At 43.9% G+C, this 72,089-nt stretch overlaps 2 protein-coding genes and 1 long non-coding RNA gene across 3 annotated transcripts in view; all 3 read right to left on the reverse strand.

Annotated features, from left to right (window-relative positions):
* Positions 1–2,479: 2,479 nt before the first annotated feature.
* foxo6b (forkhead box O6 b) lies at positions 2,480–39,342 on the reverse strand. The gene is made up of 2 exons (XM_086280231.1): positions 38,078–39,342; positions 2,480–5,049 (listed from the first exon to the last, which is right to left on the reverse strand). The coding sequence occupies exons 1-2, from the start codon at positions 38,573–38,575 to the stop codon at positions 3,346–3,348; spliced, it is 2,202 nt and encodes a 733-aa protein (XP_086136357.1). The 5' UTR covers positions 38,576–39,342; the 3' UTR covers positions 2,480–3,345.
* Positions 39,343–43,787: 4,445 nt separating this feature from the next.
* Positions 43,788–46,338, reverse strand: LOC147304535 (uncharacterized). The gene is made up of 3 exons (XR_015126849.1): positions 46,005–46,338; positions 44,138–44,506; positions 43,788–44,051 (listed from the first exon to the last, which is right to left on the reverse strand). It is a non-coding gene; the product is annotated as an uncharacterized LOC147304535 (long non-coding RNA).
* A 14,288-nt stretch (positions 46,339–60,626) lies between these two features.
* Positions 60,627–72,089, reverse strand: part of pdik1l (PDLIM1 interacting kinase 1 like) — an 18,561-nt gene continuing 7,098 nt past the window's right edge. The window contains exon 3 of the mRNA XM_086280813.1: positions 60,627–66,015. Within this exon, the coding sequence (XP_086136939.1) occupies positions 65,275–66,015 (741 nt within the window). The 3' untranslated portion in view covers positions 60,627–65,274. The remainder of the gene's footprint in view (positions 66,016–72,089) is intronic.

The following is a 72,089-nucleotide window of genomic DNA, read 5'->3' on the forward strand; positions in this document are numbered from 1 at the left end:
GGGAGGAAGCCCGTAGACCTGATCATCAGCTGGCCTGGGAAACGCTCAATGTTTCTCAGATAAGCTCGTGGAGGTCACCCGTCTTCAGATAAGTGTCACTTTTACTGAAGTTTTTGTCATTAATTTTCAAACAGCGTGCATCATTAATAATGCACGGCACTTTTTAGTTGTGCTTTTTTGTTTTATTGGCGTTAATTTGTCATATTTTAATATCACGTGAACATCTTTTGTAGTAACATGTTTTCATATTATATTTGTGCCTTGAGAAAACTGTTGTGTATGGCACTAAATAAATAAAATTGAATTGAAATGAAATGAAGAATTTGTGCTTCAGGTCTGTCACATTGTTGTCTGTGCATTTCACCGTTTTTAAAGGGAACTTGCTGACCACGCCAGCTAATAAATTTAAACTTTCTTTCGTCACTCTAAGGTCATTTCTGGCTCCAAAAAACCCAAAATGCTAATTTTGTAACTTCAAAGGAATCCAAAGTGGGAGTCAACACAGTTACCATTTATACATTCACCTTCATTTATACACTTTCACTATAACATTTTTAACTATTTGGATCAATCAGAGTAAAAAGAGGTTCTTTACTTTTGTCAGCTTGTTTTATTGAAAATAAAATAATCACCTAGAAATACCTCAAACATACTGAAGTATTTATAGCATTATAATTTCTGCTTTCTTTGCATAATTATTTGTTGACTTGATAATATTAATATTGCATTATTAGTATTAACATTGTTAATATTCACAGTTAGTCACTGAAATTTGATTTTCCTATATGAGTTCTGTTGGCATCATCAAAAATCTCCAGCCAGTGAATTACTCTTGATCTTATATGACTTTATATTTTATTTTTTTAATCTTGGAAAAGCATGAACACAAACTAGAACTAAACATGTAAAACTAGTCCAATCGAATCACAGAGACACAAAACAAAAAGGGTTGTATTTTTTATTTTACAGTCACCAGAAGAGCAGATACATCATTTTAGAAAAGAAATTGATATTTGCAAAAAAAACTATAGTACAATTTTGTCAATATAGATTATGTACATAACGAAATGTCGTCAAACTGAAATAGCTTTCCACTTCTTCGTCATCAAGGAAACAGCGAAGTGAGGGGTCTGGTCCTCCGTAGACCCAGCTCCCTAACCAATAAATATAAACTGTATATATTATCTGGTGCACTCAGCCAGGCATAGACAACACCAGGGCAAGTTATTTCTCAATAATATTCCCTTAATCAGTTCTTGTACATCACTGTGATACACGCTCGCACACCCACGACAAGCTTGACACAATTGCACACAGGCCAGAGAACAAATTACAGTTGAATTACAACAATGGGCTATCTTAACTCCTGAAAAGGAATGAAAAAATCAAAAGAAATGTGCATGGAAATACCCGTCATTGTCCTTGATCACCAGGGAGAAGTGGCTTTCTGGTCAAAGCTCGCTGCAGCTAGCTGAGTAGCACTTGACATTTGGCCTGATTGAAACAGCCAATTCCAAGCTAGAAAATCTCTTACGGTCTTAGAGATCCTACCTCCTCATTCAGCTCTTTTCCTCCCTCTTAGCATCTCTTGATATCCATCTACCTTCCTTCCCTCTCTTGTCCCTATTCTCTCTATCTTGAAGGGGACAGTTGCCAGCACGAGGGCTGGCAATTGCCACCCTTTTCCTGTTTTCCCCACTGCGAACAAAGAAAATAAAATGCACACAAAAGCTCCTATCCACGCTGTACCGAAACAGGACAGACAACTGCACGATCACAGAACAAGCACAAGAAAAGACAACAGCAAAGTAAAGCTATGGCCGGGATGGGAGTCTTGTAAAGAGGATTCTTGAAGGACATAGCGAGCATACCGTTTGCCAGCCGCTCTACCTCGTCGCTGGGTACCACCTCTCAAAATACGCCCTGCTTGTGCTTTGTGGGAGGTGCAGAGAATTATGACTTTGTGCCAATGAGCGAATACACACACTTGCATAAATCATCCATCTTGTTTGGCGGTTAATTACTCTTGTTTACCCTCCGAGTAACCTCGGGATGGGGCGGCGCGATAGGAGGGAGCCTGGGAAGAAGAGATAGCGCCAAATAGTAATCTGCTGACGGTGTTCATCAGTGAGCAATTCACAGGAGTAAAAGCACATAGTGGGCTTGAACCTGGGTGTTAGTGAATTACACAAGGTTACCTGGGGTCTGAGGACAGCAGCTCCATCAACATGCTGGCCTGACCACACTTGCTCACTAAGGTATTCTCGGGTCAGTCGGTGAAGGTGCCACGCCGAGGCGATGAGGCACAGGCCAATCAGAGAGCCCCTAAGGATGCACAGCAGGCCGCGATCGTTGCTTATTTCATTATGGGGAAAGCTACATAAATCCACTAAATGGAGAAGAAGAGACACAGAGGGAATATTTGCATTTCTTCTCTCCTATCATCCCCCCTCAATGCCACCCCACCCCCGCCCTCAAAAATCACCCATTTCAATCCCTCGCCCATTTAGTGCAGAGTGAGTTTAATCATCACTTTTGCCAAAACACATTAAGCCAATGTGTCCAGAGTTGAAGAGAAAGGGGGAGGTTGAAAAACTATAGAGTGGCGCATTAGATTTGCAATAGTGATGCATCACTCTGGCATTACTTTGGAGATTAAAGAAGGGACGTTGCATTTCAGTGCTGAGCGTTGCCTAATGGACGCCTGTCCTCCTGTGCCGAGCCTGAAACGAAACACCGTTGTCCACCTGGAGAAGACGAGTCGCAATCACCCTGGAGTTCCCCTCTTCTATACCTGCAAATTCCCTCTTCTTCTAAAAACCTTTTTTCTTTAAACTTCAAAGCCTTCCCTTGACTTTTAACCCCCGATTTGAGAGCACCTCCACACTGAAGACATTTATGCAGCTGTTTGATCATGTTCTCAAGTCAAGAACAACGCCTCCTTTAATACTGTAAAGTGGATTGCATACATTAAAGTTAAGCCAACACACAACATGACTTTGCCTGGGCTCTGTGTTACTGCTGTTGTATGAAAAGATGGATATAAAGTGCTTGGAAGCTTAGGGACAGGCAGAATGAGCTTGGGATTAGAGAATAAAAATATAAAAAATGAAAGGCGGGGGGGGCGGGGGTTGCTTTAGCACTGTGCTAACTGGGGGCAGGTTCGATATGGCGACAGAAGGCTTTTAAGTAAGAGAAAGAGCACAACATCGGAGTGTGGGGAGTCCCCAGAAAACAAAATGATGATACAGAATCACAGTCAGTCAGTCCAAGGCTACAGCCAAACAGCAGCCCAGCCCAGGGAATGAGCTTTCTGGTCACGAGTCTGTATGTATGGGCGTAAGTTCACCCTGGCACCCAGCTCTGGTTGCTGTGTGAAGGTGGGGGGCATGCAAAAGCCCCTAGACTCATGCCCATCCCCATCCCCATCCCCACTCCCTGGGACAGAGAACCGTCAAAGTTGAAGTCCATGTTTTCTGTATTCATAAAATCACTGAGCAGGATAGAGTCCACATCACAGTCTAGACTATTAGGGACATTCTCCATCTCCAGGTCAGCAGCCATTCTACTCTGGGAGTTTTGAGGTTGGAAACCAGCATTCCCTGACTGGTGATTGTTGGGGTAGAACCCATGCCAGGAGTCAGTGATACCCTGATGGTGAGCTCCAGGGTAAGGCTGATGACGAGGGTGAGGTGCGGATGCCAGGCGGCAGGGGTCCTGGGGAACACCCATGAGGCCGGCAGGGTTCGGGGGCAGAGAAGGGGATGTTGGGAGGTGGGGACGGGGTCCATAGTGGTTAGAGGTCTTGAGACTGTAGGGCTGCAGGATGTCAGTGCTCACTCTCGGGGAAAGAGCCTGATGGTGAGGCCCGCTATGCATAGGGTTATGAGGGTTGTGGGGATTGTGGTTGTGCAGGTGACTCTGCGTGGAGTGAGGGTTGTGATCATGGCTAGGATTTACTTTACTGTGATTGTGATCATGACTCGAACCGTAGTCGTGAGCCGGGTGGGGCTTGTGACTGTGTGCGTAGTCGAGGCAGGCTTGGTGTTTGTGACCCTGATTGTGGTTCTGATGGTGAGTTGTGTTCTGGTCATGGTCATTGTGTAGACTTGCATTGCGAGCATGCTCTTGGCTGTGGTTCTGATTGTGGCTGCGATTCTGATTGTGGTTGTGCTGGCTGTGAATGCCATTGGTTCCCTGTGTCATTAATGTGTGTGGTTCCCGTCCTTGGCTCAGGACTGTGTCTTTGTTGCAATATCGAGGACCTCCAGTGAGCAAACTCTGCAGGGCATTGTTCTCTGAATAGCCCCTCACTGGGCGCTGAAAGCTGACTGGCTTGTTCTCCTGGATGGTCTCCATGGGAGTGTGGTGGCGCAGCATGCCCATAGAAGGCTGTCCGTACATTGGCGCACAGTAGGAGCCCTCTGCCTTGGGTCCAGGCACATAGGGATAACCATTGCATTTAATTTGTGGTGGCTGGGGGTAGCCACTCTCATCTAGACTGATAGCCCCAGTCAGGTCAGTCAGCTGAGGCAACTCCACCGTGGGACAGTGGCCTCCAGTGCCCAAGGCTGGGGAACGCGTGCTAGTGGGGCTTGGGTATATTCTTGGGGAAGCTGAATTGGAAAGCCCACCCTCCTCTGGTTCATCAGCCTCGGCCTCAGCTAGGATTGGAGATAGGCAGCCGCTCAACGTGGAGCCAGAAGATGACGTGCGGGAATGGAGGTCTGTCCAAGTATCATACTCCTCTCCACCTATGCCCACACCTCCTTTCGCCGCTGGACTGCCGTGCTCTGGGGAGCCTTGCATCGCTGGTCCAGCTCCCTGACCTTGTCCTCGTTGGAGCCCCATGGCCCCTGCTCTCTTCCGGCTGATGCGACCCTTCGTCTTCAGGTAGCGGGTGCCATTGTCTATAGATGCACGTCGCCTCGGTCCCTTTCCCATCTTCCCGCCTTCTGGGTTGAGCATCCACCAGGAACTCTTCCCCGTCCCTTCATTTTGCACCCGGATGAAGCGACTGTGCAGCGACAGATTGTGCCTGATAGAATTCTGCAACAAGAAAGAAAAATAGGAGAAAGGAAGAGAGAGAGAGAAGAAAATTGATAAATGTTAACACCCAAGGGAACATTTAGGGTTAAATAATCATTTCTTGAGAAAACAAAGTCATTTCGAATTATGGTTAAACTGTCGAGGCAGCACTGCAAGTGAGAAAAAAGATGGATAAAGAAAAAGCAGATGGAGGGGTGAGCAGAGAGGGCAGGGAAAGTGAAGGGCCAATCAATATCTCCCTTGACCTGCCTCTCCTCTCCACACGCGCTCAGTGAGTCATAATATGGACATGGGTGCAGCCTCTACATCAAACCATCACCAAGGTTACAGAAATGAATCACACAAGGCAACCCAATCACAGACAGCCCGTATCGATTGCAGGGCCTCCAAATATGAAAGCCTAAGATCCAGCCAGAGAAGAAGAGGGGGGAGGCGGGGGATTTGGCACGAGAAGCTGTGGAAGAGCACCAGAATAAAAAAAGAAACACTACAGAGGCCTGGAATAAGTTACAGTGGAAGTAAGTGGGAGGACGGGAGGGACCTGCTCATCTGACCTCTTAAAAATCATGGCACAATTAGCACGACTGTAGGTGACCACGGCAGACAGCTTTATAATGAAGTCCTTCTGCAAGTCGCTTGAAATGGAGACGGATGCAGTGACTGTGGGTGGGTGAGGAGCGCTGTGGGGTGGTGGGGGGGGAGTATGCAATAAGCCTCTCCAGACCCTGTTTAAGTGTCTGAGTGACGGCTGTATAGTTAATCCAGAGCTCTGCAGCAGCATTTGAAACTGGTGCCAACCTGGAGTGAGTTGATGAGATCTAAGCCTGCCTAAAGGAGAGCTTAGCAGGGATACACATCATCTCAGCTGGCCAAGTAAGACTAAGTACAGCATGTTCATCCAAATCTTTCCGGCTTGTGTCATTATTCACACTCTTTCCAGTTTTCCTCGCCATTCTGCCCTCTCTTTCTTCCCTTTGGTTTTTTGGTCTTTTGGGAGCAACAATTCCTCCAAACATCTACCCCAATGCCCGCAATCACACACTTTTCTTTTTCCTCTCAGGAGATATCTATCTATTTCTGCCTTGTTTATTACCTGCACATAGCTCACAATCTCTGTCTCCTGATATCTCGAGCCATTCTCTATCTTCATTCACTCCCCGTCCCCTGTCCAATTTTCCTGCTCTCAGCCCCATTCATCTCCCTATCTGTGTCCCAGCCTCTCTAGATCCTGACAATGCTCATTTTCTCTCTCTCTCTTATTCTCTCTCTATCTATCCTCCCATCATCTCGCAAAACTTCGGCTACCACCTCTCCTCTATCATTCACTCACTCATTTATTCATACATGCATATATTCGCATGTAAAAGCAAATATCAACCAGAAACAAACCTAAGGCTAAACATTTCAGTGCTGCCTGTAGATTCAGCATATGTATAGCCCCACACACACACACACACACACACACAGTTAACTGGCTGGGCTGCAAATTGGACAGCACATTATGAAAAGCACAGCATCCAGAGTGGCAGGTAATGGGTTTCTCACAGGAAGAATTCAGGTTTATGTGAGTTTGGGATCAGTCTTGTATCCCACCTACTACTGTTTTCATTCATGCAGAAGAGCCCACCCATCCCCACGGCGTGACTCCTAACAGGTAATGTTTACCTATCCTCCACTCACATCACGCTGCCTTGACTAGACTCTCTTCACAGATGTGGAAATTTCCTACGAGAGCTGTATTTATGGTTTTTTCCTGCTGTTTCAAAGTGTTCTCTCCAAAACACCAGGTCAACAAAATTGCACAAGCTCAACATTTACCAAAGAAATAGAGCGACTGCATTCCTGCGCCGCAGCTCGCTATGGAGAGCAGACTTAATCAAAGCCAAATTGAACGATGACACCATGTGAAAGAGGCCACCAGTGGAGGCGACCCGCATCAGGTGATCTGAGAGCGGCACCCTGACAGGTTCCTCCGCAACATGACGGCTCCGGCTGAGCGTAGCCATGGCAACAGAATAAACCAAAAGAGGCGTAGTGAAGAGAGGGGAGGTGATGGTAAGGAGGAGAAGTGGGGGGAGGAGGCTGATGCTGTTTGATGCTGCAGGCAACTCCAAACAGCCTTTTATCTGAGTCTGTCAGATTCCTGCTCCAATCCACCAGGGAGGCTCAATCACCAGTAGTCCCAAAGCCTCACTACCTGTACCAAGCTGTGATTAGTGTGTGTGTGTGTGTGTGTGTGTGTGTGTGTGTGTGTGTGTGTGTGTGTGTGTGTGTGTGTGTGTGTGTGTGTGTGTGTGCGCGCGCGCGCGCGCGGTGGGGGAGGGGCTTCTGAACACCTACAAGAGCAACAATTATGCCACAACAGCAGGCTGCTGTTCCCGTCCCTGCTTTTATAATGTGTACGTTCATGTGGCTGCTTACATATTATGATTCCTGACTGTCAGTCCTTCTGAAACAATAACAGCACAAAGAGTTAAATCCTGAAATTAACAATTATGTAAACTTACTTCAGCTTCTTGCACTGCACCACGCTGCCTGCATTTTCAAGTTTAGACTTGAGGAGACTTTTTTGTGTAATTCATCAAATGAAACCTCAAATAAAGAAGTGTGTATGTTCAGTTCATCAATAATTGCACACAGGATAATAGATAATAAAGTATCATGTTGATCTTTTGAAACAAAAGTCATTTTTTTTATTTTCAATCATCATTGTATTAGTTGCACAGAGCTGAAACTAAGGCTGTCCTGTAAATTATTTCCCCTAATGTGCAGCGGTGGTCTAATAGTGATAATTCAGCCGTATGACCACTCTGGAGTCTGCTGTTTGTCATGCTGTTGAAACGTGCAGCACTGATTCATTTATTGGTATTTATGTTTAAATCAGTGTGAGCTAAATAACTGAAGGACTTTTCTCAGCAGCATTTTGCAGGTAAAGGTGAATTTCCCTTTAATCTTTATAAAGTTTAACAGAAACTCTCATCATAAACGGGTGGTCTCATCCCACAAATTAGAACAATTTGAGATATGTTTTTAGCATGGTGTCAATTTAATTTCACTTTATCTATACAGCACCAAATCTCCTCAAAGCCCTTTATATTGTAAGGTAGACCCTACGATAATAGAGACAAACTCAACAAGCATTTTGGGTCCAAGAGACTTTAAATCCTCTCCTTTAGCAAAAAGAAGTACTGAAACTACTTGACACCAAAGGCTTCTGTCTCTGTGGGACTAGCTGTCCAATGTGTTTAGTGTCAGAAATGTCTTTGACCACACTACACTGGGACTTTGGACAGTCTGCAGGTTATAATGGTAATCACATCTCTATAGCTGGAGTGAAATCCTCAAGTGTACCCTTTGGCTAGAATAAAAAACAAGTAAAAATAGATTCCTAGGCTTATGTAGGCCATAGCTGTGTTTATATTAAGCTGCCAATAAGACTGATCTGATGCGGAGGAGCCCGCTCCCTTTGCTCTATGTCTCTGCCTTTCTGCTAATGCTGACGGAGATGGACTGCTGCAGAGAGAACAATAACTGAATCTGTCCTCATATCCACCCTGCTCCTCTACAGGGAATGCACTGCACTGTAGCACAGCTGTATGTTCTGCCTAAATACTGAGTGAGTCTGATCCTGGCACTTCTTTCACTGAGTCAGGGAATAGTCAGTCCAGTTGTTAGCTAATGGTCCATAGACACACAAATCTGTGCGTACACAGATGTCCTGTTGTTTCCCCGTTAAAAACACATCGGGCTACAGTTCCAAACAAGTACTTCATATTTCTCTCTGTGAGATTAAAAGAGCTCAAATAGAATCGGAAAAAATCTTAGTTCAAACTTCACATACAGCATGAAAACATGAGGGGAACATGTGCTACAGATCAGAGACACGTTAGTCAGTGACTTTGGATCAGACTTGTTTTGTCCATTAATGTTTTGAAAAGTCCCGCCTACGATTTCTGTGACTGTTGTATTTAAGATGGAACGACAACAGACACAACTGAAGCAGAAGAAACTGATATGGCCTACCTTTGCTTCACAGTGCAAACCAAGCTTTAACAGTGCGTTTCCCATGATGCAACAGTAGCATCAAAATCAAAAGCTGACCTACAGAGGACATTATACATCTGTTTAAACAGGCTGAGCAGAGCATCCCATTCTGAACAAATCAAACTGGAACTGCTGCTTGGCTTCCACAGTGAGCATGCAGACGATGTCATCCCTGCAGTCTGTTTAAGTCTAGTGCAATAGATCAGATGATGCTCTCAGACTGCAGTAGGTCATGTCATGCTGCTGCTGTTTTGTCTGCTATGCACCTACATTTTTTCCTGCAAATAGCATTTTGAAAGCTCAGAAAGCATGTGTCCTCTTCAGCTGCATGCCGACAAACTCCCTTTCAGAAAAGCAATAACAGAGCAATGGCTAATTTTCTTGATTATTATTATTTTCAACCCCCTTGTCCTTTTTCATTCTGGGTGAGCTAGCTAACGCTAATTACATGTATTGCAAATTATCCAGTTTGTGTTGCGTAGCAACGCAAATGACTCAACCCATTCTGCTCTTTTCCCTCTTGTTGCCTTTCTAATATTTCTATCAATGAAGCTATACGTGCGTATAGAGAAAAGCCTTGTGTGTTAGCTCTGTGGAACAGAAAGTAGCAGCACACAAAAAACAAACACGGTTTCCACATATTTAAACATCTCTTTGCACTTTAACTCTGTCCGTGCTTTAGATCTGTTATTAAAAGCCAACCCACCAGCATTTGTGGTTTGCTAGTGTGGCACATTAAACGAGGCCTCTCAGCATTACTGTCATTCAAATGGATGCTGACTCCTTCATTAAACTGCATTGTTTTTGATGATGAACAGGCGTCAGAGACAAAGCTGTCCCTAATTTACAGTTCTGATTTGTAAAGTAGAAAAGCTGGTGATGTGGACTCTCCACTTTGCTTTTGCACCTTTATATTTTATATATATATTTTTGATGTTGTTCTCATTGTTTTAAATCAAACTTCATATAAAAAAAGTGTTAATATGGTCCGACAAAGTCAGGAAAAGACACCAGAAGAACAGAAGAGAGCAAAATGAGAAGCAAAGTGATGCAATCCATCTGTAAGACACGCAGGCGATTTGTGTCTCTTTTCTCACTCGGTCTTGCTCATAAGTTGGAGCGAGGGAAACCTTTTACATGTCTGCTCCCCAGGGCCTGTTATTTCATTATCTGGCTACAATTGTTATTATTATCTTCAATCTACTGTAATTTTTTTATTTTTCCTCTTCTCGTTTTCCTCTCGTGTGTCGTCCTTTTGTTCGGTCGTCCTCTCTGTGAAGCGCTGCTGCGTTTTGTAAAGGTGCTATAAATTGAGCTCGGCCGAATCAACAACAACATTAGATGCCACACATGTAAACACCACCATACGTACGGTGTTTCACAACTCGTTCGCCTCGCCTTGCGTGGGCACAGACTTGCACAAGGCGCCCCCACCCCACTCTAAACTGGCAATCATACTTAATCCCTCTCCAGCCTGAGTAATCCCTAACAATCCAGGGCTAATCCTGGTTAATTCTGGGCACTCCTCAGCTGGGTTTCACCCTGAAACCACAGAGACAGGGTGGGGATTGGTCGGATCATGGCGACTGAGGGTGGGCGCACCATTGATAGACATAATTGGTCAGACGGTTATTGGGAGTCGAGAAAAACAAGCACAGGTTTTCGCGGGTCTTCCAAACACATCCGGATTGACCCCGTGCTATTTGTCCTGGTAGAAAACATGTTTTTCTCCAGAGCCCGCGTTAGCGTCTCCCTGCTAATAAAAGTCTGTGCTGGTTATTTGCCTGCTACTGAAACGTGAGCCGTGTGTGATTTAACACAAGTACCACAGGCAGCACATACAGTATGAGCCATTCCTCTGCTATAAAAGGCTTCTGAGAAGTCATTAGCCTCTATTCAATCAGCTCTACCTACCGAAGCTCCTAGCTCAATTCTTCTTAGTGGCTATTGATCCTGATTCCATAATGAAGCACTTAAGACGCCTTGATCAAGCTGCTCCTTAATCTAGCGTTAAGGAGATTGAGACCTTTTCACCCCGTGTCTCAGACAGACTTATTACTCTGGCGCACGGGTACAGTGGCAGCCTCGGGTTGGTCTCTTTTAAGCCCCGTTGGTGCAGCGTAGGCAGTGCGAGCACTTTTACTCTCTGCCACTTTGAAAAGTGTCAATATTCCCAAAGCCAAGAGTGTTAATGAAGCAATGTGTCGGTGACAGGGGAAAAACAAGGAGGCCTTTGCTGTTTGCAGGCTCGACCGTGTGCAGGATGTGAACCGTGGGTATGCGCGTGACAGCAAAGAGGAAACTGATTTACCTTCAGCTGCGGCGAGACGAGGGAACACGGACGAGTCCAGCTTCTGGACGTTTTTGCTTTTACCTCGCCGTCCTCGCAGGACAGAATGCATCTTGAAGAGGATTCAACAGAACGTCATGCAGTGGATTTGATAGTCCACACATTTTAAGAAGCCCACCTCTAATTTATAATGCATTCCACAGCGCATTCAAGCAGACTGTTGCATTTTGCATTTCATGCAGTGTCCCATTAGATGTGGTCCAGCAGTGGATTGTTCTACGCGCCGTGTTGAAAAGTAGCAGGACTAGGCAAAGCCGTTTGCTCAACCATTATTTATTAATCCATTTCACACAGCCAGGAGTCATTATGCACGGTCCTGTCAATGGGTATCTCTCTATGCCGCGCATTTATTTGATAATAAGCAGGAGTGGGGAAAAAGATAAAAGCACAGACTGCGTTCATTGTGAAGCGTTTTCTGCAGGCGGGGAGACTTAAATGAGAGCAGCCAGGCTCTGTGTAGGAATGGGTCTTGTGTGCTAAGCCTGTCTGGAGGCAATCGATGGAAATTAGTCAACGCTAAAGATTCACTTCCTGTGACTGATGTCACGGGCTGTGCTTGTCTCTTTGAAGGGAAATAAAGAAGTGGGAGGCTGAGGGATTAATGGGGTTGGAGAAGGTGTGAGCAAGCTGAGTTTGGGTGGGAGCTAAGCTGGGAAAAAAGATGCCATTCGTCTCTCTCTTTTCTTGACTGCAGGAAAATATTAGGTCAGAGAAACCAGTGTAACTTTAACGTTTAAGACAATGCGTGGTTGTGTACAAGCAGCACAGAGCAGGGAGCTAGAATGCAGATTAGTGCGTGAGAAACATGGCATCGCATAGGAGATCATTGAAGTGTGTGTGAAACAACCACCTCGTTGAACGTAGACGACACTTTTGGTGCAAACAACAGTTAAGAAAGGTTTTAATGCAGGAGCTGGAAACAAAGCAAGCTTTGGCTTCATTTATACATGTCTGTCTCATCTGGCATGTTCTTTGGGTCATGATGTGAGCAGCCCATCAAACAAGAATCTCTGTGCTCAGGATGCATTACAGTGTTTACACTGCTAGCAGCAGTTTCAGATGTTCCTGTTGTGGCTGTGACAATTGGATCAGAGTTAGTGTCTCCTGCAGTTGTGCTGAGACAGCCTTCTGAAAGGTGCACCAGTTAGCTTCTTCTGAAAGTGCAGCCGAGGGACTAGAGCCAGTCCTCAGGCGACAGAAGGCCTTTCACTCCCCCTCACTCCCTGTGGAGCTCCACAAGCTCTAGAGGGGTCTGGTAGGGGGTGGGGTACACTGGGAGAGAAGGGACTAACCTGAGAAAAGGTAGACAAGAAAAGAGCCTGAGGGACTGGGGGCGGACAGCAAGCCCAATTCCCAGCGAAGAGGCCTCTAATTGGAGCTGCCGGCCTGCTGAGGCTCTCCCTCTGCAGAAGGACATAAGGAGCCAAGTGAAGGCGGAGAGCCCGGGGGCGAGAGGAGAGGGCAGATAAAAATAGAGCGGGCAGATTAACGAGCATCTGAAAGCGGGGCAGGGGATCAGAAAATCCTCCCTGCGTGCCAGAGATGCCCAGTTCATGGGCCAGAGCCAGCTCTGTAAAGACTGATGCAGCCATAATGGCGCTTCCTTCCTGTTGTCCTTACATCACAGAGAGCAAAACCAGCGTGTTCTGCTACTTACATTTAAATAAAGCACTGTAGGAGTCATCTTTCTGCTCTAAAATGCTCTTATTTTGATAGTTTAGATATCATATAAGGAAAGCCACACCGTAAAAGAAAAGATCCTAAAAAAACAGTAATATTCCAGCAGCTGGGGCGCCAAAATAATACCAGAAAATAACTTTCTCATGAAAATACGGTTATTTTCAGTAATGACAATACAGTTTGTTGCCCTACTTTTACATGGGCTTTTGCCTTTTTCAAGTGCCTTTAAACATTAAATTAGGAACATTTTAATGTGATTAAACAATGAAATTACCTATAATCAAGGTCAATGAATGCAGCAATATGAATAATAATACTTAAATGTACAGAAACATACAGTTAATTTAACTAATAATGGATTGCATTCATATAGCGCTTTATAATTCCCCTCTGGCCATCACTAGTAGGTGAAGTGTCTCGCCCAAGGACACAACGACCGAGACTGTCCGAGCCGGGGCTCGAACCGGCAACCTTCTGATTACAAGGCGAACTCCCAACTCTTGAGCCACGATCGCCCTAAACAACAATAATAGTAATTATTATGTGATGTAAAGAAAAGTTTATACGAATCATTTTATATATTTTTCCATAGCATTACATTTGAATTTAACAGTTCAATCTTTCAAATAACGGACAGATATTTGTGAAATCATGACACATTTCTGAATTATTTTAACAATGTAAATATGCATATGTGCAGACAGATACATGTAAAGAACAAGAATTATTACATTTACAGTGATTTTACGTAAATTTACGTTTGAAATGTGAAATCAGTCTATTGATGTGAATTTAATGATGTTCTAGAAGAACAGAACAAAACTGTAAAATACTTTTATATTACAATTTATTTACAGTGTATCTCACCTCTGCAGCGTATACATTTTTATGCTGATCACTTTTTAAATGTTTGTATTTTGGGGGAATCACTTGCAAAGCTTCAAACACTTATGATTGAATCCTTTTCTGGTTTCATTATCCTACAGTTACATTATCATTACAGATTTCATGGAGTTTTGCTTGTGACAAAAATGAGGAAAAAATGATACAAACAATGAAAATGCCCCACATGATAGTAACAAAACCACATCACCTCCACAGCTGACTCCTCCCCCCTGAGAGTTTCACGCACCAGGTGTAACATCGTGACACCTACGAGAGCCAAAGGAGGAGCTGATAAACAGGACTGATCACACCTGCAGTCAGGTCTCAGGAGAGCACCTCCGCCCAGCACTGAGCACGTGTGCTGATCCACAGTGAAGAGCCGATTCAGGCTAACGGGAAAAAAAGATCGACTTGAAGAAACAAAGATGGAGGACCCCGCCACACGCTTTCACCGCCTTTCATCCAGAGTGTGAAAAACACAATATTGTAGCCTTGAATAACAAACTCGTATGGAAGCGGTGATGAGCTTTGGAGACGTATAGTTCACTCACAGGTTAGTCTGATTCAATCCAAAGTGCCGCTGAGAAGCCACTTAATCGTGACCATGAGTATTGCATACTTTATACCGAATATTCATTATTTCTTTGAACAAACGAAGGTGTCGTTGAATATTCAGAGCCCAACAAGCTTTGCGCCCAAACTGCTGCTTGAATAAAGCATCACACAACATTAACTGCTTCACCAACATCACCACAATAACGGCCAGTTGCCATTTTGTGGCACTTCTTCCTATTCAGTCAGATGTGCGCTGATGTTAGCTTTATTATATTACACCTGACAATGACGTACGAGTCCTGCTAACAGTGTTAGTGCATCCAGAAGCAGTTGTGCCGTATAAAGATCTCTCTTTATATAAAACAACAAGTCTAACAAATAAATGTAGTACTCCGGTACGAGATGGTGCAAGAAACTCTGCTGACTGTCCTGTAGGTGCACTAAACCCTCACAGAGGCATTAAGATGAACTTCACCCCGTAAGCCCCGGGCGTTATATCTATAACCATCCTTTATGTGCAGTCTGGGCTTCCTGTGGATCAGAGGCCTGTCCACATCAGCAGGCAAGGAGAGAGAGAAAATAGCAAAGAAAAACTGTTACGTGTACCTGATCAACAAATAAATGAGCATTAGACAGTAAATAACAGCTTTGTAAGAGCGATGACACCAAACCTGCTCTAAAAGTTTTCATCTACGGGACCAAATCACCTGAAATCACACACTCATCTCAGTCCCAGCAGTGCTGCACGGCATCACCAGTAAACAGGCCGATGTGCATGCTTTGATACAGGATGGATCAATGACAGGACACAGCAGTGGAGTTCTTCTGACGCTCTCCTCCAGCCCAGCCACAGGGAAACTCATGCACTCATTATGGCCCATAGTTACATTTATACAGCGTCCTGTGACGCACAACGTGCTTGTTGTTTGGTTGTTCATTTATTTCAATCACGTAAACAACACACAAGGTTCAATTAGCAAAGAACATTTCAATCTGGCTTCACCCGTTCTGATTCAGCTACATATATTTAATCCCGCCCCTTCGCCATAAGTTAGCGGTTAGTTGCTTCTATGATGCCTGTCTGCTGACCTAAAGATGCAGTTTGTTTGTTGTTTTTTAAACCTTCCAGTAGCTTAAAGCTAAGCGAACAGTTAGTGAGAACAGAAGAATGAAACAATGAAAAGATTTTAGTCGCGCATGTGTTCAGTATTATTAGATTTCGTTTCACATCAGCAAACAGCCAATATGCTCATGTAGACGTGCACATGCTGATTACTGAGTGAGTAAATTTGCATGAATTATAATAACTCCATAATTCTATCTAATAATAATAAATAATAATAACATAACTATATATAATAAGTACCTGACAGTAGAATTTGATTCAATTAGTCCTTTAAATTCAGATTCAAACCCACCAGATAAGACTTGATCATTTTTTCCCAGATAACCATTTCCCAGTTCACACTGTCACACTCTCCAGTGAGCACGTCTCCTGTCAGACACACTCTGTGGAAATATTTCAATCTTAAAGGGGGAAAAATCACACTAAAATATGTGGGACATGTTGACTGAAAGAATAACCAGGTTATCCATTTCTCCTTCGTGGCAGGAAACTGAAGAGACGCGGGGAAAGACGATGAACGTATCGTCAGACTTTACAAAAGTTGTCATTCTGCTTTATCAGTTGACATCACAGCACTCTGACTGCGTGAATCTCACCCTTGCAAACACAAAGCCACACCAACACGCACACACACAAACGCACACGCATCTCGCGCTCCGCAAGCATGGCATGCTGGGACGGCTCATTACTACAATGCCAAGCTACTAGTTGCTAAGGAGACCTGAGGGAGAGGGAGGGTTCCTGTTTCCATGGTAGCAAGCTCGCATCCTGCCAACTGTCTTCTACCCAGGAGACTTGACCATCGTAGACAGAGAGAGAAAGAGAGACGGGGAAGAAAAAGTGAGGGCAGAATGGAGTGAAGAGAAAGGCTGGAGGGGGTTATGTTGACGATGTGAGAGAGCTTGCAAAGATGCCTGTGAGGCTGCACACATGTTGGAGAACCAAAGAGACCGTTGAGAGCCTGGGGGGGCATGTGGATGCAGCAGTGTTCCCATGGCTAACAGGTCGCTGCGTGGCTAAAACACACCTCGCTCTAAGCATTGAGAACGACGACAAACTGACACTTTGCAGCCCCTCCTTCAGCTTCCACCTCTTAATGTCACACGTGTCCCCAGGTGAACTGCCCGCCTCCCGGCGTGAAGATCTGACAGAGCTTTTCCACAGAGCCCATCCATCATGGAAAAATCTGCTTTAGTGAGAGTGTGCTGTAACGAACGACGGATGGAGAAAGGGAGAGGGAGAGCATGTGTGAGGGATGAGCAGAGAGAGATTAAACTGATTGGGGAGTGCAGGAAAAGGGCGACGAGGAGGTCGTACGAGGTCAAAGACGAGAGAAGAAGTCCTCAGTCTCAAATTCAAATTAGCCTTATTGGTTTTCAAGGACAGTGAATTGTTTCCATCCTCTGTTTCCCCCTCCTCCCTCTCCCGCCAGCACATCTCTGTTCTTTTTCTTATTAAATCATTCTTTTCATTGCGCAGGACTGCTTTGTCACTTTGAGGAATACATGCGTGCCAGGGGAACGAGAACTGCAGGAGCCACCATGTATTAACACCCAAAGCCTTACACGCTCTGCACGCTGGAGTGCTGCTACCAGTCCTGCATGTTCGTTTGGTTTAGATCAGGGAAGAGACGTTTCTGTGTTTGTTTGTGATCAAGATTACACCAAACCTACCAGGATGGACTGCATGAAACTACCTGCAACAACAAAAATGCCCAAGAGACATGTTTACATTTTTAAATGTAACAAATTATAGCTATATATGTGTAATCTGACAAAAAGTCAGCTTCTAAAGAAATAGCTGTACCTGCAGAGACTGAACACTAACTGTGAGCAAACCTTAGCAAGAGGTTTGTTCAACAATCGCATTTGGAAATAAATACAAATAAATGTACTTTTGACTGATTTTTATGAGCAAAATCAACTCATTTGATTTATTTTGTCTTGGAAAAAGAAGCATTAAAACATGTAAGTGGTTGATTTCTGATCTCAGTTTGAGAGCGCTGCAGAATCCTTACACATGTGCAACATATTCCCACAAACTTCCACACAACATACAGACAAGCTGCAACTGTCCCAGCGACGTGCTCCTCTCTGAGTGTGCGAGCCTCTCTCAGCCTGTTTCTCATTGGCAGTGCGGCGTCTGTCTCTTTGTCACAGATGCTGGGAAACCAGAAGCCTCATCACCCTCATCTGATTCTCTTCTCTTCCCTGTCTTTACTGACTCTCACCAATACCCCCACACACACACACACACACAGACACACACACACACACACACACACACACACAGTTTTATTGACTTATTCATGCATGGGTTAGTTTCGGGGGCAGAACTCCTGTCTGCCAGTCTGACAGACAACCCGTGAACCGTTGAGACTCCCCTCCCCATCTTTGTCTACACACACACACACACACACACACACACACACACACACACACACACCTCTGTCACACCCCTACCCACCCCACCTCCCGACCCCCGAGTCCCCCTCACCCCGAGCAGGGCACATGGGTTATTTGTAGAGCGACCCAGGTTTATCCTACATCGTTTCCCCTCCCTTCGTCTGTCGTTCTCCACCTCCTCTTCACTTTCGACTTCTCTTTTCTCTCTCTGCTGGGGAGAAGGGGAAGGTATGCCCACATTTCCCAGAACAAAGACAGCCCAATTAAGTCAGTTTGAGTTAAGGTCTGTGTGGCAGAGAAGGATCGGAAGCGAGCAAGGTAGAAAGCGATGACGGAGGAGCGAACGGCAAGCAGAGGGGAAGAGAGAGACGGTCTAACAAACAGGGGAAAGAGGGGGTGAAAGAGAAGTGGAAAGAAAGGAAGAAACGAGGCGCGCGAGTCACTTTGTAGCGGAAGCGGGTCGACTTTGTTTTTAGTTCCTCCATGGGAGACTATGAAATATTAATAACTGCTCCAGCCATATACTTCAGAGGCCTATGGTAAAACTTAAAGTCTAATGAGACGCCGCTCATGAATTGCTAATGGGGATGCTGCAATGTGTGTTTTTTGTGTGTCTTTGAGTATGTGCACATGTGTGTGTGTGTGAGTGAAGGGAGGAGGGGGGTCAAGTTGGTAACTGAGGGGTGGAGTAAAGCGGAGCTTTCAGTCTTTCAAAGTGCAGACGAGAAACTTCATTAGAGGCTTGAAGTTTTTCCTGCTGCACATCCAAGTGTTTTCTCTGATATTTGGCTTCGCTGTTCTCAGCGCTCCCACCACAGCTAACAAAGTTTCAAACCATCCTGCTAATTCAAACAAAACCAGACTGGGGTGTTTGTAGCCAGGCTTCCTTTTATTCATGGCTGGAGTTGGATGTGCGTCTGAAGGACAAAAGAAAATAGGTTCAAGAGTTGAACTGGATTTTTTTCCAACCGTAGTGTTTGTGTGTTTGTGTGTTTGTGTGTGATCTGTTTAATAAAAATGCAACATTTTGGGTGTAACACAAAGAAATGATTTTAGCCAAAAGTTATTCATCTGTTATGTCTGTGAAGGTTCTCAGTCGGTCTTTCCAAGCTCCTTAGATTATTAATCTGTTATAAATCAGTAGAAACTAAAAAGCCTTCTCTGGGCATTAGTTACTGTAACAGTTCTGTGTTTTGTACATATTCATGTTGGGTAAATTTTTCTTACTTTAAAACTCTTTTGTAGAGCAGTAAAACCAGCGTGCAGGCTTTGGTTAAACAGGTTTTAACAGCATAATTCTGAGTGTTTATTTACATGTTATAGTGCAGGAGTAACATTCGTTTTGATGTTAAGTGAAATTAAGTGTTTACTAAGTTTATGCTGTTTTCCAACAGAATAATACTGTGACCCCGTACACGTGTTCAAACTGGTACATTTATTTAAAGTTACGTAACCTGTTCCTGTGATGTACAAAACAAAAGTCATATAAAATTAATCAGCTATGCTCAACACAGCCCCACCTGTTTGACCTGAAGGGAGAGGTCAGAGGTCAAAGGTGACATGACATTTTAAATCTTTTGTATTGTATTTTCTATACGTCAAGAATGCACATCATGATTATAACAATAAATCCTTCTGCTGCGCTTGAAGCTTTGGTGGATGTGCTCCAACCTGACCCCGCTCTACACCCCTACAATATTTGGGGGGAGCACCTTGTAAAACTGTGGGTGGTGTCGACGTGGATTCTACTTGATTTATCTTTCACTGAAGTAAAGTCCGTCGCTGTCACTTTGGTGGATTCATATATCGGCTTATTAAAAGTGAAAAGAAATCTTTCCCAGACTAAAAACTGTATTCAGGGCTTATTGCTGATTTATATGTTTTTAGTATTATTAAATGCCATTAGCTACAGAATTATACACTTTAAAATGTGTTATAAAAGAAGGAGGCCGATTCTGCTAAAACACAACATGGTGAAAGGTCACTGAAGTCTCTGCTCTACCTGAGAAACTGCCTCATGTTCCTTTCTCGCACAGATATTCAGTAAAGCGGTGAAATACCCGGCCGAGTCTCCCTCTCTAATCTGTGCCAGAGCTGGCAGGCCTAGCGGAGCCTTGTGTAACCCCACCCCCCGCCCTGGCTGAGCACGATGGCAAGGCTGAGCCATCAGCTGGGGGACTGTGGGCCGTGTGCATGCCGGGTCCAGGGGGAGCCCACGGGTGTTACACGGCATCGCAGGTTTGCTCACTGACCTCATTCCTCACCTTACTGAAACTCGCTCGGCAGGGCGCTGCTGTAGAGAGCCAAGCATGCTTAGATTATTAAAAATCAAATATGAACCAGTCAGTGATGTATACACTGGACTGGCTGCAGAGCTGATCGATGCCACAGTGGGAGTCTGTGGGAGTGAATTATACTGAATTGATTCAAATGAGCTATTCTGAACAGATTTCCATATGCATGACTGTTTATTATTAGTAAGAGCCAATTAGAAATTAGGAGTAAGAGCAGCAGGAGAATACGGAGTCAGTGCTGGAGCACACACTGATGAAAGAACACAAAGATATTCAGTTATTATCTTACTGAGAAACTAGGCTACTTCACCAAGCTTCACTTTGGAGGTGTTGCAAAATCTGTGAAGTGGCAACAATTTATTTGTGAGCACCACTGAAGTGTTTTTGCCTCGTCGCAGGTTAGTTAATATGTGAATAATAATATATGTAATGCTGGGATCCACCAGGCAACAGGCTTTTAAGTCATAACGAAGGTTTCAAACCTGAGGCTGGTTTGAGAATGTAAGACTCACGTGGGACAGTTTGAAGAGGATTCTTGAGTAAAAGCAGACATTTAAAAAAATCTGAAGGTTAAATTAGTGCTAAGATTACTTTACATTATCAGTAAATTCAGTGTCATTCACCTTAGATTTGAATCCCTTTGTCTGTCAGACTGATAACAGCTGAGCTCTCCATATTCAACATTAGGTAGCATAAAGACTGGTTCAACTGTTGGTCAATGTAAACAACTATAACTACAACAGACTATAAACAGATCAGGCTTCAAACACAACGAGGAGCTGTGTGTTACATGTTTTTGTACATGAACATGTGTTCACGTGTGTCAAATAAATCCAATAAATCCATTTCAGCTGCTTTTTGTCAGCCTGACAGAACCGTTCTACATTTTATTATTAGCAGTAGTGTTTATGTGCTAGGATAACCAGAACGATCATTCACACATTAAACATTTAAACATAGTGTGTTACGTTTGATTATCCACACATGACAGTGCATGACTGAAATAAATGCTCCCATAATACGACATCCTGAAAACTTCACCATCAGCACTCACTGTGACGTCTTCACCTCTCCTGTTTTTTAAGTATTAAGTCGGAAAAAGCTGATTTTTATTTAATTGATAAATTAATTATAATCGATTATTAAAATTGACAAAATGAAAAGTTACACATTTACTGTGAGTATTAACCAGCTTCTTCATATCGCTGTCTGAACAGAAGGTTTTAAAGCTGCTGTTCAGCCGGAGCCTTTCTGTATCAGGTTTGCATGTTTGTGCTGAATCAGTGCACAGGCTGTGACTGTGTGTTGTTGTCTGTCTCTTTGTGTTGGGCCTACTGACTGAGCTTGTACAGGACTTGCTGTAGTTTTGGTCAACAAGAAGCTGCCGCTGAGAGCAGGACTGGGGTGAGCAGCTCGTATGTGGCTCTGGGGTTGCTCCTCCATATCTGAGAAGCTAGAGTCATTTTCTGATCCATGAACTATTTCAGCTCCTCTCGTGCTAAACATGAACTCTTGAACCACGACTAACGCAGCTGCTGAAAGGCTAATCATGTCAAACCTTCACCATGTTTCTAACGTAACAGAAGTATTCCCATCTCTACTTATATCACATTATTTATATTATTTTATAATCTTTTGTCCCCAGGTGAGATAAAAGTGTGGGAATTCCACTGAAATGTGCTGCTTTCTATTCAGTATAATTCAGTCAGTCGGTCGTGCAGATGGCTTCAGTAGAATTCAAGTCACATCAAAATACAAAATAAAAAACATCAAAACTACATGAAAACAGCCAAAGGGAGGCGAGAACCCACTGTACTACCAGTGCCAGTCCAAGACTGGGTAAATGGGAAGGACTGCATCACAGAGGCTGTCTGACATAACATTCTGGCCAAGCCAAACATGCGGAGGATAAAGAATCAGTCAGGGTTAACAACAGCCGCCTTTACCAGTGGAAACTGTGCTACTGCTGGCCAAAGACAATGGAAGAGGAGAGTGACGAGGCGATAAGAGAGAAGGAAGGAAGGCTTATAACATATAACATATAAGAGTGGAGGAAGTTGCACATAGTTTCACTACATCTTTGGCAGAAGGTCTGATCTGGAAGAGGAGACTGAAAGGTGGGGACAGGGAATGTAGCTAGGCGTGGTACATCTAGCTGTCAGATAGTTGTCTGACTTTTAGACGTCAGGAGGAGGAAAAGGGGGAAACAGGCTGTAGGTGGCAGGGAAGAGTTACTAGATGACTGGGAAAGGACACCTGCAGAAACTGCCAAGAAGTTTTTGGTGTATCGTCCAGAGGGAAAGAAAGCAGACAGGGAGACCTGGGCGTGGAATAATGAAATACAAGGAAGTACTCAAAGGAAGAAGTTAAAAGAAAAAGTGTGATAGTCAAGAGTTAACTGGTCGTGGCAGATGGCCGCCCCTCGCTGAGCCTGACTCTGCTGGCGGTTCCTTCCTGTTCAAAGGGAGTTCTTTCTCCCCACAGTTGACAAATGCTTGTTCACAGGGCCTCAGCTCATTGTTGGGGTTTCTCTGTATTATTGTGGGGACTTTGCCATACAATATAAAGTCCCTTGAAGTGACTGTTGTTGTGATTTGGAGCTTTAAAATACAATGTAATTAATAAAAAGAAATTAAAATCAAAAATATTTAATATAAAAGTTTCACTGAATTGAACTGACAGCGGTGAGGTGCACGGTAGGAGTGACAGATCAGTTGAAGGCGGGGGTGCCATTACATCAAGGATCAGCTCTGAGCTGCTCCTGGTTGGCTACGGTGATGGAAAGGTAGACAGATGACGTATCTCCATGAAGCATCCAAGAAGGGAAGATCGTCAGTGAGGTCGGGTGGAAAGGTGAACGTGACACGAAAAGTATTATTGAATTACTGCAGCACCTTGAGGAAAATGATTTGGGGAAATAAAACTATTTATTTAGCCCCCAATAATAATAAAGTATTATTAAATAATATTATTAATAAATAATATTATTTAATAATACTATTATAAAATATTATTATTATTATTATTATTATTAAAACTGAATTTAACTGGACTGAGAAGAGAGAGTGAAGGTACATGAGTTAAAATCTGTAGGGTCACCATGCAAAACAATGGAAAGTGCAAAGAGAGGTGATGGAGAGTGGTTGGGGAATATTGGGGTAATGTGTGATAGAAGAAGAGTTTACAAGATGATAATGAGATCTGTTATTCATACAGAGCCAAATCACAACAACAGCCACCTCAAACTGCTTTATACTGTAAGGTAGACCCTACAATAACACATAGGACCTCTGTGGGAGTAGAGTTCAGGTAGCTGCTCTGCTCTGTGTTGGCACAAGGCAGTGAAGAAGACAACAATGGGTGAATCATATCCTTTAAGGTCAACCACAGCACTTTCAGAAAGACATCTACTGTGATGAAATCAAAAGAAAAGCTCAGGTTGGGCTTTTTGGAAAGCTGAACCTGAGCTGAACCTGTTTTACGCTGCTAACCTCTGTCTGCAAGGTCGAGATGATCTGGACATTTCCAGAGGAGGGACAAAGGACACAATGGACAAAGCATGTTGAATATGAGACTGGCAGGCAGGAGGAACAGAGGAAGACCTCAGAGGATGTGGTGAAGGAATACATGCAGAGGGTTGGTGTGACGGGACACGATGCTGGGATAGGGTGTAGGCAGATGATCCACTGTGATGTCCAATAAGAGGATAAGATCATTTGAAAATGCGTGGATGGCAAGTCAGCTGCACAATGAGCATGTGTATGTGTGTGGATAACATACACATGCTCTATGGTCTGTGTGTTGTCATCTGCTCTACATGTATATCTGCTGGCATGTAACTGAACAAATGGGCTTGATTAGTTAATGTAGATCCATCGATCTCACCGTGAGCACTTCTTCATGTTGGCGTCCATATGCACGTGTGTCACACATGCACAGCACATATGTAGCATTGTGATGTGCAGGAGTTCATTTCTCGTTTTGTGTGTGTGTGCGTGCGCGTGTGTGTGTGTGTGTGTGTGTGTGTGTGTGTGTGTGTGTGTGTGTGTGAGAGAGAGAGAAGGGGAGCAAGACGAGCAGATTTCCACATGAGTGGGGCTGTCAGTAGGCATCAGTCAGCTAGGCAGCGACAGGCGGAGCAGATCATTAGCAGAGACAGAGAGGGGAAAGTGAAGGAAAAGGAAAATGGAGACGAGAGAGCGCAGGGAGGGAAGGCCTCAGTGTTACGTCTTCAATATCCATCGTGCAAGAATTACACAAACAGACCTGAGCACTGCTCAGTCACGCAACCGCATCAGTACACCACCATCCCCTAACTGCCCGCCTATCAGCTCCAGTACTCAAAGCTTAAACTGACATCACATCTGTCAATATCTCCGGGGCGAAGCTGCAAATTGACAGCATTTAAGACTATGCTAATCAATCCATAACGATACGTTTTCTTACAAGCTATTGTGAGCATTTTGTAAAATTTGACCCAATAATCTCAATAATCCAACCCATTGTGTTGTGTGAAGCCTTAACTTCCCTGAAACAGATTTAATTCTATGTAGTAAGCAAGTAATGCTTTTTTAGCAGTATAGTAAATGTATTATCATCATGCTCTCATTTTAATGTAACCTTATTCAACACCACAGCCAATTAACAACACGGCACAAAGTCGTCTGTGATGCTATCAAACAACCTGCCACAAAGTGACTGCTTTAAAGACACCTGGAAAAAACACGTATGATGTTTAGTGCAGACATATTTCAGCAGACTCATTAGCTATCCATTAACAGCATCCTAAAGAGATGGGAAATGAAAGCTGCTGGTGTGATCTCATCAATGTAAAATGAGAATCAGTTATGATACATCCTTAATCAAAAAGGGAAAAAAAGAAGGGTGCTAACAAACACACTATCGCCTCGGGGATGTGTTAACCCACACCTAGCATCCTGGTGACACCCTGTTGCTAACTCTGACAGCGCAAGTCTAAATGTTTGTATTTCTCATCATCTTATCTAACCTGTAATTATTTATCCTCTGCTGTTAAGTGCAAAGGAAAACCTTGTTTAATCCCCTGCTATCCTACATATCACCAGTTTTGCATTTTGTCCCTTTATTGTTTGCTGGCTGGACCCATAACTCAAACTTTAGCGTTACATCTTGTGGTGACCACCTTCTACTCGAAAGTAGAGCAGTTAGAAGTTAGCAGGAAGTTAGCTCGCTAGCTTGCACCTAAACATTATATAGCATGTTCTGACTGAGAGATTTCTGAAACAATTCAAACGTACAGCTCTGTTATCACTTCCAACATAAATGAAGACAGAAAACTAAACAGCAGTGACGTTTGTAGGGTTACTGAAGTTGGGCTAGCTGCTATATAATGATGTGCTACGTGGTAGCTAGCGACACAGCTATGTTAGCATAACATAAACACAGTGAAGCTGGAGGATGAACGCTAAATTTTTTCCACTCGATAAAAGTTAACGTGAAGGTTCCTGATGGTTAGGGACAAATGCAATCGCATGGCAGGATGCTGTAAACGGACCAAACTTCAGTCAGGAGAACAACTGAGATAATCCATCCACAATACGAGGTTAATCATTCATATACTGCTGCATTGGCTGCAGTTACATCGGAAGGGTTTAAAAACCGAGCTTTAAAATGAACAGTGGTAATAAAAACCGAGAGAGGTCGACAGTGACCACTGACTGTTTTTAGGGGCTTGTTCAGAATAAATAGAGAATGATACAAAGCATGTTAAAAACAGAACAGCCTTAATAAGCACAGAGCAGTTTGGACCCAGAAGCAGGATTCATATGTCATCACTTAAAGACCGGATAGCTAGAATAAATAAAAAAGCCAGTTTGCATACGTGGTTTTTCTCAGCTTTAAAGATGGTTGTGATGCTTGCTGAGAAAAACTAGTGTTAGCAACACACAGAAGCATGTTCAGAAGCTGGTATTAGCTTTGAGCTAAAGGCTAGAGTATAGCTCTTCTCTGGTAACAAGAAATTAATTTAATGGCCTTTAAGTAACTTTTTCAAAGTGTACATCTATCAGATCTAACTTATAGGTGTCTTTTCATTTTGCTGTTAGCTTTACATTTGCTTCACTTATGAGATGGCAGTAGTGAGAGATGATCATACATAAAGATGACAAAACATTCTGCAGACCCTGTTATTGCAGCCATGGCTCAGTTCATGAAACTTTACAGAGCAGTTTTTTCTGTTGAAAGCAGAGAAAAATACTCAAAACTACGTCCTAAACAGGTAAATTGTATCAGAGTCTGCTGTGGAGTGCAGCTTCTTTGAAAGAGCAGGCTTTTAATCTTTGGCCAGCAGATCTGAATTTCTTTACATGAGCTTGAAGCGACAGCAGGCACAGCAGAGACAGAGAAAGACGGGAGAGTGTCTGGATTAGACAGGAAGCAGGAGGGGAAAACAGAGAGCCAGAAAGGGTGCGGGGTTCATCTGAGGCTAGCTGTCATCACGTGCAGCGTCAGCCATCACATGACCGGAATGCTAAATGCAGAGCTCGGAAACCTGACCTATTTTCATCAAACTGACACAGAAATCCACCGAGAGGCTGTCTTACGCTGCTAACCTCTGCCTGCCTCCTGGACCACCTCCAGCATGCCGTCACACACACTTTGCACATAGCATAATGTAAATCTGCTTAGCCTTCATTTTAAGCAGTTTAATGATATTTGAAGAATATTTTACAAAATGACAAGATTTTTCTCGCTCATCCCAGATTTTTTCAGTTCACTTCAGTTTTATTTATATGGCACTAAATAACAACAGCAGTCGCCTCAAGTATTGAAAGGCTTTTATTGCAATTTGACCAAATATGTCATTGGACTGATGAATATTCAGCAGTGAAACCGTCCTCGTTTCGACCCATCTTTGAGCTGACAGCAGGTATTTAGCTCTTTCTCCACCTCGGCTCCGCCTGACATTGTTCACAGACACCTTCCCCAGAGCAGAAACATTTTGCAAAGACAATGGCCAATTAATTCTGGTTAAAACACAGCAAATGATCCTGCTCTTAAGACACTAATGGCTTTAATTTTCAACAGGCTTTTATCAGCTATGATCAAAGTGCAATAACAGACATCTTTAATGAAAATGGATTCAATTGCCTGCAAATGAAAGTGAGTTGATTGATGGTGAACATCACCTCGCTGTGACTAAACTACACTGAGAACAATAATTATCACGGGTGAGTGATAGTACAGTAAAATGACAGAGTGGAGCTTTTTACTCTGCTGTTCTGTAACTATGGCAGGCGTGAATCTGCCTCACAAATGTCAGACTTTTCATCATCCGTCAGTACAAATGTGTTTCTTCTTCCTAAACCGAGTTCCTACAGTGCAGAGACCACGTTACACCATCGGCCGTGGCATTTTGGAGAGACTTTTTTAGGTTTTCTGAACAAAGCAGTTTAGATTTTTTTTTTTAAACAATAGTATTTATCTTATAGTCTTTTATTTAATCATGATAGAAACATGGCTGGATGAATTGCCCTACTGGTCTCTCACCTACTTTAGGTCAGAGTTAAATATATATCTTTGAACTAAACAGCCTTCAACACCTGAGGATGGTTACAAATGGCTCTGATGATCCTTAATGATTTCAAAATTGTTACTATTTTCAGCTCTATCACGTCTTGTTCAAAAGTCTAAAATGGCATTCATGCAACATTCAAGAAGTATGTAGTAGTAGGGAACTACTCCGATGACGGCACGACTTTCATTTTGGAATTCTTTTCCAACCAAGTCCAGAAATGACTCACAGCCAATGGTTGTTCACCTCTGATGGGTTTGATGGGGGACTTGGTTTGATCAGTTCACCAGTTTCTCCAGCCTGAAAAGCTGCACTGCCAGTTTGTCCCTACTTTAAAAACATGAAACACGTGTGGGAAACGACTTCTTCTGGTTTAGTCAACAACGACAAAAAGACGCCGCACTCAGCAAATGTTCTGGATTTGAGTTGCATTAATAACAGCGCTTTACACAACCAGTCATCCACACATTCACACACACATGATGGCAGCTACATTATAGCCACAGCCACCCTGGGGCGCACTGACAGAGGCGAGGCTGCCGGACACTGGCGCCATCGGGCCCTCTGACCACCACCAGTAGGCAACGGGGGTGAAGTGTCTTGCCCAAGGACACAACGACCGAGACTGTCCAAGCCGGGGCTCGAACCAGAAACCTTCCGAACTAATAGTGAGTGCAGTTCTTTAGGAAGATAGCAGAATTATGAGTTTAAACATGCCTACTAACTATTGCAAGCTTTTATAAAAGTCACTGCAATAATTTCAGTATTTTCACACAGCATACGTTCTCTAATTCAGCCTGCGTTTTAGCCAATTTCTGTCAGTACACCTATTAAGAAGGGCATATGTTGCGCTACATTTTTGAATTTAAAGGCCAGTCTTTAGTTTCTGTGTCCAACGATAAACAGGTAATGAGTGCGGATTTTGGTTTTTTAGCTTGTTTTCAGAACATCTACATAAAATGTTGTGTTTCAGTGCAGCTATGTTTCAGACCTGGGAGCTCTGTCCTAAATGTAATTATTATAACTTGTTGAATTTTCAGCCATTTTTGAATTGGTAGTTTTCTGATTTCCCATAAGTCCTCCTGGCTTGCTCCTTCCACGCCAGCAAACGGGCGCAGTGCCGTCATGCTCCAGGTTCAGTTACAGAAGCCAAGACAAGGGCCTTCTGCTGCCCGGTCCATACAAGATACTCAGTTTACATGTGGGAAAAGGTTTTTCCCTCCTTTCTTTGTGCAGTTAGGGAAAGGAGAAATCTATGACAATAGTTAAATGAGAAACAGTCACAAATACATATGTTGGGAAATTGTCATCCACCTGGGATCTACACATACATATTCTCTTACCCTAACCCAGGGGTGTCCAACTCCAGGCCTTGAGGGCTGGTGTGCTGCAGGACACACCCCTGCCCTAACCCAATACCCAACTTCTCACTGTGGCTGTAGCAGGCCATCTACTAATGGGAAGGTTGCTGGTTGGATCCCCAGCTGCTCTGGTCTACATGCCAAATATCATTGGGCAAGATATTGACCCCAAGTTGCTCTCGGTTGCATCCATTGATGTATGAATGTAGATAGAAAGCGCTTGTATGGGTGAACGAGGCACTCTGAGGTACAGTATATAAGAACCAGTCCAAATGTGCTCTGTGGGACTGGGCTGACATGCAGGTAGAACAGAAATTCTTCAGCGCTTCTGGAAATTTGTGGTGGAGACGCTGTGATCCAAGTTCTCCAGTGTGGTGCTGAGAGCTCCACTCTCCAGAAGCATTAATCACAAGCCCGCTGTCCCCCGACTGATTACCTCCCATCAATCTCAGTTTGCCGAGCCCTCGAACAGGAGAAAGCCTTCACGAAGATCTGATTAAAAATGTAACTGACTCATAACAGGAGCGCACGACCGGTCTCTGAGTCGATGCTCTGTGACAGAACAAAGGCGAGAGCACAACTTATCTGCTCATCTCCAAATGTACGTTCATGTGATTATGCAGAAATCCAGGTCTGATCCCACTGAGGAGACCTGCTGCAACTGGGAGGTCTGGAAGAGAACCAGTGGAGGTCTGTCGGCGTGCGTGCATCTGTGTGTGGTACTGCAGACAGGAGGGGGAGTGACTTTGAGAGTGTCTGAGAGGCACATCCTGCCTGCAATTAAGGTGGAATCAGAGAGAGATCTGTGCTGCCTTGATAATGAGCCTCATCTGAATTATTAACTAGAGCTGTACCCCCTGGACCTGGACTCCCATCAGCCCCAGCCACACCACAACAACAGCAGATGCACACATGTACACACACAGAATCTTCAGATCCATACAAACCTCTATTAAATCCATTTCGGCACGTGCAGGAACTCCAAACTAATCCCATTTGCAAAGAAAATAAGGGCAACACATTACTTGGAGTGGTCCTCATAAGGCATTATGAGGCATCAAAAGCTCTTATAAACTGAGTGCATAATGATTTATTAAAATTGATGCATAGTATAATGAGTACAATATGCAGAAAGTTGGGGTGAATACTTTATGAGGCAACTCTCTCATTAATCACATTAAAATTTAGTTCAATTTCAGATGCATGATTACATTAGAACGTTTTCTCGGTGATTCCAGTGGGATTGTAATCAGTTTGATGCTGCTGTGAACTGATGGACTGACTGCACACTAGCACCCTGTATTATGTTTCGCTATGATGGTAAACCTAAAACTGGTTTTAGTTTTTAACGTCATTATGGGATAATTCACAGACTGGCTGGAAATTTCCTGCCGTTTTCATACAGCTGTGGGTGTTTTAGCGTCTTAATACAGAGCTCTTCATGTCACATTTCAAAAAAGAAAAATGTCATTTTGTAATAAACGGAGGAACATTGGTCGCAGTGCATATACACAGATCTGTGTATGGATCACACATCAGCGGTTTGCCAACATTTTCTTACCTTAATTGATTTGTATGAAAATTAGAAATTCCAAAAATTTGAAGTCCTGATGACCAAATGAAGCCCTGGCTGAAAATTGAAATACATCTTTAATATGAATATTACTACTACTAATTATACTTATTATTGCTTTGTGCTGATTGTTTACAGCTGTCTAAGCATCGTGAGACACGTGCCTGGAATCAGAACCTAAAACAATTTAAAAATCAAAACGATTATATAACATGTAAAAATATAAAAACAAATACTATATTTAATACTAAATATATTCCACTATTTCTTGTGTTATCTTGAATTATTTGATCTTTTATTAAAAGTCCTGCGTGTTGTCTCCACTGTCCCACAGATGCTGGAGGATGAGGAGGGTTTCTTTGTTTTCTTCTTTTCTTGTAGTCTCTTTGTCATTTTTCATACTGTGATTCAGATTTTTTTTTTTCCTTTAGCCATGGTGATTTTTTATTTTTTTATTTAAAATGATCAATCAAATATTTTGGAAAGTGGCCCCTCTCCTGGTTTCCTCCGTGGACCTCCAACACTGTTATTTAAGTTTCTCCAGTGTGATATTTTCAGTGTTTTTGCTTTAGTGTAGTTGGTGTAGCCTTCTCTCTTAAATTATCATCAACCGCAAAAGAACAAAATTATTCAGCATCTGATAAATCTGACAGTGATTCTACGTGGGAACTATTTTTTTTCCCCCACACATGTGTTAGTAAATCAGGCACATTGTCTCGATGTTTGCAAGAAAATGTCACAAACTGATCCAGCTCCAGATCTCCTTCTGCATCTGAACATTTGATTCATGCAGGAGGAGTAACATTTAAAGAGTAACAGTTAAAGAGTAACAGTTAAAGAGTAACAGTTAAAGAGTAACAGTTAAAGAGTAACATTTAAAGAGCAACAGTTAAAGAGTAAATTTAAAGAGCAACAGTTAAAGAGTAACAGTTAAAGAGTAACAGTTAAAGAGCAACAGTTAAAGAGCAACATTTAAAGAGTAACAGTTAAAGAGTAACAGTTAACAGTTAAACACTTTCCTGTTCTTAATTTTCCTCTGATTTTCCTGCCACCCAGGCAGCCATTGCTCTGCTATTGAAAAACCAGTGCTTTATTTTCCAAGCACCCATGTTTGTATTGGGTCATCAAGCCAGACGGCTGCTGTCCTTATGATAATACATAGACATTAATGGCTGTCTGGAGTGCTAGACATTATAAATGTGAAGATGAATGATCTTCACTGGACTCACTTTCCTTAGCAACACTCAGGGTACATTTACATCTATTTAAATGAAGATGTGTTAATGAAACTTTTTTATTGACTCAAGTCACCATCATCATTATTATTGTTATTTTATGTATTTTAATTATGGGATGACCTGAAATGTCTGTCCTGCATTAACTGTGTCATCAAGACTTGATAACAAGTGGAACAAATGGCTTTACAAAGCTAAACCTTACTGCTATCATGCAAGAGAAGCTTTGCATGAGGCACATGTGTAAGTTATATGACTGAGTCTCGTATCATTAAACCAACGGAAACCAGCAGGAAGGTGAAAAAGGTCAGAACAATCGTAACAACACGTGAACTGAAAACAATGGCTGCCTGCAGCAGCAGATGATGATATATAACCACATTTCAAAAATGCAGCAGCATTGATGAAAGTAGCTAAAGTGAGTAAAATCTCTTGGGGAAATCTTCTAAGGTATTGTTAGTAACGCCCCGACTTTACACGCTGCTGTTATCGGACTGTTGTCTGGCGAGGCCTCTGCTCATCATCTGAGCCAGAAACTGGAACATTTTGAAGGTCTGGTAGACAACACAGGGAATGTGTACTGGGTCGGCATTTTACGACACCACCAGGCACGATTCCCAAGATCCGCCTGCCTCACTGACTGTTCTGTGTCTGGACTCTGTTTTCTCTCTGGAATTTCTGTCTGAAGACAGTTCCTTAACAATTTATTCCAGCTGATTGAAGTGTGAGGGCTGAGAGCAAGAATATTATGTGCTATTCCAACCACTATGACTCATTTAGGCAGTGAACACCCCGCCTCCACTGCTGGTGCATCCCTTGTTTACATCCCAGTCCTTCTCCAGATTGAAGCGATATCTACTCAGATGCCTTTTGTAGAAACTGACAAGGCAACTGATCCCTTTGGACCAAAATCAGCCTCCTTCCCATTCAGGCCCTCACCAGCTCTTCCCAACTGTTTTCTCTCCATTCACAAGACTGATCAGATGAGTTTACCACAGTCTCAGACTCAACCACCAACCCCCCTCGCCTTCCAAATTCCTCTTCTCGTTCCACGCCCCCAGTTAACCCAGCCCCAGGCCTGCCAACTCCAGAGCTGCCTCTCCTTCTGCTATGCCTTTGTGATAATAACAATAACTGTGTAGTGGTGCAGAGGGCTTTCTGTTGAGCTAGCGCCAGGCCGGCTGGCACGGGGAACCCTCTAAGCTTGTTTCACCATCTCCAACCAATTCCCCTCTGTCTGGGCTGGCACTGGAGCATCACAGGCATTAAGGCTGCTATCAATGTGCTCAGCAGCAGGGGCCATCAGCACCACTCACGCACTCGCTCTATCTCTTCTCTTTCCACCTCTCTCTTCCTCTCCCACTCAATATGGAATCCAGTTCAAAAAAGGCTTTATTGGCAAGACAAGTAATACTTGTTCTTCTCTCTTTTCTGCTTTCTCTTTCTCATCTCATCACCTTGTTGTCCTTCTCTATCACCCACAAGTGGATTCTCAGCAGAACACGGTGACGTTCCTCAGCCCGGGCAGTAATACAGCAAGTGCTTTATGATCCAGATTAGCAATAAAGATTCAGTTTTGCTCTCTGTAATCAGGGACACAGAAGATAAGCTAATCTAAAGTCAGTTTGACTGTTTTAATGCGGACATCATTTTGGATTAAAACTGATTTCCAGCAGGTGAAAATGCAGCCCAGAGGAAAGATTCAATGGATGTAATTTGCTTTCTTTTCTTCTCTGCAGGAGTTAAAACATCATTATCAATACTTTTGTTGTGAGTTCTCTCATAAGTCACCGTGTTAAAGTTTTTCAGTTTAATCTGTGTTACTGGAAGGTCACTGGAATAAGCTGTAAAATTCCTCCTTGCCTAATGATCCTCGTGTCTACGTGCTTTCAGACAGGATGCTGCATATGGACGGATGACACGATCGTGAGCTACTTTATTAGTTACACCTGTACAGTCTAAAGCAACCCAGGTTTGCCTCATTTTATCAAACACTGTGTTCATTTTACTGAAAAGATTTTGCTTTGGTGTTGACGGCATGGGTTGGAATTTGTTCTCTAAAAAATATATTCTGTTCATATGTAAATAAAAAGAGCCAAACGATACGACTCCACCTTTACAATTGTCCCCAGTGACAAAAATCTAAGATACCTATATCTTCATATTCACTAGCTGGGCCCACGTCCTCATTTTAAGTTTGATAGCGTTTTAGTAGGTAAAGGTGAAGCTTGGACATGAATTGAGCTGCGGTTTGGGGAAGGCCTCGAAGGGGACTGGCGACGGCTGCCGGGCCTGGCAGATCCCCGTGTACTAAATAGAAGTGAAGAAGTTAAAGAATTGAAAACAAGGAGAGAGGGAGGGGCACGTAAACGAGAATGAACAGCTCGCAGAACTGGGGGAGCGTATACAGATGAGGCCCGGAAGGAGCGTGTTTGGAGGCGTGGCCCTGCTCCTGAAATTCCAGTACATTATCTCCAATTTTCATCAAAGGCTGAAAGATACGAACTGAGGAGCTTAAACTGAAACAGAATCCAAATTGTGCTGTAATATATATGTAATATTTACATATTAGTTACTGTCCTCGGCATCGTACTGTTTTACCCGACCATAACACTGGAAACACAACCTGTGCTCAACCACGCTGGTATAGTAAACAAACCTGATGCTTCCCCTACATCACGTCAGGTGTTTAGCAGAGCCACTCCAAATTCAGAAGACCTGGAGCTTGTTCTAACATGAAAAGCATAAATATAACTGCATCCCATTTCAAATAGCTAGTCCTAGTACTAGTTATTCTGTGAAACCTGCTTGGCTTTGGTGAAACTTTGTGAGGATTTTTAAAATGTGTCTCATCAGGTTCAGATCAGTTCTAAACACGTATTTGATCTGCGTTCATGTGTAGATTGCTGGGAAAATATGCCTCCCCTAAGCTGAGTTCACTAATGAAACTCTACAGTCGTTCTGGTGCTGAATATACCAACGGAAAGAAACACTATAGTCTCTCATGACCAGTCTCTCATGAGAGACAGAAAACAAAAATGAATACATATTAAGTTGCTGCTTGTCTTGTGTTCATGTCATTTTATCGCAGTCTGATTACCACAGGCATACACCCACAATGAACCTCTAACATGCTTCTTCGTAAAGCCTTCAGGTAGAGTCAGATCGTTGCTGCCTACCTGCCTGCCTGCTGCCCAATCTGTGTGCAGTACAGCCTGCAGACAGGCCACAGCTCAGCACATCCATTCCCACGCAGAGCCACTTGTGAAATGAACATAACAGTGTGTGTGTGTGTGTGTGTGTGTGTGTGTGTGTGTGTGTGTGTGTGTGTGTGTGTGTGTGTGTGAGACAGAGAGAACGCACCCCCCTCCCCCGTCACCACCAGCAGCACCGAAACCACCCACAGAACTGAACTCACTTCATACAGCCAAACACAGCCTCCCACCTCAGAGCCAATAACAAACATGGCTGAAACACTTGACCACAATTACTGAGCCACAGTCAGAGAAATCCATACATAGTCAGCAGTTCAACCCTGCTGCCACACACACACTGCCTGTGTGTGTGTGTGTGTGTGTGTGTGTGTGTGTGTGTGTGTGTGTGTGTGTGTGTGTGTGTGTGTGTGTGTGTGTGAGACAACAATCAAAGAAATCCACATACGTATCATTGGAGACAAGCAGTGTGTGAAAGCATCTGATTGGCTGCTGTGGCCTCAACAGTGTTTGTCTGAAGGGTGCACGGGAAGCTGCTGGCCTAGATATGGAGACACAGCCCAGTGGCAGGGCTGAGCAGCAGCTCTCAGACGCGATTACACAACAGCTCTTAAAGACTTCTTTTAGCAGCAAGACTTTGATTGGATCTTATTTCCTTCCCACTCGTCCCATTCATCCAGCCAGTCATGTACTCACAAGCCCCAACCCCTCAGTGTGAGGGTGTACACATATTCTACTGAAATGTCAGTGCCTGCGTACGTTTTTAGGTATTATATACCTATAAACACACTGCGTTAGAAATTTCATTGAAGCAGTGTGCACGTCTCTCTCTTACTCTCTTTTGTTGATGAGACTTATTGTGATTGAATCAAGTTGTTGTTTTCACGCAGGACTTGGAGTCCGTCTCTGCACCAATCACCTATCTTGCCACACCGGCCAATCAAAACCTCCAAACAAAGCTTCAGTGGAGGTCAGCCAGGGATCACGCTGAGCATCCCCCGGTCAGCAACAAAAACAAGACTCAGGGAATTAAACCCTGTCATATCCAGTCTTGTTTATCATTGGTTTACGTTTCTTTGTTGTTGTTCTTTCACATTTTTACGTGGATTAATCTGCAACTCGGTTATGTTCAGTTTTCAGCTGGTATAGAGTTGAAGCTTGAAGGAAAAAGTTAGTCAAATAAGAAGAAAGACGCTCACAAAAACATTGTAAGAATAGGATAAAATGTCACACACAGATTAATCCCACTATGACCCTGTTTCCTCTTCTTCTGCATGCCTGATACAGTATCCTCTGGGTGACCCACTAAAGCAAAAACACCATGGCAACAAACCGCGGCTTTAAAAAGCATCCACATTTCTCCTCCACCTGTTACAAACAAGACTGTCAATTGACTGTTATGGGGATAATTTTTTCAGTTGTATATTATTAATGCAGCTCTGAGAGGGCTTTAAAGTTTATAAAGAAATCATTCTGATGATGTCATAGTGATGTCATCAGAATTTTGTAACCATAAAGTCAGCGTGTACACCGTAGAGAGTTTTCAGTTAGAGCCTTAACGATGACAGAAGAAAGTCTGTGCGTCTCATCCTCTGTAGCTTTAATTATGAACTCTTTGATTTAAAAAATAAACTTCTGCTCTCGCTATATCTGTATGTCTACTGCGAGTCCCCACTCTTTCTGTGGAGACTGTCATCATGTTTAATAAATACATTGTGTGTTTTCACGGCGCCTGTGAACCTGAGTAAAGATGGGAGAACCTGAGGCCTCGTCCGTGTTCTGTTACAGTTAACAGTGTGTTTCACTTTTTAAAACGCTCATTAATTGCAGCACTGACCCTTGCATCCCACTGAGGGAACTCCCACTGAGACCATAAAACACAAGTGGAGACAGAGCAAATCAGGTCTCTAATGATGCAAATGTTCTTGTTATTTACGATAAAATGCAGTTCCGTTACTTTTGTGTTTAATGTAACTTGAAGCCCACTTTGATGCTTTATTGACAGTCTCCTGTTGGTTTGTAAACGAGAACGGTGTCAAACAGTAGCTACGAAGGAAAAACCCACATGTGAGGCGTGGAAACAAAAGACTAGTAATCCTAACACAGAATAGGTGATAACCTTAAGTAGATTACAGCTAGCAGTCTATGAGATTACCCTCGTATTAATTTGAATGATAATCTGTAGTTACATCTGTTTGCTGTGACACCCACTGTTACCCTTTAAGCCTCTCTCCTTGTGCCATGCTTTCCCACAGCCTGTGCGTAACTCGGCGTGCGCGCAATGGATAGTAGGGGGCGGGGTGGCTCCAAAGGGTTTATCCCCGTCACGCAACCGACGGCATAGGTGACAGAAATCGGACAGGAGGCTCACTATGTCCCCGATGTGACCGCGGGGAAATACAAGCTTACGAGCGCAAATGCGTCACGGCTCGCCTACCCGGGAGGAACCGTGAAGAGGGGAGTTTGGGCTCCGTGTGGCTTCTCCTGTTTGCACACGGTGGAATTCCTGAATGCAATGAACCCAGTGAACCCTTATCCAGCCACGCTCATTGCCCCTGCTCACACACTGTACTGTGGAGTGACACGAGGACACGCCACTGACATAAATTGCTGGAACCAGGGTCAATTATGTGGCTTTGAGATATGCAGGAAAGGGGGTGTGCTGCAGACACAGCTTGAGGCTAAACATAGTGTAGGCTAGTATTGCACTCAAACCTTTGCTGTGTGGTGTCAGAACATTCTTTCATGTGGCCTACCTTCCACCCGGCTGAACTGTTGCTGTCGCCTTTATCCTTAAAATAAGGAACAAAGCGAACCATCCAGTCGTATATCTGGGACAGGGTGAGCCTCTTCTCCGGGGTGCTCTCGATGGCACGGGTGATGAGATCTGCATACGACAGGTTTCCCCACGCGTTCCGTCGGGAGGACTTGGCTTTGCGTAGCTGGCCGGCCACGTCGAGGGCAGCCCCGGACATGCAGGCGGGAGCGGCCACGACCGGAGCCGGGGCGCCGGCCGGATGCTTGATCTCGGCCGGCGCGCCGCCTTTCCTCTCGCCCCGGCACGCCGGCACGTTGTACTGCTCCACTTTGACTGCCGCCAGGGCCAGACCTCGGCTCGCCTCCTCTCCCCCGGGGAAGTCTTCCGGACACGGCAGCGGCCAGGTGCACGACGGCGGCCGAGCGTGAGGCTCAAATTCCGAATCGATGTCAACCTGATGCACATCCACGCCGCTGTTCTCCATCATCATCAGCATGATCTCCCGCTGAATAGATGTCAAAACCGGGCAAGGTCACAGTAACAAAACGCGTGTCAGTGTTGACGTGACAGTGAGTGAAAATGCCCAAACTGTCCAAACGGGGGTAAAAAGATGTATTTGTACAGTTTCACACACAGGGATTATCAGCAGCTGTGTGGCATATTATCATTCTCCTCAGCGCAACAATGTGGCATCACATCAGGACAGATGAAGGTGTATCCAAGGCATCAAAAGCAGTATCAGTCTCTCTTCCATGTTAATTGCACAACACTGGCTGTGTGGCTGCATGCACAACCGAGTGACGGTCAAACATCCAGTAAAAAAGCCAGACACACTTGGAGAATGTCTCTGTTCGCGCTCCGGCTGCAGCAACAGTTGATCCTTGACAGACGAGGTCCAGAATTCTTATCAAACTCCCCCCAAATTAATTGACTTCAGATTTTTCTCCAGGCTCTGATCCCAGCTCTGCTGGCGCGTTTTGGCAGGTTGGCCAGTGAAACAGAGCCTATTTACTCCTTTAGAAATCAAAACAGGCTCTCATGAATCATTCATGTGAAGCCGTAAATTTCCAGATGAGAGAAAAAAAGAAGCCTCTCGTGGGTTTGTTTGGGAGCATCCTCTGCCTCCTCTCCGCGCAACCTGACTCGGTGTGGTTTCTACCTTTGTCTTCAGCTTTCCGTGCACATGTCACATGGGTACCGTCTCTCTGTCTGTTGCTCTGCCTTTATTCTACAAGTCTGTGTGTCTCTGAAGGCTCCAAGCCACTCAACTGTAGCCTGGAATAAAGTGGAATAAGTGCTGCTTCCATATAATTGGACGCCGCCTGGATCAAGTCACTCCCTCTAGAACAGGTTTCCAGAGAGGGAGGAGTGTGTGTGTGTGTGTGCGTGTGCGTGTGTGTGGTGAAATTTCCGACAATACTCTAAAAGCAACCCTTTCTATACAGCAGACAAATTCATTTATAGACTTGTGTTTTAAAATAGTCACATTTTTTTAAAGAAACAATTGAACTGACGGACTTTTTTCTAATCCCACTACAAAGTCCGTCCATCAGAACAAGCCTGTCTAGAAACTTCTGCCAGGTTAATGTTTGAAAGTCCAACTGCCTCTTATTAGGAAAGCAAAACTAATAATTTACCACGAGAACACAAACTAGAACTGAAATCATACGTATAATTAATATTTTCTCCCATTTGTTTTGCATTATTATTTTTGTAGCTTCATTCAGTGAAGTATCTGAATGAAACCTCCATCCAAAGGATGCATTTCTGGGTGTAAATGTTATGAACTGATCCGGTTTAAACACGGTCTGAACTGAAGATAAAATACTGCGTTCACCTTGCAAAACGCAGCTGATGTTCATCTTTTCCTGATGAACCCTGATATTGTTTTGCATTTTTTAAATGTGGCTACAAGAACGATCGTGGCCATCTTGTTATTGTGTGATTAGTGTTGATTGGTTACAGTTAAAAGATTGTTATCAGTCTGCTTGTTAATAGAATAATAGAACATAATGCAGAAAAAGATTAAACACCAAGGTTTGTGTTCGGTAATTAAATCCCTGCAGTAATTATAAGAGCAGCAAAGGTTGTGTAGTATGTCCCAGTATCTCAGTCTGGGACTTTTGGCTTTGCCGTGGCGTCAGTTTGCACAGGTCACAGAGGGGCTGTGGCATGCTGCCCAGTAGCAATACTGACACTAAGTGCAGGTATTTGAAAAAGTCATGGCTGGGGGCGGAGTTAATTTGAACAGATATTGGAGATCAGCACAGCGAGGAAGAAGCAGATGAAACATGAAACATCAGAAAACAACAGCACACAGTGGCTGCACTTGTTTCCAAGTCACTACAAAGACTTTATTTATTCAGTCTTCAGTCTTCTCCACGGCAGCGGCTGAGACCAACCACAGACGCCATCACGGTGAAGTAGATATTTTGCTGTCATCTTGAAGCTTTGAGATCAGGAGGGTTTGAGACCAGAATATGATGAGTGACAGAGGAGCCCACCCACTCCCAGAGGTCCTGGCAGAGGGTCATTCTGGATCCGGAGCTGGCTTTAGGTTTCAGACACGGAAACCTTCATGCGTCTATATGACCAACGTTAGCACCAACATGGTCTGTCTATTTATTTTTGGCACTGCAAGTGCCTGTACACAAAGAACCCTGACTACTGCTCTGTGGGATGCTGGGACACTTTGCATTTTAATTTCATTGTATCTTCTACTGCATTACATTTATCACATACACCAGTGCAAGAATCTTAAGATGTAACTGTGAGCGGTTATTTTATTATCTGTTAACCTCAAACACACAGTGTGAGAGCCGCTCTGATTCACTGTGTGAGGATCATCACCTGTGTGATGTGCTCCTCGTCTCCTTCAATGAAAGGTGGAATCTGAAGATCTTTCATTGAAAATAAAGAAAAGCACTGAGTGTAGTTTTACTGTAAAGCAAGGTCGAGGTGGGTGAAACACTGGATTTTAACACAGGAGAGCGCTGTGCATGTGAGTGACTGAGCAGAAGAAGAACTAAGGAACGGTTTCATCACAGCCACCCTCCTCCTCATATATCTGTCTAAAAGTAGACGGAAAATCCAATGAGAGAGTGGACAGAGGAGCAAATTCTTCTTGTTGACAAAGTCCAGATGATCACAGTGTTGTAATTTAGGCTTGTGAGGGCCAAAGGAGGACGCTTCCAAGTCTCCTCGGTGTGTTTCTCACACACTGCTGTCTCTGGGTGGCTCTGAGTCCATAAAGCTCGCCCCATCAATGGCCGCTCTGTGTCTCGTAAGCTCCTTTGGAAACCCCCAACGCTGATAGAGGCTGCCACTCTCTGTCAGCCGGTTGTCAGTGACAACCATAAACCTCAAATGCACATAAATGGAATGCTTTCACAAGAACTAAATGGACCTATCAACAGAACGAGAGCCAGCGATCAGCGTTTGTGTGTGAGAGAGTAAAGGAAAAATGAGAGCGAGCGAGATGCTGTAAATGGGAACAAAGAGAAAATTCAAAACACATGGCTCTGCGGTTTTCCGAGGAGATTTTTATGTGCCACAGAGAAGTTGTAACAGGAATGCGGTGTGACTCCTATCATATGGAATGAAAACACTGAAGCGGTGCCAGCAGGGTGGATATAGTGTGGTCTGCTGTGGCTTATGGCAAAGTCCTCGTCATCACGACTAGGTGATGTACTGCCGCAGCGTAAACACGAGAAACATGAGTCACACGGCCGGACGCAGCATGAAGGCAGACAGGGGAGTGGATTTGTTGAAGACGCTGTGGCAGCTTGTGGGAAACATGAAGAGACTATAAGTAGAGGATAAACACTCAGCTCGTCCAACAAACACATTTCATGTCATTGTTTCGTTTCAGCTGTTATTTGTCAGATTAACCGATTGTACACGGTGGATTCATTTTTATCCATTATCCTTCTGTTTTCTCACCATCTAATATTCATGATATGCATATTGACTGTGTGTGTCACTTCCCTCACTCTGCCCATTCTTATTGATCTCAAAGTCCACTGATCCCCAAACTAATGAAAGGCAAACGACCTACATCGCTCTCATTTAAAGCAACGCTCCAACACAGTCAGCGATGAGGTGTGCTCTCTCCCAGGGTGTCAGGTGCTGCTGTGCTGTCTCAGTGAACATGTGCGTGAGAAGGCCGTGCTGGTGTTTAAGTCCAGGAGATCCTGTTGATTTTCACTTGTTGGATGGCTGTACTGAAAGAGTGATGCATGACACTCAGGAAACGAGCATCATTTGGATAAAAGTTCATGTTGGCTTCTTTAAAATGACGCTGAAGATTATCTGGTGCATTAAAACGTTGTGCTCCACGTGGGCGCTGAGCCCAGTCAGAACGGAGCTTTATGCTTTACCTACCACAGACACCAGCATGTATCCAAATCCCAGTTCAAACACACCAGTTTTGTGTTTTTCAGCAGAAAAATGTCCAAACTTGTTTCTTCAGATGTTTTAAAAGAAACATCTTTTTGTTGCCAAAGTAACGACAGACTATGAACAGGTGGGACTTTTTATAAAATGCTCTTTGGAGTTGGAAAGGTTGAGTGAACAAAGATCAGAATTCAGGATTTTTCATCGTGACATTTAATCAGCTCAGTTTGTAAAAAGCTTGATGCTCATTTTCTTATGACTTTAATGTTTTAAAGTTAAGCAAACCTAAAACGTGCACTGGCACTTTTACCTTCACTAGCTGACAGTAAAACCATACTCACTCTATATGTATATATATGTAGGGTCGACCTTACACTACAAAGCGCCCTGAGGCGACTGTTGTTGTGATTTGGCGCCGTATAAATAAGTAATTCTTTTTGTTCTCTTGAACATTTTAAACCAAACTAGCTTCTCTTTTTACAAACTGATGGCTGCTTATGTTCGGCTGGCATGTTTTATTTTGATAACAGTAGCACATATGAAACCAGCCGTGTGCTAATGAAATCTGATCAGGTGCTGCTCCTGAGGGAGGCAAAGAAAGTCAGTGAGGTGCCGGGCCGACTCCTGTGACTTTGAACTGTTGGGCATTAAATGCTTCTAAGGGGGAATTCATGCCATGGGCCAAAATTAAAATAACAACATAAAATGATCAAATAAAAAAACTGCCTTGAAAAAAAGGACACGTACCAGGAGGCCAACAGCCTCGGTGCCTCAGAGCACCTGGGCTTTGTCTGTGGATACATATCAGGTTATTTTCACAACCACTGACATGACCTGCATCGTCATTTAGGTATTTAGACCTGTTGTGAAAGACAGAAACCACAACGTCTTGTTTTTATATTGTTTTCCTACACGGCATGACGAGGAAAGCTTTGGAGTTGCTGCAGGGCATATTTGAAACATCAGCAGGTTCCCCCTGGTTGTAGTGTTTGTTCATACATCAGCCTAAATGCTCTCTGAGCCGAATTACACGAATTACATTTATACTTATCTTTAAGACAGCTGGCATTGTTCCATGCGTGTACTGGAAACCAGTGCATTAAAATGACAAATTAGTTCATAAAGATAAACAGTAAATGAACTGATTCTTATAGAGAGTTTCAACTCAGCACTCAGAGCATCTGTGTCAGACTCACACTCGCTCATACCCCCATGGATGCGTTGGAGAGCAACACGAACCTTCAGCCAACCGGGCCTCATGATTCACCCACCTTTTAAACCCATCCACCTTAGAGTGAACACTAATTGCCTCTTCTCCACAGGTCTTCCTGCTTTATTTTCATGCCAGTCAGTCAGCCTGAGGGATTATTGATGTGTTCACCAGTGGAGAGGGGATGCCACTCCCTGCCTTGGGAAACCCCGAGGCTTTCAACTGTTGAGTAACACCGGCGGCTGCTGCTGATGCTCCAATCAGGAAAGCTGGGATGTTTCCCTCTGTGCTCATGATAAGGACAAACACGAGGAAAGAAGTGGTTGCTACCTGAGTTTGTGCTTCCTTTCTGGATTCACCTGTTTTACTTGAACATAAAGCAGAGCCTGAGCCTGGGCTTCATGCCAACCTCACAGAGAAGATAAACATGCCGAGACCCTGAAGCTGACTCACAATTGAATTCTGACTTTATAGTTAGCATTAGCAGCATTTACAGGGAGCACCTGTCCTCCTCCTTCAGTGCTGCTGGTGCCAGAAACCCAGTGATGATTCTGAGAAAAGATAATAAAGCAGCATTACAACAGTAACATGGTAATAACATTAAATTCAGAAGCCTTTACATGAGTCTAAATCCTTCTGAGTATTCCACTAGCACAAAGTGTTCACTGCACAGTGTTTAGCAGTGTTAATGTGCAGCACTCAGGCGCAGACTCAGAAAGACAGCTCATTTATTTACAGTGACACAATAACGTACAGCAGTGTGGGAACGTGCAGGGATTGGTGGTGCGAAGGGTCGGGGTCAGGCTCACCAGGGTCCAGAGCCTGAGCACAGGGAGACGGGGAGGTCAGGCACTCCACAACAACCAGCGAGATCTCAAAACGCAAGCACATGCCTGCTTCATGCCCTGGTGGACGGGGCTGTGGCTCCCCACACTCCCTAGCAGATCGTTACATGGAGAAACCTTTGGAATGCAAGCGCGCTGATCCACACAGGTATGCACACAGGTATGCACACAGGTGTACACACGGGTATTCACAGACGCGGACTACAGCTTTCTTGGCTGCTGCCTCAAAGCACATTGTGCGCTGTCTATCTTGCTTGCTGCACAATAGCGTTTAATATTTAGTATCTACTGTTATCTACTGCTAGCTAGTTTATTGTGATGGTGCTGTTTTTATTATGTTGCTCTTTTTTTGTTTGTTTTCTCTTCTGTTTTTTTTTTCTCCATACAGGTGATCCAGGTGTTTGTTTGTTTTTTCTTCCCCCCCTTCTCACCGTCTCTTCTCCCCTCTGGTTTTCTTTCTCTCCCTCTCTTTCTTTCATTCTCTCTCCCTGTCCTATCCCCCAGTCATGTCTGTCCCGTCTTAAAAAACAAAAATAAAATAAATTCATAATTATAATAAAGGTCAATCAAATGGACCAATATGGCAAGGCCATGATGATCCACTTGGTAAAATAAATCCGCTTGGCATCTTTCTTGGCCTTCAGACAACAATTCTGATGCTAAAGATCCAAACGGCACACAAAAAAACAAAACAAAAAAACCCGCAAGCACGAAGAAACAATGGGCGGGGTATCACTGACGTTTAGACGTTCAGCGATCCAGCAAAGACAGAATCTCCACCACGGCCTAAAATAGCAGCGTCATCAGCCAGGTGATCGGCTACAGATGGGACCTCTCGAGGTGAGCACAAACAAGCGTGGGACATGGGACGAGTTCGCCCAAGGCCACGAGGCAAAAACCAAAACACACAGAGAACAAGGGCGAGAGACAAATATAGAATACACATCGGAATGTCTTTGCTGTTAAGTTTCATAACTCATAAATAGGTCAAGTACAGAAAAGTAATATCACTCTCCAAATTATTAACAAAATAATCAGTTCAACAGAAACGACACAGACTGTGTTTTTTTCACTAACAATGCCAACATCAAAAACATCAAACTCTTTCTAAGGTGCTAACACTCTGACTGACTGTCCCTGTGGTATATTGCAATAAGCAGCAGCTATTACTACCTCCCACCAGTAGGTGGTACTGTGGTATTGTATGTGATTGAAAGGGAGCTGAGTAAAAAGACCCGACCTCCACCATAGCCTCGTCTCAGTCCTGTGTGCTTGATCTAAAGTTGACTTTGACCACAACCCACGTTAAACCAGCAGTTGGTACAACGCTGCATAAAGTTACAACATGGTGTGAGAAGTTGGCGAGACCGTGTGAACGGGGACCGCGACGTGAGTAAGCTAGCCGTAGATTAGCTAACGATAGACGTTGCTAACGGCATGGGGCAATTCAGGCCACCATCGCCGCTACTGCTCACCGGCAATTTATCTGAGACCTGGCGCAGGTGGGAACAAAGATTCAGACAGTATATGACTGCTACGGGTGCGCTGGAGAAAGATGAAAAGGTTAAAACAGCCATTCTTCTCCACACTATCGGCGAGGAGGCGCTTGAAGTGTACAACACACTCACTGTAACCCCGGCCGGAGACGCGCTAGCAATGGAGGACATTCTGAAAGCGTTTAAGGACTACTGTAGTCCACAAAAGAACGTTGTTTTTGAGCGCCATAAGTTCTGGTCAAACCCAATGTCAACAGGTGTAACAGTGGACAGATATATCACAGAACTCCGTCAGAAAAGTAAAAGTTGTGAGTTTGGGGTCAATGAGGACGACATGATCAGGGACAAATTGGTGTTCAGCATAAATGACACAAGACTAAAAGAGAGATTACTTCGTGACAACGACCTCACACTGCGCAAAACGATAGAAATATGCAGATCAGCAGAAGTGGCCAAGTCACAGATTCAGGCTATGCAGTCAACAACTGCAGCCCAAGATACATCAGTGGACGCATTAAGAAAAAAACTTCGAAAGGGCTTCAAAAACTGGAATTATTTGATTTAAGAACATTTTTGTGTAGATTCAGTTCAAAATAAATCATATCCCAGTCGTTTCAGTTTCACCGATGTTGGGAAGCTGCAGACATCACGTTACAACACGTAGAGTAACTGAACTCAGACGTTTAAACATCAGCTCATTTAGAGTTTGCTTTCAAAAAGTGGGACATTCACTTATTGTAATAATAATAACAATAATAATAAAGAGGAAAGAGGTTCAAAATGTATAAGTAAGTAAAGCTTTATTTGCACCTTTAACCCTTTAGAGCCAGTCGGAGCGGACACGCTCCATTTTGTGTAACTATTTTTAAATCCCGGTAGCTCTGCAGCCACGTAAGCTAGCGCAATAATTTTTTTTGCATATGAAACTGGAGGAGTTGTACTTACATCTTATGCCATCAGCTTGTCCTCGGTCACGGTTTCCTTCCACATATAGCTTTGCAAAAACTGCATAAAAAGCACTTGCAGCAACAAAAACATAATATTCCAGAAACACGCTTTGCCGATCCATCAGCTGTTCATAACACTTCATACTTGGAATAGACGTCAGCGCGAACTTTTGCATGTCCGCCATTACCTGCCCATAACGGGAGGTGATGTAATTTTCGCGGAAATGTAGTTTTTTTTACCATCAGGGCCTCAGGGCCTATACTGGTGTTTTTAAAAGTTATCTTTGACTTTATGACTTTCTGTGTCATTTCTGGGATGCTGAGGACTCATATTGCACTGCTGGAAATAGTTTATTTTGATGCATATGCTGCTTTTTTGCAAATTTGCACTATAATATTTATTTTCGTTTTTCCTGCAGTATATAAAAATTGGTGTATTTCAAAAATAAAACTATGAAGACACTCAAAATAAATTTCCTGTGGTGGGAAACTATTTTGTGCAACTTTTTTGTATTTACAGTTTTGAGGGATAAGCCTCTTAAATTTCTCTAACTAGAAATATGTGTTAAAAAAGCAAAAATGATTTTACATTTTTTTGTAGTTTATTGCACTTTTTTGCTATTTATGTAATTACTATGCACTTAATGAATACATATTATTAAAATCTGGGCTATAATTGTTGTATTGATGTATAGCAACTTGAAATGCTCCCAAAAATGGCTCCACAGCCTGTAAAAATATAATATAAGCTCTGGCGGACTTGGTTCTGTGGTAGGTCTTAAAGGGTTAAGAGGTAGTATCTTTATCTCGGAAAAGAGGGATGTGGTATATTGCAATAAGCAGCAGCTATTACTACCTCCCACCAGTAGGTGGTACTGTAGTATTGTATGTGATTGAAAGGGAGCTGAGTAAAAAGACCCGACCTCCACCATAGCCTCGTCTCAGTCCTGTGTGCTTGATCTAAAGTTGACTTTGACTGCAACCCACATTAAACCAGCAGTTGGTACAACGCTGCATGAAGTTACAACAGTCCCCCTGCTAGCTTATGCTTACAAATGGACCGTGTGCCATCGTGGTCGCACAGACGGACACACCGCGCTGCTCTGCTCGCTAAGCTAACTAAGCTTTGGGAAACAAAAGAAAAAGCCCGATACTGGTTATGTTACACTGGCAGCATGAAGTCAGTGCATTATATTGAATCATTATCATCTGTTAGCTATCCGTCTGTCTCAGCGTGTTAGCCCTGCGACAGACTGGCAACCTGTCCACAGTGTCCCCCGCCTCTCACCCTGAGACAGCTCGGATAGGCTCCAGCCACCCCCCCTCTTCTTCTCATTTCTTTCTTCTTTTTACCCTCCCAGAAGGATAACTCCTCCACACTAGGGATGGGTACCGGTATCCGGTGCCATGATGGCACCGGTTCTGACATAAACGGTAGTAACCAGACCGAAAAGCAGCGCACATTTCAGTGCTTTATTTCGGTGCTTTTTTTCCTGAGACGTCACACACTTTGAATTCTAGCCAATCATTTTACGTTTCCGAGGATAGTAGGCGGGGCCAGGTACGTATGTTCTTCTAGAGCAGAGCTACAGATTAAAAATGCCCAAGGCGAAGCGGTCAAAGTCTGGCTGTACTTCACAGCAAAAGATGCAAACTCAGCAGCAACAAGTGCTTTAAGCTGATACTGTGATACTGTCAAAGGAGGTAACACCTCGAATCTGATGAAACACCTGGCGACGCATAGCGTTTTTTTTAAAAGCCGAGAAATGCGCCGTATTTGATAGCTTGCTGCGAGACCTCACACCGAGCACATCTACTGCGGGTGTGGTGCCTGTTATCGAGTTAGCAACATCCCCCAGAAACCCGAAGAGGAGAGTCCTGGCCCCTAGCCCTGCCAGTGTAGCAGAAATGATGAGGATGATGATGCAGCAGCAGCCGTTCTTCTCTGCGTGAGTAGCTTCATGTTGTTCGTGTGTAATTTACGTTGAGTAGGCTAACCACGTTATTACATTAATGCATGTAAGGTGAACTAGCAAACATCATCATAGCTACATGCGGCTGTCTTCTTGTTTGATGGCAGATACTCCTTTCACCCTGGCCAAAAAGGCTAAAATGACCAAAGAAAAAGAGGGAAACAGTTAAACATGAGAGGTTTAGGACAAAGTTTGTGTTTTTTCCATTGTTTAAGCACTGCTTCCAGCCAAGAGTGATGCCATATATGCCCCATAGCTGCAGAAAAGGCTAACATTGTTATCTTTTTACAAAAACCAGCTGAACATGAGAGGTTTTTGGACCAATTTTGTGTTCTCCATTCTTTAAGCACCGGCACTGTTTCAAAAGTACCGATTTGGCACCGGTATCGGATAAAACCTAAACGATACCCACCCCTACTCTTCACTGTCATTGACCTACATCAGTCATCAGGTTGGTTTAAACAGAATCACAAAGACAGGAACGACAGTTGGTGGAGTCAGGTGAGGCTCGCTCATTGCATCCTTTGTATCCTCAACAGGACATTTTATAATAAGAACACTTGGAGGGAAAGTTGTTCAAGCAACAGTGTGTGGCGGCCGAACACATCAGCAGCCATCGTAGCCTGGAACATTTCTGTGTTACCAGACTTGTTGTTGTTGTTGTTGTTGTTGTGAGAACACTAATATCCAACTCGGTAAATCGGACATTAAAAACATTTGCAACAAAACAACAAAATAAAAAATGAATGTTCCAGATTCTTAAAATGCCTACATTTTTTATTTGTGCCAACACATTTACTTATTTTACTTTTAGGATTTATGCAGTGTTTTGATCCTAAACTCGTGGTATATCTCACCAGAAGTGGAACATTAGTAAAACAATGTAAAGCTCTTACTAAAGAACTAACTTCAATAAGCAAACGAAAAGACGTTCAAAGGAGTCGACTAAAGCTAACCCGAGTCCTCCTGTGGAAACTAAATGTTGGATCGATCTGGAGTCTGGAGCACGATTGTGGATGTGGAGCTTCCTGCTTGAAATAGCAACTAGAGATGCCAATTTGATTTTCCCAACACCGCTCAAAGTTCATGTGTGAAATTAGTTTTCTCTTAAATTTGTTATCTGTTGCTCTCTTTAGTAAAAACAGCTCCCCGAAAACTGACTTGAATACAGTCACAGTGCAACTGTAAAACCCCCAAATCTCAAACTGAGCCAAAGCACCTGGGCTGTAGGATATCATCATTCCCACTATCATGTACTTTGCATCTGAAGACAGAGTTTTAGCTGCATGTGACACTGAGACCTAATAAAGGAAATACACTAAACACGTTACTTTTTATTTTAAAGTTCATAGCAGCTCAAATGTTAAAACAAGTATGAGGGACTATTCACCCACAGGGAGGAAGGATACTGTGCAGCGTCCGTGGCACTAGTTTTGAATCTCTGGGTGAGGCTGTAAAATTTGTGTTTCTGAGCTCAACTTTAAACAACCTCTTCTTTTTGTTTTTCTTTTTTTTGCTCAATGTTGGTTCATAATCCTTCCCTCCAGCCCTCCTGTTTCTCTACAACTAAACCTCAGTTACATAAACCTACTGAATCTGTTGTTGTGTGTGGAAACTGTGGGTGCAGAGGGCGGGGCATCTTACTGCCAACGGCCACCCCAGGAATGCAGCCCCACAGTGGGTCTGGACCACAGCCAGCCATGTGGCCTCCCAGTGTCACTGAAACACAAAGAGGAAAAAAGAGGAACTTTGAGTGCGTTTTTATTTATCATAGGACAACAACGTGTTGGGAGTACACGCCGAGGTCGTCTAATACTGCACGCGTTGAGTCTCTCTTCTTCTCTTTAACGATAGAAACCGCGGCGTTGTGGTGCGTCTGGCTCACAATCCTTTGATGAACACAAACACAGTTTCAGTAATATTTAAAGAATCCCCTCCAGCAGTGTTCGGTGGTAAAAGGGTTCATGCAGATGCAATGACAGACTTCTCTCTGCCATACCTGACATAAAGAGGTTTAGCTAACACTACCTGACACCTACTGTTAATCCTATTTCAAATTGCACTCTCAACCATGAAATCCACTCACAAGAGGTAAAAAATACACAGCGATGCAGTGCAGAGGTGTTACAAAGATAATCTTTCCCCTGCCACTTTTCTCCACTGGCTTTAAAGGAACAGAGCAGATACAATTAAACCATGGGCAGGTCTTCTGGGTGAGAAACGGGGGGTGGGGGCTCCTTGTGAAATTAGGCTATGCAGCAAATCAAAGGGGAATGTTATCATACTGCGAGGCAGCCAGACATGTGGCAGACACCGTTTCCTTGGTTTTTAAACCAAAGCTTAATTTGCACCAAAGCTTCCTGATGCTGGCTGCGGAAAGTTAATCATACAAACTCTTCCAGGCGTTGCGGTCTTGTTGACCCAGCGCTGATCCCAGAGCGGAGGCACGAGTCTGGACGGAGCTCATTCAGCACGACTGTCCTGACTGAGGGTTCGTGAGCTGCAGTAACAAAACCAGCAGGTCCTCCAACTAAAGCAGCCGAGGCTGATGTTGAAGCTTATTGCAAACTGGCAGATGAGAGGCCGAAAACACACACTGCATAATTTCCATTACTGGACAGTTTGGGCTGATAGTAGCAAAGTCATCTGGGTTATCTTGACAAAAGCTCTAAAGGTTTCGTTTCTAACAGCGTGCTGGCTGTGGTACTGCTATCGAACTAATGAAAGACTGTCTCCGGTTGCTGTGCGCAGGGTCCAGCATTAGTGGAACTTGACCCAAATTCTTAATCGATGAACTTCCACTTGAACGTTTATATTTAATTATCTTTTCAAAGAATATTATTAAGCATATCTACCTCTGCATTACACAGATTTAAGGAATATGACTTTAAACAAATAAAGACCCAAAAAATAAAGAGAGAGTAACTTTGTAGTGCCGCTGACTGCAGTCAACGAGGAGGTCGGAGGCTGACAACAAGGCTGTAAAGGAGAGGGGTAGACAGTGCGGGAGGCCGGCTGTGACAGGGATGGGAGGGTGGGTGTCACCAGGTACGATTCCCCCTGTCTCGGTGCATCTCAAGAGTTTCGCCTGGCTGATCAGGGACGACAGGAATGCTGCTCCTACCCTTCAGTCAGCTGTCACAAGAGGTCACGGAAGAAGACAGAGCATGCGAGTCACACACTGCACAGGTCAGACGCATGCGGGCTACATGCGTCGGCATTCAGCAGTGCGCGCTCACGCCGCATGTGAAGTTCGACAGCAGCTCTGGAACTGGGAACAGGCGTGGGCTGACAGGAAGTGATGTGCTGCTCAGTTTAATTTCTCCATCATTTCGATTATTTTGGCAGTCACTGGTGAAGTCTGGGGACTGAAAATAGAGGAACAAAAATACAACAACTTGGATTAGAGAGGGAAAAAAGGAGGGAGTTCAGAGGGTCGTATATCATTAAGCAATTGAGAAAGTTAATTAGGCAGCTCTGATAATTATTGCCATGGCAACCTGCGTGCACTCATGCAGATTTGATTAACGAGGTGCCATTTATGCGTACTGGCTAGACGGCGAGGCCTGCAAAGAGCTTGAGAGACCCCTATAGGTGGAAGATGTAACGTGTGCTTTATTCACAGCCTCATTGTGATCCTACACTTCAGCCAGCACTTCTTTACTGGCTCCTAATGTCTCGTTCCAGTGAGAGCAGAAAGGTTTCCCAGTAAGAATAAATGATATTTCCACAGATGGACGGGAGTGTTGAAGAAAAGAGTAAAGAAAAGATGCGTTTTGCATCTAAAGAAGTGCGTTGGTGTGGGTGTGTTGTATTCTAGTACACATGTTGCCCTCTAGTGGAGTACAGCAACACTCCTGAGCACACACCTTGCACTGAAAGCTGTCTGCAGCCTTGCTTTGCAGTCTGGTGCAGGGATGCTTCATTATGCAGTGGGGACAGTTACTAATGGCTGTTAAGATAACAGAATGCAGCAGCAATAAACCCAAAGAGCATCCGAAACGAGAGCTGAGCCAATTTCAAAGACAGGAGCTGTCATCAGTCAGAGCATGAATCAGAGAACAGATAGGTGCTCACGATCTTCAGAGCATAGTTTCATCAACATGACGCACGAGACATGCTATCAAAATCAGTTAGCTAAAAAATTAATAAATAAAAACTTAATTAGCACCCTCACCATAGATGGCACCAGCATGCAGACAAAAGCAAATACATGAAAGTAAAGTAAGCTCAGTGGGAGATTTCTCCAGGGACACGCTAATCCTCCTCCACATCATTTCACACACAGCCAAGTGAGAGGTATGGATTATAGTTTATTATACAAATATCAAGCACAGATGCATTTTAATGACAGTCATATCAATTACAGCCTCTCGCTCTAAAGTGTTTCATAAATCTCTGACAACAGCACGTGCTCAGAAAGCCACGTCCTGGTGTAAAAATAGAAAACGGGAATAAAACATTGATTTTACTGTCATGAATACCTGTTTCTTTATCGAGCTGCTTTGAAGCCAGTCTTCACCTGCAGTTCACAGCCTTGTCACAGTCTATTACAGCTGCTGCTTGTTTCCTGGCTCGTGACATTTTCTTAAATCAGCTACTGACCAAATATATTTCACACCCAATGTGAAGGATCCACACACACAGGCGGATGAGGAACGATGGACACAGAAGGCAGAAAGGGACGTGATAACATACATCATTTAAATGCTTTCAAAGTCGTTATTAGAGCTACAACATTTCTCTATCAAATCAATATGTTTTTGTGTTTCTACACCACAATATTAAATACTAATGTAATAGACTATTATTGGTTATTGTTAGATGCTGCGTTTTTGGACATACTGCCTGATACAGGCTCATTTACCACAATCAGCCTGCTGATAAGACGTTTTGGTGCAGCCAGAGCAAAAACCAGAGTTAAAACATCAAAAACCACAAAAAGATACTGACGTGTCACTGAAAGTTTCCTCATCATCAAGATTATCTGTTGTGGTGGTGAAGACAGAAAAAGTTAGCTGTCAGTCTATGTTTCTGTCCTCGCCTGTGTTCACAAACTCATAGTGACCAAGTGGGCCAAGAGATAACATGAGCTATCGACTCCACATCGAAAAGGAGCGAGGTGAGATGGTTAGACGTCTGTGCATTGAATCATATCTGTTATTAACCTCTGTCTCTCTTCCACAGCATGTCTTTATCCTGTCTTCCTTCTCTCACCCCAACCAATCACAGCAGATGGCCCCGCCCCTCCCTGAGCCTGGTTCTGCCGGAGGTTTCTTCCTGTTAAAAGGGAGTTTTTCCTTCCCACTGTCGCCAAAGTGCTGCTCACAGGGGGTCATATGATTGTTGGGCTTTTCTCTGTTGTATTATTGTAGGGTCTGTATAAATTAAATTGAATTGAATGGGTTAAGATGGTTCAGGCATCTGACCAGAACGCCTCCTGAGCACCTCCCAGTCAAGGGTTTTTGGGAACTTCCTATCGGGAGGAGGTGTATGAGCTGGACGAGGTGGCTGGGGTGAGGGAAGTCTGGGCTTCTCTGCTCAAACTGCCCCCACGACCCAAACAAAGATAATAACCACCGTGTAGCATCACCTCTTCTTTTACAAAACATCTTTAATAATAATAATGGATTGGATTTATATAGCGCTTTTCGAGAACCTCAAAGCGCTTTACAATGCCACTATTCATTCACTCTCACATTCACACACTGGTGGAGGCAGCTACGGTTGTAGCCACAGCTGCCCTGGGGCAGACTGACAGAAGCGAGGCTGCCATATCGCGCCATCGGCCCCTCTGGCCAACACCAGTAGGCAAGTAGGGTAAAGTGTCTTGCCCAAGGACACAACGACCCGGACAGAGAGCCCAGGGATCGAACCGGCGACCTTCCGGTTACAGATGCGATTCCCAACCCCCTGAGCCACGGTCTTTGAACTGAGCAGACCGGTTCCTGGACTTTGGGGAGAGGTCAGTGTTGTCCCATAAGAGATTTTAGCTGCAGAGTCAAATGTTTTCATTTTAAACGAGCTTTAGCCCCGACAGGGTGGTGACGTTTCTGCATCATGTGTCACAGAGGGAATCTCCTTTGCACTAACCTGCATTTGTTGACTGAGCCCATGCTGTGACTTCCATGATAGATCATAGACATCCAACACTGACCTTGAGACTCCAGATTCCTGTTTCTTGGTCAAAAAGTCTCTGCTTTGACGTTTGCTTGGAGTCGTGGTCTTGTTGGTGTTTGAACCCACTGCTGATCAGATTTAGTCTAGAAGGAATTCCATGATCTGCCAGACTGGTTTGTTCAAGATACAGTTAAGTTTCACTCATTTGAACTTCACCGGTTCCAGAATCAGAATCCCATACAGTAATGTAATCTCCACATAACTGTGAATGCAGTGCAGCATCAACACATTCTCCAGGTTTTCCTGCAGACATAAAGCCAACGATGCGCACTGAAGGGTTCAGACTCGGACTCGTCCATCTTCCAGTCCATCGTTTGTCCTCTCTGGCAAAGCTGAGCTGTTTCTGGACGTTTGCAGGCCTCAGTAACGACTCTTATTCCTGCATGATCAACAAGCACCAGTCTTTTGGTACAGCTGTGGCTTAAACCTGACGCTGGCTGATGGTCTAATAAATCTGTTAAGCACTGGCTTAATGAACTAGTTCAATACTCACATTAGTGATGATGATATTTCTATTGACACTATTATTATTATTGGATGACTCTTTTCCTTTACACAGTGACGCCAGAGAGGCATAAAGTTGATATTTAAATAACATCTGGATGTGAAAATGAAGTTTGTGTTCTGACTTTCAGGACTTTACATTTGGCCTTTTAATCCAAGGAAAACTAGAAATGATGAATGCATCCACAGCTGTCAGTCTTATATTTTGTCAGCTCCCGGCAAATGAAGTTGTTCCTTTACAAAAGCACGTGGAGTTTGGGGCTGCTCGCACTCAGCACACAGATTCCCCTTTGAATCCGCACTTTTTCAACATCCTGCTGAGAACCAACAACAGCAAACAAAGACCGGTTTGACGTACCTCTAATTCAGTCTCCTCTGTGGGCAATCCCAGCAGGCCTTCAGCTCCCCTGGAGTGGTGCTAGCTTGGATCTGGGCTTTTTCCCCTAAGAGTGGAGTCTAATGGACCCTGCTGTGTGGTTCCAGGCATATTCATCCAAGGAAAGTCATGTGTGCTGTGTTATCAGCACCAACATCTAAGACCAGCTTTCATTCATGCATTTCTCCTACATCGAACTAGTTCGAATAAGCTTTGGAAACACAAGTTTTTGAAGCTGACTGACATTAAGCTCCACTAAAGCTGAACTCATTTTAACCAGTCATGTGACTGGGACACTGGACCTGACTCACTGCTGTTGAGGTCTACAATGAAAACGCTCTCCTCTGATGTTTGTGGACACGAGGACAGAGTGGATGCTCTGGTGTGTATGTGTGGTCTCACACATGTCCTTCTAAGCAGTCTAAGAAGTTCCTGCAGAATAACCAGACACCTGTCACTGGGTCTGAGGACAGAGAGTTTATATCTTCTGCTTTTTGAATATTCTTTGATTTATTGTTATTCATGTTGTGTAGTCTTTGCATTTCTTGTTTCTAAGTTATTTTCTGTAGTTTCTAGGATGTGGGTTTTGTTTCTATGCCTCCCCTGTCTAGTCAACCTCGTCTCTATGTTCATGCATCTCCTGTGTCCAGACTATGTCTCCATGTCTCAGTGTCAAGTCTGAGTCTTTGTGAATGTCTCCTGTATCTTTGACAGTCTTGCGTGCTCTGTCAGTGTTTTTGCTTTTGCTTCCTGGTCTCGTTATGTGTGATTACTCCCAGCTGAGCTCTCCTCCGGTGTCCGATGCCCTCGTTATCCCTCTGTGTGTTTAAGCCCTTTGTCTGTTTCCTCCTCCGTGACATGTTCCATGTCTCAGGTTTCTAGTTTCCTCTCTGTTTAGGTTCAGTCATTGTCTTCCTTCGCTTTTGTTTGTGTTTTTGGGTCCACACTCTCTCGGCTCCACGCCGTCTGTACAACACCTTACATTTGATTCTCATCAGCATAAAGCTTTCAAAAACTTGTGTGGATGCTGTACACAGAACACAGTGTAAAGGTCTCAAACCACCATCTTTAGGTTTTACTAGGAAAATGACAAATAGTTATGGTGATTTACTGCAACATGTAAACATACACAAAAACACAGTTTGTATTCAGGGAGCCTAAAGGGGCCGACCAGCTCTCTCCCTGTGATTCCAGCCTAAAACAAGACTCCACGCCTCCTTACTGATGTCGCAGCCTTGTTGGGACATGGTGGTCGTCCACCAACCATCCACCACGTGTGAGCATGTGAGCATTGATCAAGGGTGGTCGAACTGCAAGTCTCTGGAGGATCCTGTACCTTGATGTTCGCGGGACTCCAGAGGAACCAGCAGCTTCAAATATCTGTTTGCTGCTTAAAGGCCTTTCAGCTGCTGCTCTCTTAATGTATTTGTCTGGCAGAAACCTCCCTCATTGCTGTGACTCAGCCACAAATCTCTTAACAGTACAGTCATCACGCTGGAAGTTTTCGTGAAGGTTTTTCTCTCTCGTACTGTTTGGTGGTCTGCTTAATGTTTTATTTGTCACCTGTCACCCACTCGGCTCTTACGCAGAGTTTCTGTCTGAATCCTGTTCATGTGTTTCCACCACTTTGCATTTAATCTTTAGTTATTATTAAACCCTCTCCCACAGTGTGTCTTTTGTCCCGTCTCTGTTAAAGGTGAGTTTTCCTTCCCACTGTCACCAAGTGCTTGCTGGTAGGGAGTCAATATTTTGATAGATCCGCCCAATTTCTCCAAATGAGTTTGCTTTGCAGATTTTCAGTCAGTTGAATCGGGTGAAGCGGGAGGCAGAGTTTACTGAAGAATGCCTGCAGAGTCTGTAACTGACTCAGAGTACAAGCCAACCAGAAAGCCCGAGTTCGCCTCATCTCAGGGTCAACAAACTCAAATCAATTTAATTCAGTTTTATTGCTGTGGTGCTAAATCACAACAAGAGTAGCCTCCAGGCACAAACTCGCAGTTATTAGCTAAGCCCGTTTCCTGCAGTAGGGTCCAGGTGATCGACCTGGCAACTAGAGAAAAACCAGACGAAGTACAACCCCGTACACTTAGAACTGCATCCTACCAGACAGATGTACTATCAGTAGTATGGGGTGGAGGAGCAGCCTGTTAGACTCCTGCAGACTCCTGCAGTGAGAAGCAGTAACATAAAGACACGTGCAGAGAACCTCTCTATAAGAGCAACTGATTAATGAGTCACTGCTCAGCACCCAGCCAGGCTACAGAGGGCCAAAGTCTTAACATGTCGACACACTGGGCTCTTAGGTAGGCACATTCAGCTTTCATTGATGCAATTATTATTGAACTAATCACGGCATTAAAAAAAATCTTTATTTAAGCAGGGAAAAAATTAATTGACATTAGAAAAATTCTTTTCCAAGGATGTCCTGGCCAAGATGAGAACAGCACAGTGTGCAACGTGCTAAACAAGCCAGTGTATTTAGCCATGTAGACATGAGCAAGAAAACCTGCTGAATTTCAAACTGTGGCAGTCGGCATTGATCTGTTTTGATGTTGACTCTCTGAGTCTTGGGCGGCAGAGCAGGAATTCTGACTTTCCCACACAGGCTGTGCTCCATCAGCCTCAGCATAAAAGGACCAGCTCCTGCACACAGTCTCTGTCATATGTGAACATATGTGAAGTGTGGTAAACAGGCTCCTATATGGCTCCGTGTTCCCAGCGCCTCCCTGCTGACTGAAAGAGGGCATCACTAACGCCTCATCTGTAAAAACTCACCTCCTTTCCCCAAATTTGCAGCTCACAGCCTCAGTAAACAAACGCAGTCCCCTTGGAACAGCTTCTTCTCGTCGGTGTGGAACTTCTCTGGATCATCTGGAATATCCTCACCTGCACTAAAAACCATCTCCTCTCCCTCACTGAACTTTCCCGTGGTGAGTGGCTCACCTGTGTCCTCCTCCAGGTGCTTAGCAGTCCCTACAGTTAAATCTTAAACTTGTCCCTGTTGGCTCCTCATTTGAGTCCACCTGTAACTGTTGGCACAAAATGGGGAAGAAACCTGATCTGAGTGACTTTGACTGAGGTTTGGTAACTGCTGCTGGGCAGTCTGGTCTCAGTATTTCAGAGACTGCTGACCTACTGGGATTTTCCCCATACAACCACTGTATGGGAAACTGTTTACAGAGAATAGCCCAAAAATTAAAAACATCCAATGAGTAGAAGCTCTCTGCCTGGTTGATGCCAGAGAGCTTTGATCTGACAGAAAGGCAATAATAATAATTCTTATGACCAACACACAAGGTTAAAGGTTAACATTAAACCTGAGACAGATTGGTTAATATACATATATATATATATATGGACAGATAACCCATCTCACCTAAAAGTCCTTTAACTGTTCGTATTTATAATCCTACCATATGATGTTTACCAGCAGGTGTCAGTGGTCACCAGTTTACTTTTTTCCATGTGGACTTTTAAAGTAAAGCCAGCTGGTTTTAAAGACTTCAAAGTCCTTACTTTCTGTTTGCTGTTGTGCCAAACACACATTTCCTTCCTGCTTTCACAACATGACTGCTGCCATCAGGCTGGGTTGAGATATATCCGTTGACAGGAAGACAAAGACACGATGCATGCCGGGGCACCTTTTCTTGCAGTTTGAATGTGCTTCCCTCAGTCAGTCTACACCGACCTGTAAATGTGATGGATTGCCTTGAAGTTGATTCAGGGTGGAGAGATGAATCCAAATTACTGCGGCAACCTACTGACTTCATAAACAAACAGCTGGACTCGACTACCATGAACTTTCAGAAAAAAGACACGAAAAGAGACTTGAGTGCCTGACATTTCTTTACTTGACACTGCAAATATAATTAAATGATGCAAGTTTTCGCCTAACTTTTAGGTTTATACTTATACTTGGTTCAACTATGATGTTTGCATGAAGCTGCATGTTATACAAAGCAATGCATGTATTTAGTTTACGTCTATATTTTCAAGCTGAATCATCCCAAGATTAAAAAGACTGAACTAAATCACATCACCAAACTCCAACAGCCTAAATGCAAGAAAACCTTAATAAAGCTTCATTAGATAAACTCTGACAAAACTTTGCAGGATTAAGAATTATTGATATTATAACCACAGACTGTATGAAAGGTGAGCATCATAACACCATCTTAGTTTGGATACAAGACCCTGAGGACGCTACAATCATAAAGCAGCTGATTTTAGACTGACTGAGGTTCCAGATGAAAATAAAGTTATCAGATGCATAACTCCTAACCCCTTTACCTGGACCACATGAGGAAGAAGGTGAAGTGAAAGTATCTGTGCTCTTATGCCGAGTCCCAGTCACAGGCGAATTCTCGGGCTTGGCTTCTGTGGTCAGACCAGAGTAAAGGAGCACATCTTCCTCACACGGCGTTTAGAGTCAGACGTGATGCTTCTAATCCTGCCAACAGTCTGTATCATAACAGTCTCATGTCGTTTGTTCCCTTCTTCTGTCACTTACCTTGAATCCACATTGATAAAATGTTGCAACCACCTGGACGATCACTGACGCACCAGCAGGAGCCACAAAACCGTGTTTCAGAATAAAAAGCACCACTGAAGCAAAACCACATTCAGTTTGGTTTAAACTTTAAACGAGTTCATTTTTATTAAAAATCCCTTGGTTCAACAGTGATTGACAGCTGTTGTTTCACATGTGAAACTCAACTCAGTTTCTTCAAAGTATCTTACAATGACATGAAAGCAAGAACTGTGCGTACAGATGAGTGAGAGCAGGAAAACTGAAACGAGCGCAGCCCTGATCCAGGACTCGCAGTGCTGACTTCAGTCACCGAGCGGCATGCACGATTCGTTTTGAGAAAGGTTAAACTGGCAGGTTTCCATTCCAGCCAAAATGCCCACTTCTTTCCATGAGTACAAAAGATACCAGCATAGACCAGCTGTGTGTGCTGAGGCCAGCGTTTTAATGTTAGACCAGCCTCAAGTTGCCCACTCTGTGATACCAGCACACTGAAAATGACTACATGTTGAAATCACAGGTCAGAACCTGAAAGCTTCCAATTAAAGTTTACAAAGACCAAGAAAAGATGTGAAAGATTTTAGATCTAAATCTTTGGAGTATCCAACCTGGAGCTCTGCCACTTCCTGTGCTGCGGGACAAGCGGACTCCATAAACCTTGTGTCTGCTCTGTATTCATGTTCGTTGTTTTATTAAACTACATTTTGTCATTTTTCCAGGATGAACTCATCCTCAAAAACTTATGTTAAAGGCAGCTGGCATGATTGGTGTGAGGGGCATTTCTATATCCACACATGGAAAGTATAGCAGCTGAAATCCCACTGAGCAGCTTCCCCCGTTATCCAACCCACAACAGGACAGCACAGACGATAGCAAAGGTCAGGACCTGTTACTGCTGTGGTTCTGTTGAACTGTGACGTGTTTTATCAAACTGATTCAGGACGCACCGAGACTGGATTACGATCTAGAGTTAGCATTAGCAGCGAATTAGCCGCTCGGGTTTAAGCACAGCGTGGAGCTACGTGAGCTGTGCTGACAGCGACTCCACCTGGGCTCGCATTATAACGAGCTCTAAACACTCCACCACTGTTGGATTTATAGCAAGTGCTCTGCTCTGTTAGACAAGACGAAAGTCAGCTCTGTGATTACGCCATTATTGGAACTTGTCCCTTTAGGGTTGGGGGGTGGGGACCTCCAGGCCTGGAGGGCCGGTGTCCTGCAGATTTAGATCTCACCCTGGGTCAACACACCTGAATCACATGAGTTCATTAGCAGGCCTCTGGAGAACTTCAGGACATGTTGAGGAGGTCGTTTAGCCGTTCAAACCAGCTGTGTTGGATCAAGGACATCTTAAACCTGCAGGACACCGGCCCTCCAGGCCTGGAGTTGCCACATCTGCTTTAGGGGGATGCTAGAAAGTTGTAAACGGGGAAACCGTCAGTCCCTCTACCATCGATCCGACGCTCTGTATGTGTTAGCAGCACTGAGCACAAGTCTCTCTCACTGTCTGGTGAGCTTTTTTAAGCCCACTCAGTAACGGACATGTCTGAGACTTCGAAGCAGTGCTTGGTATGAGCATCGTTGTCCAAAGGTTCGAAACAAAAAGAAGCTGTTACGGTTTCTCTCCTTTATTATTTACTCCCCTTGTGCCAGGGGAACGTTTGGATTCTCCAGCGCTTCACTGTTTTTGAATGAGAAAAATAAAATCCAATCACAATGGATGAAACTGAATCTCATATACAAGGCTCTGCGCCATCACGCGAGCCTCAGTTTCATCGGCCGTTTGGCCAGCGGCCGTCGACGAGGCGTTCAGCATTTACACGAGTGCACCCCTGCTGAACGTGACTGTTGACCATTTACCTGGTAGCAGACAAACGGAGGACTGAGCTGACCCGTGTTGTATTTCAGCTTTTGCTTACACAAAACCACAAACAACAGGCCAATGACGTACATACATTATCACTAGCACACCAACTGTATTAACCTGTAAGTATATCACATCTTTTCAATGATTGAAGGAAAGCAGTGCTGAATCAAGAGCTGAAGGAAAACTGAAGTCATCACAGCAAATTTACATGTCAAACCAATCCAGCTCTTGAAAACAGAGCACACTCAGTCACATGTACATAAACCTGTACAGTATTTACACATGTGCAAAGGAAATGAACATCAAAAATCAAAGGTGAGTAACCCAGACCAAGCATTAGTTTGGCAAACGCCTCTGTCGACCAGAAACGACTCCCTAAACATCCACATATGAGAGACAAGCAAAGGAAACGTCGTCCGAGTATTGTAATACTGATTTCTGTGGTATTGCTGGTTGTACCAAAAGCGCTGCAGGCTCACGAGACGCTGTGCATCTCAACCACATACTCTGCCAATGAGGTGTTTGAGTGCAATATCAGTGAGGTCACTCTAGTGTCAAAATGACGGCAAGGCCGATGTCATCCGCACGATGCCAGTGAATAAAGCTATCAGAGCTAAAAGCATGGGGGAAATGAATGAGGGGGGGGTCTGCCACAGTTACAGAGCTGTGAGCTAACAAAGACATTGTATGTTTGTGAGTTTTCACTGTTTTCATTTAAAATGTGTCAAAGTACACACATTATGTATAACCTGAAAGGCAAAAGGGTCCCAGGCATGATCCTGTGCCAAGCGCTGCAGCTTAATAGGCTTAGAATTAGCCTGTCAGGAGCATGAAGAGCAGGATTACTGTAAGAGCCAGAGGAAAGGAGGCAGTGACACAGTGAGAGCAGATCAGGTTAAACACATACAAAACACAAGAGCTTTACACGTCAACGAAAACAGAGAAGATCCTCAGGAGGATGGAGAGTGCTGATGCTCTTCCTCTCGCCTTTCCTGAAGATGAGCTGCAGCGTGCATAACTAACAACAGCCTGGAAAACAAATACCTGCGTGGTTATCAGCCTGCAGCACACACTGCAGGAGGTCGTCACGAACCGTGTTAACTGTAAGTGCTTTGCTCCACTCGTCCCTTTTACACATCAGGTGTGAGCATGTGTGAATACTTGTGTCAGCACTCTTAAACAGTCTAACTGGACATTATTGGTTTTTCTACCCAACACTGAGTCTGACTGCACCACAGCTCAGATTCCTGTCTTTGTGAAGGATCATTCGGATTTATTATTCCATTATTCCTACTGGGTGTGATGCACGCTGAACAATGATCATATTAAAGTAAGAACAACAGTAATCGCTCTCATTAGTGGTGTCCCAATAATCCAACTCCTTAATCACAAAGTCGCCTTTATGAGGGTAAAACTCGAGGCCAGAGCCTCTATGATTACAGGCTGGAACAGATCAGGGCTTCGCCTGTGACAACTATTTAATAAAGAAGCACTAAGGGGATTTCCCAACTCTCTGAGATTGAAAACATTTGTATCACGGTGTTATTTCATGGTGGTTTTAAGGTGTATCACATTCATATTAAACTTCAGCTACAAGACTTATACAAGCGTGTTTTGGTGATGCATCTACCTGACTTTGGTCGGCTTTAGCAGCCTGCAGTGCAGCACCTGCTGACATAATTAGGAGTCGACACCAGAGGCCACAAACTGGTCAGCAGTCGAGCCTAACTGGACTGTTTTCAGCTGGCCACCTATGACCAGTAACCAGCTGGTAAACCTCAGATATACGTGATTCTCTGCTGACCATCTCGTGCCTCATGTTGCAAGGATATTAAACATATTAAATACAGCGTCTTACTCCGTCTTGTCCTTTTCTGCAGCAGTCTTTCTTATCTGACTGAAGTCATGTAAAGATGCCCTGAAATGACAGAATTCAGTCTAAAGGGGCTTCGGTGCAAACCACAGACTGGAACAAACATGTAATAAACCTGAATGATCCTTTGTCTGCCTCACTGACTGGATGACGTGCTCAGGGCTAAAAGTATTTCTGTGTTTAAGGCTCTATGTTAATAACAGGGACCGCTCTCCATCATTATACATTCTGATCATGCGGCCAGGGGTGTGTCTGCGACTGGCCAGCCTATCTTACAGTCTGCAAAGGGGAGAAACCCCCAACCACGAGCCCCTGCTGGCTGGACACTTGCTGATAAAGAAAAAAAAGTCCCCCACCCATGTTACTAATATGTAAGCACCAAAGTTTTTATTTTCCCCCTCACACGACCAAGGAGCAGAACGTCCCTCGACAGCGAGCTTTTGTCTTCAAACACCATCGAGCTGTACGCCATTAATACCTGAGCATTCAGGGCATGTTTGTATTTGAGTCCAATCTTCATGTAAATTGTAAAACCCACAAACAACTTTGCAGCAACACGCAGCACGATGAGGTGGCTGGATGCAGTGTCGGCCCTTTGGGTGAATGTGAGCACAAGAAATCACAGGATCATGTCTCATATTGCATTTAGTAACACTTAGCACCGAGGTTTGGGTGGCATTTGAAGACAAAGGCTCTGACTGTCTTTTCTACCTGAAAGCAGGAGTTTCTAGGGTCACGCTGCTCTTCCGTCATGCTTCAGATGAAATGAAGTGGAAGCTGTGATTAGCCTGAGACTAGGCTGCAGTTTGGAGCAGCAGATGTGACACCTCCCCCCTTCAATATAAAGTCGTAGACCGTGGGTGCTTTGAACAGTGGCTAAAGGATAATCAATATTACAACCAATGACTGTTGCCCATTATGTGACCGTCGTTGTTAACAGCAGCTGATGAGATGTTTGCGTGTGCTTTGCGGCCGAGTTTGCGGTGACGTTTGCTCGTCAATCACGTGTCCCAGTCGAGCTCTCTGCACGCGATGCGGACCAGTCTGAGCTCCAGTTCAAAGGCGTCGGGCCGCTCCTGAGGGTTGGCCGACAGCATCTCCCTGATCAGCTGCTTCATGTGGCTGTTCATGCTCTTTTTCCGGGCAGGGATCAGCAGCTCCATCTTTGGGTTTTCTAACAGGGCCTCTCCCAGCGGCACAATCTCCGAGCCCTGCTGCACGTAGCTCCCCAGCAGCTCCTTCTGAGTCTCCACATCCACAAAGGTGATGCGCTCCACCATAGCCCAGATAATCACCCCCAGGGCGAAGATATCTGCCTTGGCTGTGTAATGGCCCTCCCAGACCTCCGGGGCCATGTAGAAGTCCGTCCCACAAGCCGTGGATAGGAAGCACTTGTTGACGCTGGCCGGCTCCTCGGGGTTGAGCCCGGATGTAGAGCAGACCTTGCTCAGGCCAAAGTCAGCCACTTTGAGGGTGGGCTCGGACGAGCCGGCTGGTGTGCAGGCCTGGGAGATGAGGATGTTGTCTGGTTTGAGGTCACGGTGTATGATCTGATTACGGTGCAGGAAAGCCAGGGCGCTGCCCAGCTGCAGCATGAAGCTGGTGTTGGTCTTGCGGCTAGGTTTGCGAGACAGCAAGTAGGCATTCATGTCGCCGCCGTCGCAGAAGTCCATAACAAACCACAAATAGTAGGCACAGCAAGGGTCAAAGGTGATCTCGCCCTTCAAAGACGTCTCCACGAGCTGCAGAAGAAACACAGAAGATGAAAAGTGCGTGCACATAAGCAGTGCTGGCATTTTCCATGTAACGATTGTGACATACGGCCTAGATCAACACATTTATGGCGTGTCTCAACATAGATGCTCTTTCTGGTGGCAGATGGCTGCACAACATTTAGGAAACAGCAGTTTATAATTGATGCCCAATGCTGGTAGTGTAGAGCCATTAGACTATTACAGCACACATCCCTACTATACACCAGTCCTCATTTAATCATTAGTAATTATTCAAGTCCGACTCCCTCTCACAACATTGTAGCATGTTTATCTTAAAACATAAATCGTCACAGGGGACTGTTGTCAGCCCGACGCTTTGAACTGAGCTAAACTGTGACTGGCTCTATGAAAGCACATTCGGCCAGTTTCCTCGTCTGGAGCATTTGGATGGCTTTTTGTTGTTGTTTTGATCTTTTTTTTTTGTAACTCTGATGCGTTACAAAAAAACCCCCAATTAATTCAAACAAATTTGCACTTCACAATACAAGAAAAAAAAGGATACTCCTAACTACTTTGAATGGAACTTGCTGCAGGAATTCTGGCGAGCTGTTGTTGGAAACTCACTCTTTGACCAGTCGATGGTTTATCCTGATAATTTACCAAAAGCTGTGATCAGGCTGAGGAGCAGAGGAACTGATTGTTCAGCATCCTGCAAGAATGTCGCAAAATGTGATAGAATCATCAGGTCCTGCTGTTTTGCCATCAGGGAATGATTGTATAGCCTGGATAACCTCCTGAAGAGTAAACTCAAGATAATCCCAGTCGGAGTTCCTCAGTTTAGGCAATGGGAGAGAATCGAAGAAGCCATTAAGATCAGATTGTAACATATTATGCGTAAGAGAACATAACTCACTACAGAGCTCGCTGAAGCGACGGTTTATATCAAGTGGGTTAGTTAGCAGAGTTTGGGATTTGATGCTGTGTATTGCTCTTGCTATGCTGTCGTGATAGCAACATACCAGGTTTATCCCCAAACTCAAAATGCTTTTGTCGCAATTTCCAAAGTAGATTACTGACTAGGCCACTCGTTATGTCATTATATTCGTATTTTAAGTTCACTATCTCATTATAACACACAGGAGATGCAGAGACTTGATACGATCCAGGTCAGGAGGAACACTGTTGATTTCTCTCTTTCTTTTTTAAGAGCTGATGTGTAAGAGATTATTTCGCCCCTCAAAACAGTTTTCAGTGCGTCCCATGAAGTCGAATCGGATACCTCACCATTATCGTTTACTTCTATGTAATTCTTCAATTTGCAGGTTATATTCTTAACAAAAATGTCATCCTTAAGAAGGTTAGTGTTAAGTCGCCAAGAGTAAACCTGTTTGGAAGTCCATCGCTTCTGCTTATCCTTTTTTTTTCAGGGTTGCGGGGGGGGGGGGCGCTGGAGCCTATCCCAGCTGTCATAGGGCGAGAGGCGGGGTCCACCCGGGACAGGTCTGTCGCAGGGCCAACACACAGGGACAGACAACCAGTCACACTCACAGTCACTCCTGCATTCACACCTATCCCCACTGTTTTGGAAGTGAAAGATTTAATGATATTGTTAAGGGACTACAGTCAGATATTAATATATTATGATACTTGGAGTTGGCGACTTGAGAAATGAGACGTGAGCTCAGCAGAAAATGGTCGATCCTGGTATAAGATTTATGAACATGTGAGCAGAACGAGTTCTCTCTACCTGTAGGACGTTGAATCCTCCAAATATCTACCATGTCCCTGGTTTTAAGAAGATTGTTTAAACGTTTTGAAGAAGCTGTTTCTGACACTAATTGTGTAGATGATCCATCTAGGAAGGGGTCAGGATAACCGTTAAGATCTCCAGCCACTATTATATTAGGATCATTATCTGGGAGCAGATCAAAAATTCTCTTAAAGAAACTCTGTTCATCTGCGTTTGGGCCATATATATATTTAGGGGTATTAATGGGTGAGAATATCTACCTAGGGGATCGGTAACCACAGAAGTCATCTGGAATGGGACGTTCTTCCCAAATAGTACCGCGACACCACACGTGTGAGGTGAATGGTGACTGATATATCTGAGATACCCAGTTGCACTTTAATCTATGTTGTGTATCTTTGTGTAGCAATGTAACACAATGCTACCTTATATCGCTTCCCAGCTACACAAAGCTCAGACTCTACACGCCTCAGTTAGCATAGTAAACTTTTACGTTTGGGAGAGTTACCAGGAGAAGCCTCAAAGTTTGCATTCGAGCAAACCACAAGATTTCTGAAAGAGCCCTGGGGGAGATATTTGGCCATAACATCATATTTTATGAAAACCAAACACAGCCCATCAGCACAAACATCTCCTAGCAGCTGTCAAGCATGGCTGTGGAAGGGTGACTGTATGGGCCGTGGGCACCTGGCAGGCATCGCGTGAACAACCAACTCCTCTGTATTCTGCACTGAGGCTGCGAGCTAAAGCTGGGGAACATTTCTGCAGCAGGACAATGATCTCAAACACAAATCAACAACAGAAGAGCCTAACAAAGAAAATAATCAGGTGTTGCAGTGGCCCAATCCAAGTCCCGACTGCATGGAGTCTGTTCCCTGATTTTCTTTCCCCAACAGTTCAAAAGCACCAAGAGGTTTACTGGAGGTCCTGGAGGCAGCCACCCTTTTTCTTTTTTAAATCAGGCCACTGAAGTTTGTGCAATGTCATTTGTCCCAATACTTATAACAGCTCTTGAAATCACAACTGAAATGCTTTAACCTCCTAGGACCTGGGTCCACATATGTGGACATCACATTTTGGGTTATTTAGACCAAAATACTCAATTTTGCTCTACAGGGGCCTGATATGTACTCACGGGGACGTTATACTGCTACTGTTCTACTGAAATTTTAAACTAATATCCTCATGTGGCTCTCATTCTTCTTAGAAACAAAAATCAGGTAAAAAAATAAAATAAAATCTGGTAATTCTTTGTTTTTACATTCATCGGGACCCAATTGGGCCAAATATCAAAGAGAAATTAAAATGCTGCTGTGGAAGAGCTCAGGTTAAATGTGCTGCTGAAAATCATCTAAATCAGCATAAAAACAGTAGCATAAACTTGTTTTAACCCTTGTGTGGTGTTCGTATTTTTGTTACTCAGCCAGTGTTCATGGGTCTGGTGGACCCGCTAGAGTTTTGGCTTTCCAAATTAACACTATCAAACAATTTTATGTTAAATTACTCAACAGATGTTTACTTCATCCCAATTACAAACCATATGAACAGCAAACATGGTTAATTTTTTCCCTTTACCTTTGTTAGATCACATTTATGAATTAATGTGCTTCTCGTTTTTCTTTTATATAAAATGTTATAAATAAATCAGTTATAATCAAGTGGAGTGAGTGGAAAGACACAACACATTTACACGTGAAAAAATCATTAATTGTTTAATTTTTCTTTTGAAAAAAACTGAACACGGGTCTCACAGACCCGAACACCATACAAGGGTTAAACAGATGGTTGTCAGAGGATTCACCACCCAAACACATACTGCAAATTATCCCACAAGTGGTGTGGTCAGATACTCCCACCCATTATCACTCACTGTACTGTAAGCATGTACTGGAATATTACAACTAAAAAAGGAGAGCTGGAATAAAAGGATTCTGGGAAAGTTTCCAGTGCTAGCACTGCAAAAGGTGAATGAACGGCTTCAAAACAGCCCTGTGAGCTGCTCAGAGGCAGTAATCAGGCGTGTGGAGAGCTCCTGAAGCTGCTCCAACAGTCATACTGCGCAGCCAATGCACGGCAGGCAGCAGCACACATGACTCCAGTCTCACCTCGCCAACAAACACAAAGCTGCCCACTGACGACCCACTGAATCAGTGCGGTTATCGGTCGGATTCAGGTCGTCATAAATCAATCAACATAAAGTATAATAAACAGAACAAAATGTATTGTGTAATTGTGTTAGTCTGCTGTTTCCCACAAATACAACTTTTAAACAATGTTGTTAATGTTTAATTTGTTCTCATCTTTAGATTTTTGTGATTTCTTTTTCCTTGATATTATTATAACGTTTTAAATCTTAGTGTTGTGTCAGCGGCGATGTTGGAGGCAGGAGGACGACACCACAGAGAAGCTTTATGGCTGTAAAACAGGAGAACACACTGAGAGCGCCAAACAGGATGTTAGGGGCAGCGTGAGACGGGGGCACATGATCAGCTGTTGTGACCTCTCAAGGGAGCAGCTGAAAGAAGAAGATGATGATGATGATGTTCCACCCTGGCAGATTTATTAGTAGCTCTACATTTCACTAATCACTGCATCGCAGCTGAACGATGCGTTATCATCACGATGCCCGAGGCTCTAACCTGTGCATCCTGCCTTTAACCAACTTCAGCACATGTTTGAAAACTAAAGGTTTCTGAAGTGCTGCACTAAGTGCCGGAGATTATATTTGAGAAATAATTCACTGGCTACAGTTCAAGCACATTATTGATTATTGATCTAAAACAGGTTCTGCTTTCAAACAATGTTATCACTTTAGCATGAAGTTATAAAGAACTGCTAAACCTCCATAAAGCTTCATATAATATTGCCCAGCATGGTGATAAACAATCACAAAGGGTCTTTTAAATTCATCAAAGCAAACTGAAGGCAAAATCAGGCACACTGCATGTTAACAGGCTGCACACGCTAACAACATGAAACTGTCGGCTCCACGCAGCAGCAGCAGCTACAGAGTCTGAGTCTAAAAAGCCAACACGTGGATAAATCAATGACAGCACCGAGCTTCCCTCTGACTCAGGAATAAATGGGAGTCAAAAATAATAAACATTTAACTATCAGATCAGATCATTTAACTAAATTTTTACAAGTGCCTTTGTGTAAGTCACAATCTACAGTGTATAAATGGATAAGCTCATTCAGTCAACATCGAAGCATTGAAGCATTAGAAATAATTTCCCCAGGGATCAATAAAGTATTCTGATTAATCAGACTCTGCATCAGCATTAATGTTGTCAGGTGTAAACTGTACGTCTGACTGTCACCGTAGCACACTGGAGGGTTTGTGTTCTCCTATCACCTCAGACGCTGTCATGTTCTTATCTGGTTGGAGAGCCTTTTTGTCCAGTACCTGACAAACTGGTTTTTCCTCCCAAGTCCTGCTTCTTAAAGAATCACAACCTGCAAGACGCTAAGGCAGGAAGTCACCTGCTGGGCAACAGTGTGACGAATGCATCTATAAATAAAGACAATTCCATGAATGAATCGTGTGTTTTGGTCACATCAAGTATCACATCTGAACTTGTATTACTTCTTTGATCAATGTGTGTTTAACTGGCTGAGGGGACAAGATGAGTTTGGCATGAGCCAACGGGAGATTTCAGTTTCACTTCTGCAGGATCGCTCCGAGCACGATTCCTTTTTCTGTAACCCCGAGGTCAGCACAGGAACTAATGTGAAGTTAAAAACAAGCAGAAGCCATTAGCAGAGCGGTGCTCTGTAAAAGCATTTAGAAGAAGAAGAAGAAAGTGTACTTTATTGGTCCCCGTAGGGAAAATCCCTCTCTGCATTTAACTCATTCACTCAGTGAAGCAGTGGGCAGCCATTGGGCGCCCGGGGAGCGGTGTGTAGGGACGGTACCTTGCTCAGGGGTACCTCAGGGTAGCTGTTCAGGGGAATCGAACCCCCGACCTTCCGATCATGGGGCCACCACTCTACCTACTGAGCTATCCCTGCCCTACATGCACACAGTGACATCTGTCAAACAGAAAATACTGGAAGTCTGAGATTAGCACTTCCTGTTTATCATTTACACGAGCTGTGTTCAAATAGCCGAGTAGGTCGCTTGCTCACTACATCAGCAGGCAGACTCTACCTGCACACGCTGCTTTCACAGGACTCTTTGCCTCGTGGTTTCACAGCTGCTAGACCCACCGTTACAGCAGCATTTCCTGCATTTATCAGTCTGTCACGTCACTGTGGAGGAATTTTGCCCCATTTTTCTTTATAACATTGTTTAAGTTCATTGAGGTTTCTGGACATTTGTTTATCTGCAGCTTTCTGCAGGTCCTACCAC

This window comes from Aulonocara sp. 'chitande type north' Nkhata Bay, linkage group LG22 (genome assembly GCF_057382095.1).
Source record: "Aulonocara sp. 'chitande type north' Nkhata Bay isolate Kocher_YH1m ecotype deep benthic linkage group LG22, A_spYH_male_GT1.1, whole genome shotgun sequence".
NCBI classification, from domain to species: Eukaryota; Metazoa; Chordata; class Actinopteri; order Cichliformes; family Cichlidae; genus Aulonocara; species Aulonocara sp. 'chitande type north' Nkhata Bay.

What these genes read in the sequence shown, in the direction of transcription:
- foxo6b (XM_086280231.1), bottom strand. Translation starts at nt 38,575, where the DNA reads ATGCTGATGATGATGGAGAACAGCGGCGTGGATGTGCATCAGGTTGAC. An exon ending in ACAGTTCAGCCGGGTGGAAG is followed by an intron (nt 5,050 to 38,077) that starts GTAGGCCACATG and finishes TTCTTGTTGCAG; the next exon opens with AATTCTATCAGGCACAATCT.